At 46.4% G+C, this 71633-nt stretch overlaps 2 protein-coding genes across 5 annotated transcripts in view; one reads left to right on the top strand and one right to left on the bottom strand.

The window, feature by feature from the left end:
• MIER3 (MIER family member 3) overlaps positions 1-26216 on the top strand; it is a 28613-nt gene extending 2397 nt beyond the window's left edge. Inside the window, exons 1-14 of one of the 2 annotated variants that reach the window (XM_066602380.1) lie at positions 2520-2615; positions 2759-2783; positions 8840-8893; positions 9738-9883; positions 11385-11519; positions 11794-11914; positions 12089-12174; positions 12522-12594; positions 13747-13892; positions 14448-14526; positions 15279-15373; positions 16147-16274; positions 25223-25368; positions 25453-26216. In XM_066602380.1, the coding sequence (XP_066458477.1) occupies positions 9785-9883; positions 11385-11519; positions 11794-11914; positions 12089-12174; positions 12522-12594; positions 13747-13892; positions 14448-14526; positions 15279-15373; positions 16147-16274; positions 25223-25368; positions 25453-25901 (1557 nt within the window). In that variant the 5' untranslated portion in view covers positions 2520-2615; positions 2759-2783; positions 8840-8893; positions 9738-9784 and the 3' untranslated portion in view covers positions 25902-26216. Of the gene's footprint in view, positions 1-2519; positions 2616-2758; positions 2784-8839; positions 8894-9737; positions 9884-11384; positions 11520-11793; positions 11915-12088; positions 12175-12521; positions 12595-13746; positions 13893-14447; positions 14527-15278; positions 15374-16146; positions 16275-25222; positions 25369-25452 lie in introns of those variants that run through there. The other variant, XM_066602379.1, reaches the window with a different exon arrangement.
• A 22403-nt stretch (positions 26217-48619) lies between these two features.
• On the bottom strand, positions 48620-58529 carry SETD9 (SET domain containing 9). 3 transcript variants are annotated; one of them, XM_066602376.1, is made up of 6 exons: positions 58296-58529; positions 55111-55454; positions 53871-53994; positions 50413-50528; positions 49277-49382; positions 48620-48942 (listed from the first exon to the last, which is right to left on the bottom strand). In XM_066602376.1, exons 1-6 carry the CDS (start codon positions 58397-58399, stop codon positions 48855-48857), a joined length of 882 nt encoding a protein of 293 aa, XP_066458473.1. In that variant the 5' UTR covers positions 58400-58529; the 3' UTR covers positions 48620-48854. The 3 variants fall into 3 exon arrangements, with proteins under 3 accessions (XP_066458473.1, XP_066458474.1, XP_066458475.1); XM_066602377.1 differs by having other exon boundaries at positions 50446-50528; XM_066602378.1 differs by having other exon boundaries at positions 58300-58529.
• Between the last annotated feature and the right edge of the window lie 13104 nt (positions 58530-71633).

Here is a 71633-nt window from a genome sequence, read left to right as displayed (position 1 = left end):
TCTAACTTGGATACAAGATGTGATACGGGCGGGCATGGAGGCTCTAGTACCCTGTTGTACTACCTCTAGCTTGGGTACAAGATGTGATACGGGTGGGCATGGAGGCTCTAGTACCCTGTTGTACCGCCTCTAGCTTGGATACAAGATGTGATATGCGTGGGAATGGAGGTTCTAGTACCCAGTTGTACCGCCTCTAGCTTGGATACAAGATGTGATACAGGTGGGCATGGAGGCTCTAGTACCCTGTTGTACCGCCTCTAGCTTGGATACAAGATGTGATATGCGTGGGAATGGAGGTTCTAGTACCCAGTTGTACCGCCTCTAGCTTGGATACAAGATGTGATACAGGTGGGCATGGAGGCTCTAGTACCCTGTTGTACCGCCTCTAGCTTGGGTACAAGATGTGATACGGGTGGGCATGGAGGCTCTAGTACCCTGTTGTACCGCCTCTAGCTTGGATACAAGATGTGATACAGGGGGCATGGAGGCTCTAGTACCTTGTTGTACCGCCTCTAGCTTGGATACATGATGTGATACGCGTGGGAATGGAGACTCTAGTACCCTGTTGTACCGCCTCTAGCTTGGATACAAGATGTGATACACGGGTATGGAGGCTCTAGTACCTTGTTGTACCGCCTCTAGCTTGGATACAAGATGTGACATGGGCAGGCATGGAGGCTCTAGGAGCTAGTTGTACCACCTCTAGCTTGGATACAAGATGTGATATGCGTGGGAATGGAGGCTCTAGTACCCAGTTGTACCGCCTCTAGCTTGGATACAAGATGTGATACAGATGGGCATGGAGGCTCTAGTACCCTGTTGTACCGCCTCTAGCTTGGATACAAGATGTTATACAGGCAGGCATGGAGGCTCTAGTACTCTGTTGTACCACCTCTAGCTTGGGTACAAGATGTGATACGGGTGGGCATGGAGGCTCTAGTACCCTGTTGTACCGCCTCTAGCTTGGATACAAGATGTGATACGGGTGGCATGGAAGCTCTAGTACCCTGTTGTACTGCCTCTAACTTGGATACAAGATGTGATACGGGCGGGCATGGAGGCTCTAGTACCCTGTTGTACTGCCTCTAGCTTGGATACAAGAGGTGATGCGGGCATGGATGCTCTAGTACCCTGTTGTACCGCCTCTAGCTTGGATACAAGGTGTGATGCGGGCATGGATGCTCTAGTACCCTGTTGTACCGCCTCTAGCTTGGATACAAGGTGTGATGCGGGCATGGATGCTCTAGTACCCTTTTGTACCACCTCTAGCTTGGATACAAGATGTGATACGGGCGGGCATGGAGGCTCTAGTACCCTGTTGTACCGCCTCTAGCTTGGATACAAGGTGTGATACGGGCGGGCATGGAGGCTCTAGTACCCTGTTGGACCGCCTCTAGCTTGGATACAAGATGTGATACAGGCAGGCATGGAGGCTCTAGTACCCTGTTGTACCACCTCTAGCTTGGATACAAGATGTGATACGGGCGGGCATGGAGGCTCTAGTACCCTGTTGGACCGCCTCTAGCTTGGATACAAGATGTGATACGGGCGGGCATGGAGGCTCTAGTACCCTGTTGGACCGCCTCTAGCTTGGATACAAGGTGTGATACGGGCGGGCATGGAGGCTCTAGTACCCTGTTGGACCGCCTCTAGCTTGGATACAAGATGTGATACAGGCAGGCATGGAGGCTCTAGTACCCTGTTGTACCACCTCTAGCTTGGATACAAGATGTGATACGGGCGGGCATGGAGGCTCTAGTACCCTGTTGGACCGCCTCTAGCTTGGATACAAGATGTGATACGGGCGGGCATGGAGGCTCTAGTACCCGTTATACCGCCCCCACAGGTTGTAGTCACACAGGCAGTTTGCTTTTCTGCTGAAGGACAGAACTTGCACAGGGAAAAAACGTTGTTTTGAAGGGGTTAATTCAGTAGTATGCGTCTGCCATCTTAAACCCCCCCCCCCCCCCCCCCAAAAAAAAAACAAAAAACAAAACCCTGAGTTTCAAATGATAAAAAATGTCCTATTTCTGTGGTTCTTGTTGCTGAGCGGCCATCATCCCCCGTGGGGTGCCGGCTATCCATTTGTAAAGCATTTTACCGTTGGACCAGCAGGCAGTTTTTTTAATGTGTGTGAAAACCGATATAAATGGCACATTCTTACCCCAAAATGTGTCGCACACGCGTGGCATCCGAGGTGAAATGGTCCGTTTTCACTGATCTACATCACACTTTCTTGTCTAAAGCCAGCCTGATGCCGTACGCACACTTACCGAGCGAGCTGGGAGCGCGAGGTTCAGGCCCAACCCGTGTCAGACACCTGTCCCATACAGACGGCGCTCATTGACACGCATCTGTACGTCCCGGTACTCGTGCGTGAGACGGAATGGCAGCGTGCGTAGCCCCATAGGTTATATCAACACGGACCGCACACGGCCCCAAACACGCTGCTGTACCAGCGGCCTCACTGCCATCTAGATGGCTGCACAGATCTGCCCTTCCAGACTTGTTCACACTGTGGAATCCGCGTCTACAACCACATGTGTGAGCGTGGATTGTGCCGTTGTCTGGAAGCAGAACCTGCATGTCAAATTGTGTGTGGCCACTTCTACATGGTGAGCGCAGCGCCACAACATCGCGTACAAACGTATTGTGCCCGCTCTATAGGGTCTGAGGGGCACGGCGACTGCCATGGGGTATTACTGGGTGAATGTGCTGTGGGGATCTGCTGACCGTACTCTTCTCTTCTGTCTTTCAGGCTTCCGTTGGCAGTTCGAGCCCAGGTTGGTCCCTTTTTATTTCTTCATCACAAGTTAGTTGCAGCCGGGGAAGATGGCGTGTTAGAGCGCCTACCGGTGGCGTGGTAGAGCGTCTACCGACCCCCCACATTAGTGTTCATGTAATCGAAAACTTATCAGCAAAGCTGCCCCTTCCTCATTAGTGTCGTGTCACGGGAGCGCAGGGTTCGCTGCCAGGGATGCGGTCTATGTAGATTATTGCCCTCCAGCGCCACAGCTATTATAAACGGGTAACATGGAGGGTGTAGAGCAGTAATCGCTCTTCAGTAATGCTTAACATGACAATTGCTTTTTATACGTGTGAGCAGTTTTGGTCAGTGGGGGTCCAGCAGCTGAGACCCTCACAAAGTGGCAGAAACGCTCAGCAAGGAGAGACCGCACTTATACTAAATTTCCAGGATGTGGGGGTCTTGTAACACAGACCCCCATTAGATAAAACTTGTGACATGTTGAGGAAAAAACCAAAACTTGCCGGTCCTGGTCCCACTTCACATATCGTGCACAAGCAGCAATACACAGAGCACACTGCCCTTGGGAAGGGGCGCTCCGTCTCCTTGCCTCTTGCACGCACTTCTAGGGTCTGTTCATGTGTGGCTCAAACTGCAGGTTTTACATTTCAGGCAGTATAGATGAGATTTAGAGGCAACCTGTCAGCTTGTCCGCTTGGCCTAGAGCAGGAGGAACTGAGCAGATTGATGTATAGCTTGGTGGGAAATGCTCAGTATAACTAGTACTGTATTCCCCCTCAGCACATTCTGATGTGGGCGGTCCTACCAGTGATTGACAGCTGTCAGTGATGGGACCGCCCACTGGACTCCTAAGCTCAGTATGTGCCGAGAGATGAATAAAGTACGAGTTGTACTGAATGTTTCCCCAGCGGACTATATATCAATCTGCTCGGCTCCTCCTGATCATATGCTGCCTTCTCAATGTCACCGTTTCCTTAAAGCAGCCCTCCAGATTTGGGGTGAAAAGAGTAGGGGTTGTTGGTCTTTGCCGCCTCTCCATTCTACCAGTTTCAGACCCCTGTTTTTCTGGCTGCCATCTCATTGCCTAGTTGTGATCATGTGATCAGCTCTGGGCCAATTGGAGAGCAGATATAGTGTATTGGCAGTCTAATGCAACCAATGGGGATTAGGTAATTTGAAAATTGTGTCAACCAAAAACTGGACCGTGAACAGAGGGACGGTAGAGAACAACTGCGGGTAATATATCCTCCCTTTCTGCGCATTGACAGAAATTAGTCCCAAAATTGGCGGGTTGCTTTAAAGAGATCTCATCTGCACGCTGCAGGGAAGCCACACCGCAGGCTGCTGCTCTATTACTGTAGACGTCACCCCCACAAATGATGAAGTCGCCAAAAGTCAGGGAGACGGCTAGGATGAACCGGAAACCCCAAGGATGCCTTCATATGGGCTGTATCTGCTGTGAAATGTCCCGGCCTGGGAAGGAGATTTCCGAAATCTTCACACGGAGTGGAAAACTTCCACGGAAAATCTGCATGGTTTTTGTACCTATTTATGCTGCCGATTTCAACCCTTAAGATACAAATCCCTGGCAGACCCGCCAGACCATCATGACTGTCAGCGGCAGGTTTGCAGCATATACACCTCGTACGATGGCCGCCAGCGGACCCGAGTGCCGTGTTCTGCAGCAGGTGCCCTGTGCTGCTGAAGCCAGTTTGCAGGCATGGAAGTGACTTTAATTCACCAAATTTCTGCAAATTTGCTTACTGCTAGTTCGCCCTAAGGCGGATTTCACACGGGTGAGTGCGTTATCGGGCTGTGAAACACAGTCCGATATCGTGTTTGCCAACATGCGATTTCGCCATGGATGAAGGTGGTCTTACAAAAAATGGCTCACATCACTTTGGGGAAGTAGCGATCCCCTGGTGTGGCTATGACCCGTGGTGAAGGATCGCAGAGTGTCCCCATTGTTTTCAAAGGGGAAAGCGCACTGTGTGCACGAACTACATGCGGCGGGCATGTCCTCGCATAGATGGAGCATGCCACGATTTTTCTCATGGGTATGACCCTATTCGAAAAAATGGGTTCATATTCATGCATCTCACATCACACAAATGGCACACGAGAATCTCAGCACTGTGAAAGCAGCCGATGATCTGAGCATATAGTCCTCTGTATCCAGGCCTGACTGGGGATTTTGACCTGAACTCCGAGCGTCAGGTCATAGTTTGGGTCAGGAGACCTGCCATCAGGCCGGGACACCCCTCTGTATTACGGAGGCATATATGGGTTTGGATGTCCTCGTCACCAGCCTAAGGCAGGGACAGAAAATGTCTGCAGCGGAAAGACTGCGTCAAAACCAGCGCTGTTTGATGTGGCTTTTCAGCCTGTATTCCGCTGTTGAAATCTCTCCCTGTAGAGAGGAGAAAGTCTGCAGCGGAAATGGCGCCAAAATTGATATGTCACGGATTTGAACTCCACACCCTATGTCAGTTTCTCCTGCAGCTTGTCCGCAGCAGACTGTCGGCAGCGTGTGAACAAGATTTCTGCAAATCTTTCACTTTGCGGCTTAGTCTCAGTTTTAAAAATGGCGGCAGAGGGTCCGCACGGATATTCTGCGTCAATTCTGCCCCGTGTGAACCCAGCCTGGTTGGAAACGTTCAGTTAATGACCTATGAGGAGCTGCTGATTAGGATTTCCTTATGTTACCTGTGAGAATAACGTACAACGAGGTCTCGCTGCGCTTCAGTCTGTAGCAAACATTCCTACTGATGAAGGTTCTCCATGTCTCGCTGTAACACTTGGATCAATATCATTTAGCTGTCATCAGGGGGATGCTGATTATGTGAGGAAATGCCAGCAAAGTGTTAATGTAAACCGTATAAACAGCCTTACATGTCCTAAAGTACGAGAGCTGCTAACACCAGTAACGCAGAAGTAACGGCTTCTGGCCATAGAAGTGATTTCTGGACTTCTCTTAGCTCTTTCCCAGCCCAAAAGAGCCAATGTCCCTTAAACGTGCGTCTCGTTACTAGTGTTACTACCTTAGTGGCCAGTCTTGTATATGGGTCTCATTAGGTTTTGCATCCTGCATCCCCGACCCCTCAGTAGTGACCCCCCCCCCCCCCGTACTCCTGGCCAAACGCTGTGAGACTGATACAAATCTTAGTTTTCACTAAATTTTCTGCTTTAGTGTCTTTTAGATCTTTTAGTGAGATGTTTCTATGGTTACTGAAGTACAATTTTTATAACCCTTTATGGGGTGTTTTATTTTTTTTTTAAGCTGTATTTTCAACTTTTATTAAAAAAAATTAAATACATAAATTGTGATACTCCAATCGCTGATTAGGAGGACTGGGTGTCATCAGTCAGGATTTGGCCCAGAAGCCGATATCCAGCAAGTCAGGGCAAACTGCAGAAGCCTTAAAAAATAAGTGCCAACACTAAATATGGAGTCTTTGCCTGAACTTGATGTATTTGTCAGAAGTGTAAAAACTTAAATGCTTATAATTGTGCTTCAGTAACCATAGAAACATCTGACTGAGGCCCCATGTCGTCGGGCATAATGTGGTCGGTGCAGATATTTGATGTGGAATATGCAACAAATAATCCGTGCGTGGGGAAAAAAGAGAGGGGAAAAAAAAACAAACCCGCAACCCCACCTCCCAGCCTTTTCCCCCCACCTTCCTAATTGAATTTAATTTAGGCCCCCTGTTCACGGCGGTGAATCACAGCGGCTGAAGCTTTCCATATCATTGCGATTCTCCGCTCGTGGCCGGCAATTCGCAGCATGCTGCAAATTGCCCCGAATCTCCGCGATCAGCCTATCGGTCAGATAGACTAACCTGTGGAGAACTGTCTGCTGGCTCTTGTTCGGAGGTCGGCGGCTACACCTGTGGACAAGGGGGCTTTAACCTTCAAATCTGCAGTGCATCCGCAAATCTATTTCCATAGAGATCAATGGGCCCCATTCGTGCATGATCCATGTTAAAATAGAGCATGCTGGGTTGTTTTTGTTTTTTTTCTGTGCACATGAAATCCACAAATTGAAATAAATCACATCCGCAGCTGTTTAACTAACCGCAGTTGGTCAATGAAATAATTCCCTTTGGGAAAATTGGTCTGCAGATTTCACGTGCGGGAGACGCGCGCCGATTAGCTAAATGAATTTTATGCTCGTGGACATGAGGCATAATGGGTCTAAAAACTCTGAAGCTGCTAGCTTTTGGGAAAACCAAAATTTGACAGTCTCAAAACTTTTGGCTATGACCGTATCTACAGGAAGACTCCGGATATATCTGAACTGTTTTGCCACGGGTGGAGCATGGTGCCGGGTATCCTTAGGTTTCGCATTGGGCATCACTGGTTACATTTCCCACTTGGTGTATCTGTGGAATCTGCGCCAAAATTACTAAGTACACTGATGGGGGATGTAACAAACCCTCTCGTATGGATCCTGGATATACCACGGGTTTCATTCATTGCAAGGAGTGGAATCTCTAGCTAAATTTAATATCAAAAGCAGGAATAAAGCTGCAGGTATGCCACGCTCACTTCATGCCACGCTTTCCTGCGGTTCCACAGTATGTGTGACGCCGGCCTTTCAGTGTTACTTGGAGTATTCCTTTTAACTCTTCCTGACTTCTGGTGATCGATTGCCTGTCAGCGGGGTTTGTAGGTGGGCCGTTACTCTGTAGTGACGGTAGATGTAAGGCTGATGAGCAGATCTCTTTACTGTCGGGACATGTGATAATTGTACATGCAGGGAAGGGGGTTCCAATGGTTGGTCGTTATTGGGTAGTCTCAGTAAATTCTCTTCGTAGTGGTTTCGTCAAGTGATCATCTCTATGCTGATCTTAAAGCAAACCTGTCACTAATTTTGCTTCTCTGAATCATTTTTTAGCAGATCGGTCATGAAGAAAGCCTCCAATCCATGGATCTGTTACCGCCTGTAGAAAGCAGTCTATACAGCTCCTGCGCCATTTACTAATACATCCAGTCTGGTGAGAGTACGTAGACCGTGTCAGCTGCCCGAAGACTTCTCTGTGACGTTTCCCTACGTCGTCCGCAGGCCACTGAAGGCTCCGCTGTCCTGGATGTAGACGCGGGACCAGCACATGTGCGAGGGAGCCTAACCTGTTACCATTAGACCCATCAGGCTCTTCTGCCCTTGCGCCAGTCCTGCTGACTTCTGGGACAGCAGCGTCTTTGGTGATGTCACCCACAGCAGAGAGGGTTGGGTGCTGGGTTTCACTGGCTGGAACGCTCTGGGTATGCCCACTGCCCCTCTTGGATGTAATTGGCATGCGCTGCAGGAGCTTTATGAACTGCTTTTCTACAGGTAAGAGGCAGAAATGGATACACAGAAGGGTTTCTTCATGGCTGATGCTGCGCTGCAAACTGTTTAGAAAGGTGAAACCTGGTAACGTACAATGGACACATTTACTATCAGGCGTTCGCCTCTTAATAAATTTGTTGCATCTCTGTCCATCACGGCAGTAAGTCAAATCTCCGCCAGATATGGGCTGGTGAAAGTATAGATTTGTCAGGCTGCTGTGTCTCGACCCCCTTCCACAACGCCACGGCACAGAGTGGCCACTTTTTCTGTCACATGGCCCTCCCCTTGTATTCAGCGGGCTCCATTCACAAGTATTGTTACTAGATATCCAGTAGAACATAGGAAACGGTTCCAGCCCGACTTGGCGAAGTAGCTGATAGCGCTATTCCGATTTTGGTGTAAAAGGAACTGCCCAGAAGTGGAGCCTACGGCGTGTGGAAGGGTAATGGTAGACCTCTGCATATTTGATGCTTTACAAAATGCTGCCCAAAATCTGCATAATGGAGGCCTGACTAACGTGTTAGTGGTGGGAGCAAGAGAAAGGCATCTAAACACATAACTAGGTAGAAATAATCCCAACTGGCGTGTCATGTAATAACCAGGCGAGGAGAGGTCTGGGCAGGTTGTCCCTGTCTGTAGAGGTGCATGATGGGAGTCGTAGTGGAGTCTCAGCAGAATTGGGAACGTCATGTGAGTCTGGAAAATACTGTCTTTATTTCAATTTTTCTCTGAAATAGATAACTACTGAAGCGTATGACAATGAAATACTCAGAGACACAGAGAAAGTAAAGGTAATCGTCAAACCCCTTCATTTATTTGTTTGTATCGTTTTCTAAATGCTTAAGAGGAGGCTGGTGCGATGAGAGCGGGGAGGCGTCTCGGTGTCCACGGACACACGGAGGGTTGTTCACATTGTGGTTTTGACTGGTTTTATTATATTTCTGGGTATTCTGCAAGGTAAAAACAAAAATAAGTTATGATTGTGGAGCAGCGGATGAAGGATCTGTCTCTAGCGCACAAAGCCCATATGTAGGGGGGATGATATCCAAAGCAGATTGGGGATTTGAGAAGTGTCATCCTTTTGGGAAAGAACTGCGGGGTTTGTTTTTAATCTTCTATGGATGATTATAACTCGGATCAGTATTTCAGTCTTTGCAGATAAGGGCCCGGAAGCGTCATAGAAAGTGTCCGCATCGTGACTCCACAGACGCTGCCAGGATTGTGAGCTCCGCTGGGTACTTGGCTTCATGTGGATGACTCTTAAAGCAACCGGACATTTTTCAGCTAAATGCATTCTATTCACTAGGAACACTTTGTTTTTTGGACACTTGCAGAATTGTGGTGTTACATCCAGTCTAGACATGTGACTATACAGATATACCTTGTCGTTGTGTATTGAGCTCCACATTTTAACCTTTCGAGATTTGTTCTGTGAACTTTTTATCCCCCCCCCCCCCCTTCCTTGAGTATATTTTGTCTCCCAGTCACGAAAAGTCCAGACATGAAATGATTTTCAGTCATTTGCAGGTCTGTTGTCTGACATACTTTATGCTCAGGAGATGTATATTGTTTATTACAGAAGTTGCTCGTTGCCTTTTCTCTTATTAAATGCAGCATTTTGTTCCTTTCTTTCAGTCAGCTCTCTGTCATCTGAGGATCATGACTTTGACCCTACAGCTGAAATGTTGGTACATGACTATGATGATGAGAGAACTCTTGAAGAGGAAGAAATGAAGGAGGACAGCAAAAATTATAGCTCCGAAATTGAAGATTTAGAAAAGGTGGGGACTTGTAGTTTGTGCTGTGGATGTATTTCATACAAAAGCAGTCGTTGTAGTCTTAGGCCATGTTCACACGGGGCAGAGTTTCTGTCAACCTGGGACCGATATGCCCCTGTGTGTGTGTGGTGGTCTGAAACTCTGTAACGTTCCGGATCAAACACCCTTTGTAGTTTGACTCACAACGGAGCTCCAAGCCAAAGAAGCGGCTGCGCTGGAGTCTTCCTGCCCACAGCTTGTTGGCTTACAGTTCTTTCCCAGTACAGACAGGGAAAGGGATCTGTCAGTCAACAAGCTAAAGGTGGAGAGGCGAGTGCGCACGTCTCTTTGACTTGGAGCTCCTTTCTGAGTCAAATTTTAGTGTATTCGATCTGAAACACTGCAGCATTTCGGCTGCCTATGGTTGATGCAGCATGAATCTGGTGATGGGTTTCTTTTAAAGCAGATTTTACTCACAAGTATTGTAGATCTTCTGCACAGAAAATCAGCAGAATGTAAATCTGTGTGGATATACCGTAAAGGTTCCTAATCCCCTTAAACCATTCTTGAACGATCAGTCGTTCCATAGCTGTTTCTTTCCTTCTCCGTACATGCAAATGCTTAGCTGAACTTTCACATGTTTAGGGGGGTAAGTCCTAGTCAGACAGCTCTGGTCCCGGATTTACTTCTGCAGAACAAAGGTATTGGGTGTTTGAATATCAATATCTCCGCTCCCCCCCCCCCCCCCCACATCTGTCAGGGAGGGGTTGAGTCGCGTGCACACACATTAGAGTTCTCCGGCCCCCACTGTTATCAGTGGGTTTGGGCGACTCAAATCTAATGTGTATTGGGCTTTAGAGGGGCGGTTAATAATTGCAAACTTATTGCAAAATTTCTGCAACTATCCCATTCCTTTTTTATTCACATTTACGTCCTGATGGTTTTGTATGGAGGGGGATTGCGGGTCGATCCCATACCATACAATGCGGGTATCTGCTATTTCTTACAGCCGCCCACAACCGCTCTAATGAGCTGCACTGCTGATCAGAGCTGTTAACCCTTTAAATGCAGCCGCCAATTTTGATTTGCTTTAAATGCCCTGCCCGGTGTTCTCGGGTCCCGCACTGCCTCCCATGATGATTTGCCCTGTCTCCAAGAAAAATGTAATAAGGATCAAAAAGCCGTATGTACTCCAAAAAGGTACCAATAGTTACAGGACGCCCTGCAAAAACCGAGCCCCCAGACAACTATGTTGACAGAAAAATGGTTATTGCAATCAGAAAATTAAATATATTTGTGAAAAAAGTAGTGCAGCTTATAGATCTAGATAATTTGGTATTGTAGTAACTGTACTGACCAACATTGTCCTTAAGGGGTTTTCTGAAGTCCATGCGCCTGCTGTCAAACAATGTTTAAAAAAACTGAAATCTTACAATGATGCATGACCTTTTGTAGACGGAGAACTCATGTTGGATCTGATACAATTTGCTTTTTTTACAATTGGCACTAAAATGTCTTTCCATAGGAAGGAAACATGCCTTTGGAGGACTTACTAGCAATTTATGTCTACGAGCCTGCAGATCCAGTAATGGCAGGATCCAGTGCCGGGAGCTCCCCAAGTGAGCTGGCTGATGAACTGCCAGACATGACGTTGGATAAGGTAACTGATTTACTGTTGGTGTTTTAACAGCATTTTCAACCTTTCGTGTTGAAGCCTTATGCTTGATGTAAAGCTCCCTTTGTACCTATGACATGGCCTACATCAGACTGGTATAGGTCCTCTTCCTTTTTGCTGCAGAACCCGCATTCTTCTGCTAGGTGAGGGTCACACCTATCAAACACTTAAGGCATGTAAAGAGCCTGCTTTACCAAACGGCACCTGGAATTGGATTTGTATTTAAATTTTTATTTTTTTTGTTTAATTTTACCCCCAGGAGGAAATTGCGAAGGACCTCTTGTCTGGTGATGATGAAGAAACCCAATCTTCTGCTGATGACTTGACACCATCTGTGACGTCACATGAAGCAACAGACTTTTTTCCACGCCCTTTAAGATGTAAGTAAGCACTTAACTTTGAACACCTCTTCACGGCCGTGGCCATGTGTTGTCTGAGAAATCGGATGGCACACGGGCACCAGCCGTCTGTGTGAGAAATAACCTGTGAATAGCCTTATTGGCTATTAGGGGCCATGTTATATCACAGAATGTCATTTTTATTATGATCAACAGCAAATACCGCGGGTGACGGAGATAAGGAGTCGGAAAGCGAGGATTTGGAAACTGACCTTGGGAACTCTTCAGAGGAATTAAGGAAGGTAAATGTCATGTAACTTTGTGGATACAAGTGTGGTCGTCTGATGCCCCATTTACTTTTAAACGATGCCCGACAGCACATCCCAGTGATGTTCACTTCTGTGCTGTGGATTGGGGAGTGTTCTTCCTCTCTCCTCCCCCCCCCCCTCCCATTCACCGCCTGCCTCCATTCACTTTAGACAGTCATTCAGAAGTGAACGACTGCTGTTTACACTGACCGTCTTGTCATTCAGTCGCTGTGTGCATTATTTACACTGCACTATTATTCAAATTTGAGCAATCCTGAACGATAATTGGCCCATGTAAATGAGTCTTAATGCTAAAATTTGTGCCTTCAATTACCTTGTAGGAAATAATGATTGGTCCACATTATCAAGCGGATATCCCACCTTTTCTGGGACACTACATGGCGGATTTATCACGTAAGTGCTCTGAAGTCTAGTTACAATTACTGCCAGTGCTGTGCTTTGATGTGATGTGATGTGAGGTGTTTGACATATATAATATCTTGCTCTAACTGAACTGCTAAAACACTCTGTGCTGCTGACCTATACTCATCTCTGCTAAATCTGCACCGCTGATACCTCATTGCATATTTGAACTGTTATGTCTATGGTAGGTGTCTTGCCTAGATTAGAATTTTTTTTCTTATTACACACTTGTTTTTTGGTTCACACTCCCTCCATATAACATCATCCCCCACCTCTATGTCCAGTTTTATTGTCTAGGTGTTCATTCAAGGAGGGCCGTAAACCTCTGGTACAGTCACTGGCTAGTTGCTTAATTAATCTAATGAATCTAGCCACTCCCAGCTGTAGGCTGTTGCTTGTTTTTTAGAAGTAGTATTCCCTTGACTGGGCATGCATGTGTCCCGAATGAAGTCCCCTGGATCAAGTGTTTTATGCAGTTAAACAGGCAGGCCACATAAATTGCCTAAACACTTTGCACTTCACAACCATCAGTACTACTCCATAGCACTGCGCCGCCCTACATTGCCTCCCTCATCTCAATCCACCACCCAGCCTGCGTCCTCCGCTCCACTAACGAAATCAGACTAAGTTCCCATCTAACTCGAACCTCTCATTCCTGCCTCCAAGCCTTCCCCAGAGCAGCACTAGTCGACTGGAACGTGCAACCCAAAGCTATCCCGGCAATCACTGACACGCACAGCTTCAGGCGTGCTCTAAAAAATGCACCACTTCAGGGAGACGTACTATATCCCCCTAATCCAAACCCTCTGTACTCCACCTGATAACATCCCCACCAGCCACAATCAACCACCCCCCTGCAGTCATACTGATTCAGCCACCACATGGCTTAGTGTCTGACCATTGTTTGTGTATAACATCCCTCACTCTCCACCTCGCCATACCGTGCACATCTCCAGCCCCTTTACCTTCTGTCTCACCCCATTACTTGTAGTATGTAAGCTTGTTGGAGCAGGACCCTCACCCCTACTGTCTCCATCAACTAATTACTATGTAACTGTGGTTTCGTTTCTGTTCTCTCTGTCTTGTAAGCGCTGTGGAATATGTTGGCATTATATAAATAAAGATTATTATCATGAATTGCAGCATATGAATATGAAGATCAGTTGATTTGGACTCCAGACGTCCTTCCAGAAAGCAAAGTGGAAGATTATCTTTTGGAAACCAGAATTGACAACAAGAGGATCATGGGCCGGCTCTCGGATGGGATGGTCATTAAAGATGATGAATCGGTAAAAGCGTCATCTGTTTCTTATACCAATGGCAACTTTGTGATGCAAATATAAATCCCAACGAATAGTCATATTCTATTTGGACTTGCCAGAAAAAAACAGTTTAAAAAAAAAAAAGGCCTGTCTTTTTAGTTGCAATTCTTGTATGCACACACATAAAGGGGGTTTTCCAGAAGTAAAGTATTGAGGACCTATCCTCAGGCTAGGTTCTCATTAGCTGATTGAAGTGATAGCATCCCTCACATACTGTTATCACTTCAGTTCATCCCAGGCACAGCTCCATATATTGTATAGTGGCTGTGTCTGGTATTGCAGCTCAACCCCATTCAGGTGAATGGGACTGAGCTGCTCTCAGGCCATGTGACCAATAACCATGACATCACGGGTCTAAAGAGGCTGCAGTGCCTACCCGTATTTACATTAGTAATCTCTCAGGCTTGCTGAATTTCTTTAAACTTTTTTTTTTTTTTTTATATATATAGATATGTATTATAATATATATATTTTTTTTTTCCTTTTTCTATTTGTTTATAACCTCATTCATTCTTTTTTCAGGCCTTGCACGAACTCTTCAAGTGTCAATACAATTTCCGAGAGGCGGTGGATAGATTCTGCAGTAGAAGAATGTTACACGGTAATGTCTTAAGCAATGTTGAGCACAGTTTGCATGCCATCTACAGTTTCCTATCAGCGTTTTGAGCAGCTGTCACCAAATACGGTGTTCTATTGTTCCAAACAGCACAGCAGCATTTCAGGACTAGTGAGCGGACATGTCTGTGTGTCTTTTCCCCTCCTCACATTATGACACAAGTGGAAGAAGCAGAGCATCAGCGCAGAGCTTCTACTGTCAGGTTTCTATGACATTTGATGAGGCTAAATCTCTCCTATAGACAACTTGTTCCCCCGCAGGGATGAGACCCGTCGGATGGCTTCTTTTGCGTATTGTGAACATGGGAGACACATTTGTGAGCCGTGTAAGCTGACTTTTGCAAAGTGTATGTAATAGAAAGCTGAATGTGTTTTTGCTTTCATGCAGGAAGACCCTTTTAATCCTTATTTATCTTCAGGGCTTAGTGATATCTGCCATCCAGAAGACACAGAACATATTCAGTACAAGTTCTATTGACTGGTTGACATTGGAACGCCTTTTCTTGGTGTTCCGCTCATCAGTAATGATTTAGCAGTACTACCACAATGCTCTGCCGCCTATATAGACACACATAAAACAAGCCTAGAAGGTAAAAGCAATGTCTCAAAGATGAAGTTGCTAAAATAGATTAGCAGCAAAGCAAAAAAAAAATTATAAACTTGTTTGTTATAAGCTAAGTGTGATTTATCGGAAGTCATCCCAGCTGACACTGACTTCCTGTTTTTGTGACTTTGCAGATGATATCAGGCCTTGGACTGAGGATGAATGTAGGAATTTTGAACACGCACTTTTAATACATGGCAAGGATTTTCATCTAATACAGAAAAACAAGGTAACGAAAAACAATTGGGTATTGCTGTTTAGGCATTTCAGTAACCCCTTTCTATAAAGGGGCTCTACAGATCAAGCTCCCCTTTTCCCCCTACAGGACTAGAGATCTACAACTTTTTATTTTAGTTTTTTCATCCCTGCGGTTAACTGCCGTGATCAGAGCCACCTCTGCTCGCAGCAGGTACTGGCGGCTATTAGAAACTGCTGATAGCTGCCGAGTATGGAATGGAGCCTGCTCCATACACACTTCAGGGCCGCAGGACGTTTATAGTCATTCGGCAGTCCTGAAGGGGTTAAAGGGGTATTTTCACAATTGATTTACGACCCATCCACAGAATAGGTGATAAAAGTATGATTGGTGGGGATCCTGAGAATGGGGGTGAGATGGTCCACTTCACCCCTGCAGTGAGGAGGAGCTTGTTGAATAGCGCAGTGGCCAAGCATGTGCACTGCTGCTCCATTCAATTTTATATCTGACTGCTGGAAATGGCGTACAAGCGCTCGGCTATCTCAGGTAGTCCTGTGGCAATATGCATGTTGGGCCACTACTCCACACTGCTTCTCGCTGTGGGGGTGTATTGAGAAGGTGAGGGGGACAGAAGTCTGATAAATGGGGATCCTAACCGATGCCAAAAAAGTTTTTCTACCCTTCATAGAATAATAATTGTTGTCCTGACTTTCAGTCATCTTGTGGTCTCGCCTATGGGCGTCATACAAATTACCTACTTGACTTGGCTGATGACTGTAGTGTAAAGCTGGATCTCTGCCCTCCAGGTAAGAAGCCGGACAGTAGCAGAATGTGTCGCCTTCTATTACATCTGGAAGAAATCTGAGCGATATGATAACTTTGCCCAGCAAACGAGGTTTGGAAAGAAGAGATATCACCACCACCCTGGAGTAACGTGAGTTTACCAGAATGCTACTTTGTATGTAACCCAAAGTGATGCCAATAAATTCAACTTGTCTCTCCAAAAAAAAAAAAAAAAAAAAAGTATCAAAATTGTAACAACCCACAGAATAATGCCTCATGTCCACGGGCCCGCAGCCGAGGACCGTGCTTACCTGTCTAGGTCTTCACTGTGGATGTGTGTGGAAGCGCTGTCCGGCGCCGCCGCACATGCACAGTAGAGAGATATATATATATATATATATATATTATTTTTTTTTTTAATCTGCTTTCCTACGGAATCCGCGGCCCGTCCGGATGGCTTCCACTGACTTCAATGGAAGCCATCCGTGTGGGATCCACAGTGAAATGAGCGTGCTCCAATCTTTTTTGGGTCAAAAGGTCTGCAAATCAAATCCGATGCTTTCTCACTTGTGGATGCCCATGTATCCCAATGGATGGCTTGATTTGTGGGTCACCTGCAAATGTGATCTACCTGTGGGCATTGGGCCTAAGGGTGAGTTCACACTAGCATATTGCCTCCGTTAAGCCTTTCTGTGTGTCTATTCTGTTTTTGGAGAATCCGGGAAAAACTGAAGTTAGACTGAAAGAACCTGATCTGTTTTCTCTCGGGGCCTTCCAACTTATTATTTTTAGCTACAAATGAGAACAGGGCGGTACAACCCAGGCAATTTAGTCTTTCTCGGATCTTGGAATGTCCTAACCACTGAGGTCCTTCTTAGTCTTTACATTTCTGCAAAACTAATTAACCTCCTAATGATGCGGCCCATTTATTTATTTATTTCCCCCCCCCCCCCCCCCCCCCCCCGCAATTTATTTTTTTTCTCTAACTACACCCCCCCCCCCCCCCCCCTCTTTAAAAAAATCGCAACACCTTTATTTATCAATCGGCGGCGCTGTATGAAGGCTTGTTTGTGGGACGAGTATTTTTCGATGGAGTGCTGCCGGACACTTGGAATTTTGATTTCTCTGGAATGTCAGTCATAAAAGGGAGGGTTGAAACATCACCAAGACCCATGCATTCCAAAGAAACCTGGTCTCCTAGCAAACTAACTCTTCCTTTCAGTCCCGTCCAACTTTCCTATTGATTCACTCACTCAATCTCATCTCAGGCAATCATGCACTTATAGAACCATAGAATGGTAGAGTTAGAAGGGACCTCCAGGGTCATCGGGTCCAACCCCCTGCTCAATGCAGGATTTACTAAATCATCCCAAACAGATATTTGTCCAGCCTTTGTTTGAGCACTTCCATTGAAGAAAAACTCGCCACCTCCCGTGGCAACCTGTTCCACTCATTGATCACCCTCACTGTCAGAAAGTTTTTTTCTAATATCTAATTTGTGTCTCCTCCCTTTTCAGTTTCATCCCATTGCTTCCAGTCTTTCCTAGAGCAGATGAGAATAGGGCTGATCCCTCTGCACTGTGACAGCCCTTCAGATATTTGTAGACAGCTATTAAGTCTCCTCTCAGCCTTCTCTTTTGCAAGCTAAACATTCCCAGATCCTTTAACCGTTCCTCATAGGACATGATTTGCAGACCGCTCACCATCTTGGTTACTCTTCTCTGAACTTGCTCCAGTTTGTCGGTCTATTTTTTTTTTTTTTTAAAGTGGGGTGCCCAGAACTGGACACAGTATTCTAGATGAGGTGTGACTAAGGAAGAGTAGAGGGGGATAATGACCTCACATGATCTAGACTCTATGCTTCTCGTAATACATCCCAGAATTGTTTGCCTTTTTGGCTGCTGCATCACATTGTTGACTCATGTTCAGTCTATGGTCTATTGGTATACCCAAGTCTGTTTCACATGTGCTGCTTAGCCCAATTCCTCCCATTCTGTATGTGCTCTCTTCATTTTTCTTGCCCAGATGTAGGACTTTGCATTTCTCCTTGTTAAATACCATTCTGTTAGTCGCTGCCCACTTCACAGCACTCTCCTCACAAAAGTCCAGACAGCATTCACGTACAGATTCCAAAATTGCCCTAAAGCGTACTGATCTGCCGGGTTCTTGGACACGGATCAAATCATGACAGGTGCTCCTCCTTCCCCAGCGATGGGGAATAATCTCAGTCTCAAGGGAAAACAGATTTGTAAGGAATAAAACTTCCTTAAACTTTTATATAGCGCACTCACCTGTTTTCCCGGAAAGGAGGAAATCGCTGGGGTCTGGAGTAGATTTGGTCGTGCCGCAGTTGCCTGTATGCAGGTTTTGAGAATCTAATCCTATGATTCCATTGGGCCGACGTGTGGGTTTTCTTTTATTTATTTTTTTTCTTTTAAACTCATTTTATTGAGAATGTATGAACGAATCAAATTATATTACTCGGTGACAAACCTGAGAGTAACACAGTTCAAACATACAAGACTGTTACAATTACTAACACCATATACACTGTGTAACATAACTAATTTGAAAAGATACCTAATAAAATTCAGGCTACAATCTCCATACCTATGAAGTGCTAGATGGCACGTGGGCTATTCAAAGACCTCATTTGTTCCACCAACTGCTGAAATGCATTTTGCGTGTGGGTTGTCGCTGATTCACACCAAATCCCCCCCCCCTGATTTTGTAGAATTTATCTTGACACTTTTTCTATTTTTTTATTTAAATATATGGAGAATGGAATTGACTAGATTACGCCATTGGGGAAGCGTCGGGTCTCCTATCCATCCAGTGCAATGTTACAGCCTTACGGGCCACAAACGGCACCTCACCAAGAAAAATGTGGCTATGGAATTGCCACTGCTCTTCATCCAGTATACCTAGCAGATATTCAGCAGGGCTTGGTGGAAGTGGCACCCCCAATAGTTGCCCCAGGAGGTCTGTAACCTCCATGCAGAAGGAGTATGTCATCAGACAGCTCCTCATCAGATGGTTAAAGTTAGCGTTGGGTGTCTGACAGCGATGACCTTGTGTGTTGGGGGTTCTATCTATGAGTCTGCTTGGTGTCAAGTAACATTGATGTATAATGTTTAGCTGGATCATCTTGTTAGCTGCTGGCAAGACTTGAAGTATAGGAGGACATTGCGGTACTCCACTCCTCTTCAGAGAGCGAGGGAATTATTTCTCGCCATTTGTCCAAGACCCTCCGCTCCACGTGCGAAATTGTAGCTTGGATGAGGTGCATATGTATCTGAAAGATAAACCCCCTAGGTCCCTGCATGCGCAAAACTCCTATCAAGGGGTAGTTGGAAAGGGACTGAAGTGGCTCTGGGAATTGGGAGTTGAGCACGTCTTAGTTGAAGGTATCTGTAGGAGCTGGTTCTAGGGATCTGGTAAAGCTGCTAAAGCTGCTCGAAGGAGGCCAAAACACTTAATGTAAAAGTGTTCCAAGGAGGGGATTCCAAGATCTATCCAGAATTATGTATCTGGCAAATTCAACAAGTGTGGGAGTGCTCGATTACCCCATCGGGGGGTTTCCAGGGGAGTGCCTTCATACCTAGTGATCTGCTTACACATCTGCCAGACTCTAACGGCCAATCTGTGTATAGGGAGAAGCAGTTTAGGATGTAGGTCTGTTTTTTTCCAGTACAATCCAGAGGGAGGTCTCAGATAAAAAGTGCATCAAATGATGTCCCGAGTTTGGGAGGTCTGAATCAGAAAGCTCGTGGCGAATGTATCTGAATTGGCCCACCAGATAATATAGTTTAAAGTCGGGCAGCGCCGTACCTGCCATATCTTTTAGGTTTCCAAATGGAGTTTCGCTCTGGCCTTACCCCAGATGAAGGAGGTTAATAGAGTTTAGTTTTATTAAAAAACTTTTGTGGTTCTATTGTATCTGCATGCTCCAAGCAGTACATAAATTGGGGGATAATTCTCATTTTAATAAGATTGATGCGGCCCGCTACCGATGGGGTCAGTGAGCTCCAAATCTTCAATTTTCCCTTTTCTTCAGAATAAATTTAAGCTGTAAGCAAAGTCTCCAGCTATATGGATTCCAAGGTATTTAAAATTGGGGTGACTTGGCGGTTCCATATCTTATCGGCGTGTTTGAGCATTTTAGATGTTAAATTCTTTATCTTGCATATTCATATTTTGTTTTTTAGTTTATGAACCAATAGTAATAAATTCTAATAAATTTGGGTTATTGTAATTGAGGCATGTACCTCTATAAAAACTGCTGCCTGCCAATAAAAGATGGGTAACGTTTGATCACATCCACTTGTGTTTTGTGGTTAATCAGTTATTTCTGCTCTCGGCCTATATGAACTAACTAATTTGAAACCCAAAGACCAACTTTGGAAAGCAATCTTTAAGCTTTCACTAGCAGGATGTTTTATTCAATGCACTTCTTGTTCTTTACTGCCCCTCGACATTCTGGTTCCTTCTTTCAGCTGTCCAAGGTGGCCGACACCATCTTCAGACTAATTCCCACATTGTGGGATCAGTACTGGCCGATCAGGGCAATGTACAGGGTGCATTAAGTAGTTAGAAATTTGTGGCCGTCTTGGACTGCCAGAAACGGGGCCCATAACTAGTGGTCACACAGCCGCAAGTCATCCTTTTGTCCAGAAAAGGAGGCTTGCTTTAACCCCTTAACGACTGCCCCATCGGGAAACTACGTCCTCAAAGTGGGCCTTAATCCTAGAGGACGTAGTTTTATGCATCCTCTTTGGATTGATGCCCACTGGCCTGAGGACGTGACAGCTCCATGCTGTCGGTGCCCGCAGGTAGCCGACAGCATGGAGCTGTCATCCCAGGATGCGGGCAGTCCCCCCCGGCATTGCGATCGGCGCTATAAAATGAATAGCGCCGATCGCAAAAAAGTAAATAAAACAGTGTAAAAAAGTAGTAATTCAGCTGCTATGATGGATCGGATCCATCACGGCAGCTGAAAATACTCACACGGCTTGTCGGCGGTGTCCCCCGGAGATCTGGTCCTCCCGGACCCGCCGGCGGTCTTCTGCGCATGCGCGCCAGGCGATGACGGCACGCGCACGCGCAGAAGCCCGGGTGTCCCCGGCAAATTTAAAATCTCCTGGCTCCCGGCTCCTGAAGGTAGCCGGGAACCAGGAGGTGTTACCGGGGACCACTGTGAGCGGTCCCCGGGCCCGCGATCACCGCTATCCATTGCGATAGCGGTGATCGCGAAAAAGTTGAAAAAGTAAAACAAAAGTAAAGTTTCACCTCCCCTCATGGATCGGATCCATGAGGGGAGGTGAAGATACTCACCCCCGGTCCTCTGCGATGTCCCGATGTCCCGGGACCCGAAATCCCCGTCTGCGCATGCGCGCCCGATGATTGACATCGGGCGCGTGCACAGAGGGGCTCGAGCCCCGGGAAATTCAAAATTGCTCTGCTCCTGGCTGCCATGTGTAGCCAAGAGCAGAGGGATGTCACCAGGGACATGATCACTGTCATACAATGGATGACAGTGATCATGTAAAGTAAAAAAAAAGTGCAAAAAGTTAAAAAATAAAAAAAGGGGTAAAAGGTAAAAAAAAAAAGTGCAAAAAGTAAAAAAAAAAGCTTGCGTTTCATCTCCCCCCACGGATCATATCCGTGAGGGAGGATGAAATGACATACCTAAGGCCTGCGGATTTATCCGCGGACCTCAACCCAGCTTCTGCGCACGCGCCGTCGCCAATGTGGCAGGCGCATGCGCAGAAGCCGTGGTTTTTTAAAATCTCCCTGCTCCTGGCTACAAAACTTAGCCGAGAGCCTGGAGATTTCACGGGGGGCCGCGGTGAGCAGTTCCTGATCCCGTGTTCGCCGTTATCCAAAGAATAATGGCGATCACGTAAAAGTTAAAAAAAGGGGAAGGTTCATCTCCCCTCACTGATGCAATCGGTGAGAGGAGATAAAACTTTTTACCGGAGGTCTCCATATTTCCACCCCGACGCAATCTTCTTCCGTGAACTTTCCCGTATTCTGCGCATGCGACCGCTGGCAAAACACCGCACACATGTGCAGGAGTCGGGGAGCCCAGGAAACTTAATATCTCCTTGCTCTCGGCGACCAACGGTCACAGAGAGCCTGGAGCAGTGACCGGTAGCCTCGTTGAGTGGTCCCCGGTCACGTGATAAAAAGGTAGCGATCTACCTTTGGCCGGTCTCACATGACCGGATAGGAATTACGGATTCCGCATGCGTTTGATTAGCGGTAATACGCAGATCAATTGCATTGGATTACACAATTCCGCTCACATTAGTGGGTTGGAATTGTGTAATCCACTCGCAGAAAAGAGAACGCAGCAGGTTCTATTTTACCGCGGATATCAGCAACATAGAGCCCATTGTGCTCCATGGTCATGGATATACCCGCAGCCCATACGCAACTACGTTGTATACGGGCTGCGGGTACCCGCGTCATCGCTAAGCGACGGTGCGGGAAATAGAAACAACAACAAAAAAAAAAAAAAAGTACTGCGCATGACCGCCCGTGTAAGTAGGCAGTTATGCGCAGTACATTACGCGGCCGTACGCAGGGTCACAGCCGGCCTCACAGCCGGGATCCACCTACGGCTGTGTGAGCCCGGCGTTATTCAGACCGCTACCTGTAATACGCAATTTACAAGAAGCCCCGGGAACGCTCGCCTTCATGCAGTTCCAGGAGCAGCTTGTTGAGCGCCTTCTGTGTGAGACCGCCGCACCTCATCAAGCTTACGGAGACTCACGGAACGCCACTTTTTACACCCCCATCCCCGCCACGGAGGTCAAAAAATGACTCCCAAAAAGCATGAGAGGAAGGGGGATACCCGATTTTATTGCCCTATGTGCCCATCCCAACCAGCCTCCATAATTACCTGTCTTTGGAAATACCACACAGTTCACATTATTACTTTTATCTAAGATTTGGGGAACGCCGAAAAGGGCGCGGAGTGTGTGGGGGAGGGGGGGGGATTTTAGGGAGTCAATTTTTATTCCGTACAAATGAGCAATGGGGCCTGGAATTTATTCAGTTATGCCCTGCAATCCAACGGGTGTTCCCTCCATTACAGGCCTTGCCATGTTTCCTGTAAGTAGATTAGGGCCACAATGGGTATGTTTTTGAACACGGGACAAACGGGGGGATCCATTTTGGGGTGAAGGTCTTCATTCCTATGTACACTGTACAAAACAAACTGTTTTTAAATTGACAAAATTGCCATGAAAATCGTAATTTTTTTCCTTCTGCTTTGCTGAAATTTATTCAAATACTGCGGGGTCAAAATACGCAGTACACTCCTAGATGAATTCGTTAAGAGGTCTAGTTTTTAAAATGGGGTCATTTGTGGGGGTTCTCTATAGTTTTGGACGCTCAATGGCTCTATAAGTGGGCAATGGGGACTGGAATTTATACCGCTGTACCCTGAAATCCAACGGGTGCTCCTTCCATTATAGGCCTAGCCATGCGTCCTTTAAGTAGATTAGGGCCACAAGGGGTATGGTTCTGAACACGGGACAAACAGGGGTATCCATTTTGGGGTGAAAGTCTTCATTCCTATGTACCCTGTACAAAAAAAAAACAGTTTTTAAATTGATATAACTGCCAAAAAAATGAAAATTGTAATTTTTTTTCCTACTGCTTTGCTTAGATTTATTCAAAAATTGTAGGGTAAAAATACACAGTACACCCCTAGATAAATTCGTTAGGGGGTCTAGTTTTCAAAATGGGGTCATTTGTTGGGGTTCTCTGTCATTTTGGCCGCTCAAGGGCTCTACAAGTGTGCTATGGGGTCTAAATCACCTTCATGCTAAATTTCTGTTCCGAAAGCCACCGACTACTCCTTTCATTTTGGGCCCCGTTGTGCATCCAGACAAAAGATTAGGGCCACAATGGGTATGTCTCTGAACACGGGAGAAACAGGGGTATCCACTTTGGGGTGCAAGTCTTCATTCATGTGTGTGCTGTACCAAAAAAGCAGTTTTTAAAACGACAGAATTGCCAAAAAAACGAAAATCACAATTTTTTTCCTTTTTGCTTTGCTTCAATTCATTCAAAACTGTGGGAACAAAATGGGCAGTACACCCCTAGATAAATTCGTTAAGGGGTCTAGTTTTCAAAATGGGGTCACTTGTGGGGGTTCTCTTTGATTTTGGCCGCTGAAGAGCTCTACAAATGTGCTATGGGGCCTAAAACGCCTTCAAGGAAAATCTATGTTCTGAAAGCCACCGATTACTTCTTTCGTTTTGGGCCCCATTGTGCATCCAGACATGAGATTAGGGCCACAATGGGTATGTCTCTGAACACGGGAGAAACAGGGGTAGCCATTTTGGGGTGTAAATCCTCATTTTCATGGGCTCTATAGGAAAAAAAATATGTCTTTAAAATGACATATTTGCAAAAATATGAAATTTTATTTTTTCTCCCCTAAATTGAACTAATTCCTGAAAAAAACTGGTGGGGTCAAAATACTCATGACCCCCCTCAGTGAATATACTAAGGGGTGTAGTTTTTAAAATGGGGTCATTTGTGGGTGTATCTATTATTCTGACACTTATGAGCCTTTGCAAACTTGCCTTGGTGCAGGAAAACAAAGTGCTCCTCAAAATGCTGAAAAGTAATGTTAAATTTGTACGTCCTCTAAATGGTTAAAAAAAAACACAAGTTTTTCAAGTGTGCATTCAGAATAAAGTAAACAGATGGAAATACATATCTTATCAAAAATTTTGTACAGTATGTTTGGACATTTGAGATATTACGGTTGAAAATGTGAAAAAATGACAATTTTTTTTTAAAATTTTTCCAATATTGGTACTTTTAATAAATGTACACAAATTATATCGGTCTCTTTTTACAATCTAAATGAAGTACAACATGTGGCGAAAAAACAATGTCAGAATCACTGGGATATGTAAAGCCTTTACGGAGTTATGCCACGTTGAACGACGCATGTCAGATTTCCAAAATTTGGCTCCGTCACTAAGGCGCAAACAGGCTTCGTCACTAAGGGGTTAATAGAAAGTTTTGGTTCTAGTTTAGAATTAACAAATTATGTGCCTTTCTCTCGTTTAGGGATTACATGGACCGACTGGTAGACGAAGCGGAGGACCTGGGAGGGCCAGAAAATCCATCAGCCTTAACCTGCCAAAACAGATCTGATTCCATCCCTGACTCCCAGCTCAGTTTGCTGAACTCCATCACCGCAAACGATCTGTCAGGTGAGGACATCCTAGGACTTCAGCACACGGTCCCGTATCCACATCCGGAGGCGCCCTCTAACACTCTCCTACCTCTCCTTTCAGCACTAACTCACGGTGTATCGTGCAATAATCCAGACGTGAACTGTTTGAACGACGGCTTCCCAGCATTGGACACGTTATCTCGGGGCCCGGTAAACCATGTGCCTGTTGGAACGGAAGACTTACTATCGTTGCCAGCCAATGGGGAAAGTGATTGTTTTAACTTATTCGAGACTGGATTTTATCCTCCCGAGCTGAACACAGTGAGTTTATGCAACGAGGAAGCTGAGAGACCGGCGAAGAGGATAAAAATGGGGATCTCCATCCCGGAATCCTTCATCAATGATGTTTCTGTAAATAACCTGGGTGTAGACTTCGAGAACCATACACACCATATCACCAGTGCCAAAATGGCCGTATCTGTGGCGGACTTCAGCAGCTTATCTGCAAACGAGACAAACAGTTTTCTAAGTTCACACACACTACACCACACAGCCCTGCAGTCCGAGTAACTCCCACTTTTTCTCGGCAAACGGAGGAGGTTTGCCAAAATCTGATCATATACATATATATATATATATAGATATAAACTTCGGGTTTGCTTAGTCTTTCACTGGAAGTTTGAACTTTATTTTATTTTTCTTTTTGCTATGACATCAGTGATGTCTTTTGTATGTAAAGAACTATATCTTGATTTTGTCAAGAAATGTAACTTCATTTTCGGTCCATTCATGTGGAAACAGACAATGCTCAGCAGAGTCGGGAGCTCACTTATGTTCTGGGGACGCAGCTTTAGGCTTAACTTTTTTTTAATTTATTTATTCTCCCCCCCCCCCCCCCCCCCCCCCCCCCAATTAAGTTTCTGTTAATTCTGTAATCCAGGTCTCTTATCTCAAAAACCAGCACAGGTTCCGAGTCACGCAGAGCAGAGAATGCAGCGGGAAGCCAATGTTTACAGGTACCAGTCCAATCCTGCTCTATGTAGCATTTTATTTTTCCAGCAGGATTGGCGTCGTCCACTCTGCACAAAGCCCCCCCCCCCCCCCCCCCCCCCCCGGCCATCATATATTTGCTTTGTTTCAAAGGAGTCATGCTATAGAATATGTAACAGGATGTCGTTCTACTGCCGGAGTGGATCTGTGTATTTTTGTGATGAGGTTTTTGTTTTTTGTTTTTCTTTCCCCCCTTTTGCGGTACTTTTTTTTCTTTTTTTTTTTTTCTTTTTTTAAACTTGTAATTGGGATGATTCTTGTCTACAACTTTTTTTGAAGATTGTAAAATAAATTACACATTAATCTGTGTATCCTGGCGTCTCCAGAAGAGAGTCTCGTCCGAGTTTGGCTTCTAATTCTAGAACACTCCTCAGCTTTCTCCCTCAGCTCGGCCTGTGCTGTCGGAGCAGCTGGGTGTGCAGCACCACTCCCCCCTCCCCTGATATGTGTGTGTATACCACTCCATGAGCCAGAGCTTTCCAATACATCCACCTAAACGCTCCGATCCACGCGCTCGTGTTAACAAAGTACAATGCACATTTTTTCCATGTGCTTCCTCTGCCAAAGAGTCGTCCTTCATGTCACTGTCTCGTCCACCGCCGAGGGCTTCGGTTTTCTTTTTTTTTTTTCTGCTGCTGCTCCCACTAAAGCAATTTATTCTAGTTTTGTCAGTCAAAAGCGCTGTTTCCGAGGGTTGTTTAGGAAGGGTAGATTTAAGGGTTGGGTATTTATTATTCACTTACTGTGAACTGCATTTCAGATCGTCCCGAGCCACCGCTTCTCGCACTCGTATTTGAAGGATCATATGTTTACACTGCAGACGTTCCATAGTCGTAGTCATCGTGTTTTTATTTTCTGTATAGCGGCCCTCTGTATGAATCGCTGATGGTAACCGCCTCCGCTCCTCATGACATACAGATGGCCGCTTGCTTCAACCTCTTGCACTTTTCTTTAAGTCACACGATCGCGTTCCATAGCAAATGCAGTAATCCTCAGTTTATCTATGCATTGCTGGACTCCCGCTAGAAATGAAGACTCTCGCGTTTCTTGCCAGTCTTTTTTGTTTGTACAGGCGCTTTACTCACAGAATAGTTTTTCGTGGTTTTTGTTTTATTTCTGACCAAACTTTTTTTATATATATATATATTTTTTTTTTTGACCTGTTGGCGTGAAGCGAGCAGGATGCGCTTGGGGAAACGACGTTTTAATGTAGCCTATGATTCCTGTTCACGGTGAAGCTTTTACAACCTCTGACAGTAAATGGGTTCCCTATCGTTGCTGGGGCGACTAGCGAGTTTTTGTATGTTTAAAAATATATATAAATCTATATATCTCTATTTTTCTTTTCTCTCTTTTTGATTGCGTGGGTCGATGCGTGTTGGAAGCTGTGAGCGAGCATTGAAATCTTTTACCTCTAAATTCTTGTTACGAGGCAATAATTGCAAGACTTTTTGTAAATACTTGTACATTTTCTTATCTCGGATATCTATTTCTGTAAAGAAGAGGAAGTAAAAAAGAAAAAATATTTTTTTTTTTTTGTTTTCAGGTTTTTGTTTTTCTCCTGCGGTGTATAGTAACATTTTTGTGCATGCAGAATGTGTACCACTATTAACTTTACCATGTAAAATAGCTATTTATTATTATTTTTTTTTCTTTAACTCTTTAAAGCTGGGCTTTTCTGATTTTAAGATGTCATACTAGTTATTAACTCCTCGGCTGCTGCAAGTTGGAACAAGTAGTCTTGCAACCTCCGACTCTCCAAGTGTTGGGAGCAGCCAGAGGTTGCAGACCCCTGCAGACGTTTATAGCAGGGGGGTTTCCGCAGCAAGCTTTGGGGTTCCTAGAATCGCTCTGGTTTAAATTCCATCTGTGGTATACACGTGCCATCTGTATCCTCTCCACCAAGTCGCTGGTCTGTGGGGCAGGATATCGGCAATGGTCGTCCTCCGGAGTGAGGCCACACTTGAAATTTTAACATCGGCGCAAAGAGGCCTGCAAACGTGAAGAATCTTTATCTTGCCTTTTTTGAATCGTTAAAGCACAATTTCTCTAGGAAACCGATGATGAATTCTTTGTTTTTGCAGCAATTTTAGTTTTCATGCAGATGAACCAAAAAAAAAAAACCACAATGTCCATATATATATTTTTTAACAGAGCGATTCGATCTGTTACGTTGGGGTAGTAACCAATTCTGTTTCTAGCAATACTGCAAACTAGTAGTGCATTATTAATATATGGCAGTCAGAAGCGGGAAATGGGATTTGCATTTTATTTTTTACCCTTTCTTTATATATAGAATAATAGACCTAAAAGTCACATAAGACAACACGGCTGATGGGAGAGGTGCAGTCCCCAGACCAATAGAGGCCCATCACGTATTGTTGAAACTTTCTTTTTGTCCATTTTGTGGTGTGGGGTGCTAGACTGGGCACCCGGACTTCTGAAACTAGCCTCAAATAGCTGTTGTCTTATTTAGAAATTTACTTTCAAAGGGTTGTCCCACAACTCAAATAGCCTTACAACTACTCTGTCCTTCCTGGTTGCTGCTGACCAGGCCATGTGACTGCTGCAGCCAGTCGCTGATCTTGGCTGTGACCTTCTTCCATGGCCTGGCCAGCAGCAACCAGGGAGGACAGAGGGGTTGTGAAGCTATTTTAAAGTTTTCCAGTTGTAAACTATTGCTGACTATCAGCAGGATGGGCCATCAATAGTAGATCAGGGGGTATCTGCTACCCGGGAGCCCTGCCAGTCAATCGCTGTCTGGGCCAGTGTGCTGAACTGATAACTGCAGGAAGCCGTCGGCTCTCTTCCCATTGTGGTAAGCAGCATTGGTATTACACCCATTCACTTCAGTAGGAACTTTTGCCTGTAATATCAGTCCTACTCACTGCAGTGGTAACGAAGTTCCCATTGAAGTGAATGGGTGTAATCTCAAACCTGGCCACTGCAGTTGAAACGGAGCTGTCTGCTTCCTGTAGATATCGGCTCAGTGCACAAGCACACTGGCCCAGGGAACAGCTGAACAGTGGGGCTTCCAGGCAGCAGACCCCTACCGATCTATAGTTTACAACTGGACAACCCCTTTAAGTGATGGGAAACACCTTTTTAAGGTGCAGCAGTTTAGCTTTTTCCCCCCCAGATATCTGGTTTATGCTAATTCTCCAGAAAGCCTCAAGTTTCTATTGGTGGGGAAAAAACACAATCTATAAGCTTATAACTTCAGTATTCTGTTTGCGTCTCTGACCTTTATATGCCAACGTGTTTAATGGGCCCATCAGCCATAGAGCCTGGCACAATGCGGGTACTGCTGATGGGATACCCAGTAAGGCTGCATTCAGAGGAACATACTAACTGTTGCATTTTTGTGCCCATATTACAGAAGTGTGTCCTGGCTTGACCGTGGGTGAACTGACCCAGACTAACCATCCTATACCCCTACATTCGGGTGGGCAGACACCCCTCTGTAATAGGGTGGAGGAGAGCCCCATAATGCGCTCTTGTGAATGCAACCTAAATCTAAAAGCAATGCAGACATGAATTAGATGTGGAGGGGCGCGCGCTTCGATGCCTTAAGGACTGCACCTTACGTTTACTCACCTTCATCCATAGCTGCTTTCTGCGTCGCGTTCTGCATATTTATGTTTTGTTTTCGTTGCTGACTTTACTTGAAGGGTTGTACGAATGTCGTACAGAGATCCTGTAGTGGGTACTATTAGGGCACAGTTATGCAGTGTTGGTTTGTTTTTCCTCATTCCACAGCTGGACGCCATGAATGCGATGTGAGTTTAGTTTTGTTGTTCCATTCCTACAAGGTATATGAGAGTTGAGGGCGGCCCGCCGACCGCCAATGTTTTGCCTCCAACAAACAATTAGAATATTCTATTTTTTGTAAGAAAAAAAAAAATAAAAATCTGAAAATCGTACACGTTGAGATGGATTATTTACCAAATGGTAACTTTTTTAACAAAAGGAAATGATCGCCATGTATATTTGTTACTCTGTATGGATGCTCATGTTGTACCACCAGTGTTTTTCTTTTCTTTTTTTTTTCTTCCTTTCTTGTTTGTTTTTTCTTTCTAGTTTAAAACAGAAAATTACCAGTAAAAGCCGAGAGGAACCATTGGGTGACAATCAGAACTACCTTTAGTATCGAGGCTCCAGGAGGTCACTGTTCATTGGTTTTAATATTTGTACATAAAACACTGACTTTTTTTTTTTTTTTTTTAAACATTATTTTGTATTTTTGTTGTATTTTAATATCTGGTGTACAGTTCCAGAAATAAAGCTCTGGAAATCTTACCTCTGTCAGCGTGACTTGCATTTCTCGCATGATTATTGCAACTTTGTTGCGGTGTAATCAACATACGAAGCGGCAACATTGTAAACCAGGTGACCACTCGCACGCTACCCGGTAAAGGGGGTTGTTATAACTTGCACTACAGGAAAATGGTGGAGTCTGTATTGGCAACTGTCGTTTTTTTTTTTTTTCTTTTTTAAAGGGTCACTACTAGGGATGAGCGAGCGTACTCGGAAAAGCACTACTCGCTCGAGTAATGTGCTTTATCCGAGTATCGCTGTGCTCGCCCCTGAAGATTCGGGTGCCGCTGCGGCTGACAGGTGAGTCGCAGGGGAGAGCTGGCGGGAGAGAGGGAGAGAAAGATCTCCCCTCCGTTCCTCCCCGCTCTCCCCTGCAGCTCCCAGCTCCGTGCCGGCACCCGAATCTTCAGGGACGAGCACAGCGATACTCGGATAAAGCAAATTACTCGAGCGAGTAGTGCTTTTCCGAGTATGCTCGCTCATCCCTAGTCACTACACTTTGAAGCCACACAAACCCAATAACACAGGTTGTCTCAATCTAAGGAACTTTTTTTAAATGCTTGGCATGAGTTTAAGATTGTTTTGGGGGGGTGAACCTCTCCTTGCTCCATCCCAGTCTATTCTGCCGCAGATCAAGTGAACGCAATGGCCAATCAGAGGCTGCTGCAAGCTCCTGCCATCATGACTTCCAGGATGTGAGTGCTGATGTCAGGGGTCCAGAAGGTGATGCTGCAGCAATTCCCCTAACTTCTAGCGGCGTAAGACTGGGACGGAGCAGTGGGAGCTGGCTAGCTGTGCCCCAAATGGTCGGAAACGGGTCAGTATTAGATATTATACCTATCTATTAGCATTTTACATTTTTGTATTGAAGCTACACAAGCCCAATGCGAAGAGCAAAAGTGCAAATTAGTTTACCAAAAATGACGTTTTTGTGCTAAAAAAATCCCTCCCAAAGAGTTTGCCATTAGTGGGTCTCCCTTCTAAATTACTAACTGCAGTGTGTCTGTAGTAACATAATATAAGATGGAGTGCCAGAAGTGAAGGAGGGTGATCACTCATGTTGACCATCGAAGTGCATGGAGAGGGAGAGGTTCTTGTGCAGATGCCACAGCAGCTAACAATTTATTTACATTCCCAGTTACCTAAATTGCATCTACACTGCTCAGTGCTACTGTCTAATGTTTTCCAGGATGAAAGTCTTGTGTGCACACTATGGACAGAGAGCAGAATCTTGACCATTTCTCATTGCAGTGCAGGGAGGTGACAGCAGCAGTCTACACCCACCTGCTCAGAAAGAACTGAAAATGAGATGTACAGACTCCAGAGGGAAACTGGTGTTAGAGAGAATTCAAGTCCTATAATGGCTAAACCTTGTGTTCCTCTTGCGCACACAGCAGCTTGTTCTGAAAAGCCACCTGAAAGTGCAAGTATGCTTGAACTAATGACAAACAGAAAATGTGTCACAGCTCTGGGTCTCCTCTGTAATATTTACAGGCTACAGCTACTTGTGTTTGTTTACAGGCTGCAAAAGCCAGAAAATGTCCCAAAGACTGGATATAGAGGCAGGACCTGGGGGAAGCTGGAAGGAGGAGGGTAGAAGCTTGTTTGTTGTATTCTATGATGGGGAACCTTGTTTCTAATTGGTAAAAAGTGTTTAAATAGAGGAGATTAAAAGTGTGGGTTTCACGGGTGCTTTGCCCTTTTATAAAAACGCACAAGGCCTGGTTACTGGCAATCTGAGTACATGGCAAGTGTGAGCTGTGTCTCGATGTAAACTGCTTTCATAAGGTGTGTTAGAGATCTATGAAGTTGGAAAAAAAAAAAGCGAAGGCTGTGGCTTGATGTACATTCAGGTCTTCAGTTACCCTGAATGTTCTCCATCTATGGATATGTTTATACATAGTGGAAATGCTGCAGAATTTCCACAGCATATTCGGATCCAAAACTGTCAAAATCCATACAATCGGTGTGGATTTTGATTCAAAATCAGCTGTGTATCTGCAGCTGACTTCAGAGGATAACACGCTCCTGCCATCTTAAAGTCTTCAGACTCTTGGTGTTTTCTTCATTGGGCACCCGCCGGCTTCTAGTGAGCGCAGCACTGATGGTCACTTCCACATCAACTGGCCAGCGGCGCTGCTCTCACTAGAGGCCACAGAACCCTCCATGTGTCCACTGTTAGAGACATTGGAAACTGGTGTTCATGGAAGGTCAATACGCAGAAAGCTACTGTGGCTTATAAGAGGCATTGTGGCCCTTGTCAGTGCAAAGCCTGCACCTCCTCGTTTAGGACTTCTGACGGTATTTCCTCTTCACAGAATTTGGAAACAGCAGAGCAGTGAGCTAGGTTGGAGTGGATACGGGAAGGAGGGATGTGCCCGGCACGGTCTCCTCTGCCCTCCCTGTGAGGAGTATGGAGCTGACTGCAGTTGTTAGGCACAGCCTACCTCTGTGTCTGGGAGCGTTCATTGTGGGCGCTGCCCACCAACATGTGGGGTAATGGATAAGTATGTATAGCATTCGCTGGTAATAGATGGCGCCATATTCCTGCATGAGGTCTGTGAGTTTGAGTGGAGTAGTAGTACAGGACTGCTTCCTACCCTTCGACTCCTCACTAACAGAGCAGAAATACAGTACTAGTATAAACAGTGTATGATTACTATTTTAGTTTTCCGTTAATTCCCTTTCTTGAAGGTATCATGACGGCATATGATGGAGGTTGCTCCTCTGCTGACCGGTAGGGACAGGAAGAGGCAGAGAATAAAAGGACCTTCCCCCTCCACCCAACACCAGTGTTCCAAAACCATATTGACTAATTTCTTAACCAGAAGGTGTGTTTTATTGTCCTCGCACACCTCCACAAAAACAAATTTATATATACACACACATTACGTCATGTGACAAGAAATAAACATGGTGGTAGGGGGTGAAAAAAGCCTGTATGCGGTCATGATGCCTTTAAGAAAGGAAATTAGACATCATACAATGGAGGAATACCAAATAATGGCAAGGGCTTTTAGGGAGGGATTACTGCCTGCAACACCTTCCTATCGAAGGTCGCATCACGACTAGCCTGTAAGTCCAATCTATAACGTTTGAAAGTGTGGCTAGAGGCCCAGGTGGCTGCACCACATATTTGGTCAATGGAGGCATGTGCACTTTCCGCCCAAGAACAAGCCACCGCTTGGGTAGAGTGGGCCTTCAGCCCTTCGGGAGGTGGGATGTCTCGGGCCTTGTACGCCTCCTGGATGGCTCGCCTCAGTCAGCGAGCGATTGAGTCCCTACAAGCAGCCCTTCCTTTGGCTGGCCCCTGAAATTGAATAAAAAGCTTGTCAGTTTTTCCCGGCGTCATCCTGACGGCAGACATGGAGGTTGCACCTTGACCTCGTAGGGACAGGAAGCAAGAGACTTTAAAAGGCTCCTCCCGTCTCCCATTCACCAGTGCTTCCTGTCCCTACAGGGACATGCAAGAGGAGCTCCCTCCAGGGAGCTGCAGGATGACAGCTGGGGGAACGGTCCACAGGGCTGTTTTCCCCCCTCACCCTTTTCCAAGCAGGCTGACTGTAGGGATTGACGGTCCACAGGGCTGCTTCCCTTCTCATCTCCCTTCGGGGTGTCAGCGCAGTTCGGGAGAACGGCGGGCCACAGGTCTGACCGCCCAGGGTTCACCACCGCAACGGTCGGAGCGGCGGACCAGAGGTCTTTGAGTCCCCTCCTTCCTCTTCCAGCTCGGAGCTGTTTTTCAGCCGGGGAGAGTGGCGGGCCACAGGCTCAGATGCCTCTCTCCTCCAGGCATGCCGGCGCGGCGTCAGGGGGCGGAGCCAATGACGCAGCGTGACGCGGTGACGGCAGACGCCGTCAGCTGACCCGGAACAGCGGGAGTTTTGAAAATGGAGACCCCCCGACAAGCTTCCACTGACAGCACACCTTCAGAGAAGGATTTATCTGTCTAATCTGGTTCTGTCTGCGTTCTGCATCATGACTACAAAGGAACCAGAGATGGAAGCCCTGCAAACTGTAAGTGTTACTTGTTGCAGGAATGTTATGCTCGGGGATTTAGCATTGTGTGTGTGTGTGTGTGGGGGGGGAGGGGTTCCCTTATGTGCATGCATGTATATTCTGCAGGACAGGGAATCCACCCGGTCTAAACAGGACCTAAAGGAAAAACACAGGAAAGGCGCTCTGTCTTTAAAAAAAAACAAAAAAAAAAACTGGACGAGGCTTATAAAAAAGCCGCTATGTCCCGATTGTACCTCCCAGATCCTTACGGATGAACAGGCGCATTCAGGGAAGATATTAGATCCCTGGTTAGAGAGGAGGTCCGGGCATCGATTTCCAGTCTCCCCCCAGCTCAGCGGAAGGAAGGGCCGCTAAAAGGGCGAGCCACATACCGCTAACGAGCTCAGAGTCTGAGCAATCCCTGGGCGACTTGTCAGATGGCGAACTCTTTGACCGTGCCCCTGACGCCAGGGATGAGAATAAAAAGTACTATTTCTCATCTGGGGACCTGGTTGACCTGATCACAGCAGTCGGGGATACAAGGAAGGTCGAGGATGTGGTCGAGCCAAGGTCTGTACAGGACGTCGTGTCCGGCGGGCTCAGACCAAGGAACCGCACAGGGTTCCGGTTAATGATACCCTGAAGAAAGTAATCACGTATGAGTGGGCTGCGCGGACAAACACCTCTATTTGTCCCGCGAATATAAAGAAAGTCTCCGCTTTGCGGAGAAAGACGTGCGCATCTACGCACGGTCCGGGAGCACGGCGGGCCACAGGTCTGACCGCCTGGGGTTCACCAGGTCGAAGCGGCGGACCAGAGGTCCTTGGGTCCCCTCCTTCCCCTGCCACAGCTCAGCGCAGTGGTTTCAGCTGGGGAGAGCGGCGGGCCATAGGCTCAGATGCCTCTCTCCTCCAAGCATGCCGGTGCGGCCGCGCGCGGCGTCGGGCACAGGTGGCCATAATGGCCAAAAAGACAGCCCTGCCATTCAAGGAGCCTGGCAAACAACGGCCTATACGCTGAAGTCCAATATCGCAGCGACTTCTGTGGCGAGGTCGATGTTCCTCTGATTGGGGGAACTCGACGACCAGAGTAAACAGAAGGCCCCTAGAGATGCGTTACTGGAATGCATGCCTCTACTTAGATCAGCAACAGGCGGTCTGGCTGAAAACATGTAAAGCAGATATGGCTTCCAAAGGAAGGCCGTGTAACATCTCGGTTTCATGGCCAGCACATCTTTGGCGCGGACTTGGAGGAGATCCTAAAAAGAGCTACCGACAGGACCCACAGTTTCCCGGACCAAGCAAGAACGGGATTTCCCCACAAACCTCAGCCATCCTTCAAGCCATACCGAGGCAAAGGAAAGACGGGGTGCTGGTCTTACCCCAAAGGAGGCAGGGGTAAGACAAAAACAACCCCTGCCCCTGTAGGCAAGTACCAGGTGGGGGGCAGACTATTGAGCTTTCCCGGCCGCCACGCAATCCCCCGCCTTGCAGGGTATCTTTAGAAATGAAATTTCTAAGGTGCTACAGATGGGGGCGGTAGTCCAGGTCCCCGCAGTCGAACAGGGCTTGGGGTTCTACCCACCCCTATTTCTGATATAAAAAAAAACCGAACAACAGTTTCAGATGATCCTTAATCTGAAGGGCCTGAACAGGTTGATTACCTACAAAAGGTTTAAGATGGAAACCATCAGGTCTGCAGTAACTCTGATCAAAAGAGGGGACTTTATGAGTACCGTCGATCTAAAGGACGCGTACTACCACGTCCCAGTCCTGTTGGAACATCACAAGTACCTGCGGTTTGCCATCAGCATGGGCAGCCGTGCACACCATTTTCAATTCCAGTGCCTACCCCTCGGAATTTCAACGGCACCCAGGATATTCTCTAAAATAGTGGCAGAGATGGTGGCGCATCTCCAGGTGGCAGGCATAAACCTTGTCCCATACCTGGACGATTTCCTGGTAATAGCATCCGCGCCGAAGATCCTCAAAGAGGATACCAGCCGAATCATCTCCCTATGTCAGAGACTGGGGTGGATAGTTAACTTCCCTAAATCTAGTCTTCTCCCCGAGACGCGAAAGACCTCCTGGGGGTACAGATAGACTCAGCGTCTCAGATCTTGTCTTTGCCTCCACCCAGGCAGGAAAACCTCAGGCTGGCAGCACAGCAATGCGGCCAGAAGAAACAAATAACGATTAGGGACGCAACGAGGCTCCTGGGCCTCATGACCTCCTGTGTCGGCATTATTCCTTGGGCCCAGGCTCACCCAAGGACGCTACAGAGAGCCACCCTGGGCAACTGGGACGGGGCAACGACCTCTCTGGACCGCAGAATGCCCGTGTCATCAGCGGTCACAAGGTCCCTCCGCTGGTGGCGGTCAACTGGCAACCTAGAGGCGGAGTCCCCATGGGTGACAGAGCCCTTCATCTCCGTAGTCACCAACGCAAGCCAGCCTGGCTGGGGAGCGCAAGTGGGGCAGCGTTTGCTCCAGGGCAAATGGGGTCCGACATTGCGTGCCTAGACCTCACATTTCAGAGAGCTTAGGGCCATCTGGGAGCATGTTAAGATCTTCTCTGATAACGGGACCGCCGTTTCACTTATTCACCACCAGGGAGGCACCAGAAACTTTCACCTGCTGAAATTAACAGCCCGGATTTTCCGATGGGCCGAGTCCATGGTACAGTCCCTGACAGCGGTCCATCTCAAAGGATCCCAGATCCTGACAGCCGACTTTCTAAGTCAAATAGGCCTAGACCCCGGGGAATGGTCTCTGAATCAAGAGGAATTTCGTCTCATTACAGAAACCTGGGGCAGTCCACAGGTGGACCTGTTTGCGAGCAGCAAAAATTCAGAATGTCCCGCCTATTCTTCCCTAGATCCGAGGGACAAGTCCGAGGGGTTAGACGCCTTTTCCCATAGTTGGGATTTCAGTCTGGCGTACGCCTTCCCCCTTCCCCATACCCCTGATCCCGAGAGTTCTTCAGAAGGTCCAGCAGAGCAACATCACGCTGATCCTGATCACCCAACACGGGGAAAAAAGGGCATGGTTTCCGGTGCTCCTAAAGCTCGCCATCTCGGAGCCAATCCGCCTTCCATCCAGGAAGGACCTTCTAGCGCAGGGCCCAGTTCTGTGCCCCAACCTAGAGAGACTGAACCTCGCAGTGTGGATATTGAGGAACAGACGCTAAGGCAAGGTCTGTCCTCCAGAGTTATCGCGACTCTACGCCAGTCCCGAAAACCTGTAACCTCCGCTACATATAATAGGATCGGGGAAAAAATTCTCCTCCTGGAGGGGGCTTGAGGTCTCCAATCCTGACACTTTGGTGGCGGAGATTTTGGACTTCCTCCAGATAAGAACCTGAGACCAGGAACCCTGGAAGTACAGGTAGCAGCGCTCTCATCCATTCTAGACCAACCTTGGGCAGATCATAGACTGATCCGCAGGTTCATGAAAGCGGCAGAAAGAATGCGGTCAGTTAGCCGTAGTACAGTCCCCCCCCCCCCCCCCCCCCCCCTGGGACCTGAACCTAGCTCTCCAAAGCCTCTGCAAAGACCCCCTCAACCTATCGATCAGATTCCAATTAGGTTCCTCATGTTTAAAACTGTGTTCCTGGTAGCTATCACAGCAGCAAGGCACGGAAGCGAGCTCCAGGCCCTATCTTGTAAGATGTCTTACCTACTAAGCCAGGACGATAGGGTCATACAAAAAACAGACCCCCGTTTTTCTTCCAAAGGTAGCCTCAAAATTCCACAGACAGCAAGAAATTATCCTCCCATCCTTCTGTCAAAATCCCCAAAACGATAGGGAAAGAGACTACCATAGCCTGGATGCAAGGAAGGCCATTCTATGCTACCCAGAGCAGACATCCTTTTAGGAAGGCTGACTGTCTTTTGTTCAATTTCAGGGGCCAGGCAGAGGAAGAGCGGCTTTTAGGAGACCCATTAGCCACCGGATAAAATCCACCATCCAGCAGGCCTACTCCGTCCTGCAACAGCGCTATCCCGGAAGGACTCAAGGCCCATTCTACCAGGGCAGTATCCTGCTCCTGGGCAGAGAGGGCTATGGCGACGCCGGACCAAATCTGTAAGGCAGCCACATGGTCCAACCTGCACACATTCGCAAAACATTACAGGCCGAATGCGGACCTCTCCTCCGATCTCTCTCTTTCGGGAGAGAGGTCCTGCAGGCAGTGGTCCCTCCCTAAAGAGTTAATCTGGTATACTCCATGTCTGCCGTCAGGATGACGCCGGGAAAAGGGAGTGAATTTCTTACCGAAAATTCCTTTTTCCCGAGTCATCCTGACGGCACGTATTTCCCTCCCAAAAATTCACACGTTTATATAAACGTTTATGCGGGCACGAATCTGTAGCCCAGAGGCTCCTATGTTGGACATTTCCTTTTATGCGGAAAATTTGTGCATATTATCTTGTGTTATGTCCGGGTAAGCTACCCTCTTCTTGTTTATGTTCAAATGAAACTAACCATGTTATTTTTTTCGGAGCAAATAAATATCTTCCTTGGTTAACCACGCCATGTCCATGTAAGTAATTTAGAAGACACTGGTGAATGGGAGACGGGAGGAGCTTTTTAAAGTCTCTTGCTTCCTGTCCCTACAAGGTCAAGGTGCAACCTCCATGTCTGCCGTCAGGATGACTCGGGGAAAAAGGAATTTTCGGTAAGAAATTCACTCCCTTTCCTGAAGGGCTTTGTTGCCTCTAGGTACGCTAGTACTACTCTCCTCAAATCTCAGTGCTGGAGTTTTTGTTTCTTTTCGTTCTTAAAGTCCTGACAGAAGGATGGAATAGTAATAGTCTGATTCCTATGGAAACCAGACAGGACCTTGGGCTGAAAGACTGGGTACAAAGTAAGTGAAATCTTATTAGGATGAACGGTCATATACAGGATACTGCCTGGATCTCGCCTACCCGTATGGCCGACGTAATAGCCACAAGGAGGGCCACTTTATAAGTCAAGACAGCGATGGGTAAATTCATAAGAGGCTGAAATGGCAGGTCACAAAAAGCTTGGATGACTATAGACAGGTCCCATAGAGGGGCGGTAGTTCTAACAAATGGGGGAAGTCTACTCCCACCCCTAAAAAATTTTCTAACCCATCTGTGCGCCGCAAGTGCACAGTCCAAGAACGCCCCCAAGGCAGCAACCTGGATCTTCAGGGTGTTTGCGCTTAACCCCTTATCCAAGCGCTCCTGAAGGAACTCCAGGATTTTGGGGATGTCTGGATGTTCTAAATCCTATATGTTCTGGCCCATCCCCTCTGAGAATTTCTTCCAAACCCTTGAGTATATCTTTTTAGTTGAGGGCTTAAGGCTCTGGCAAATAGGAGACACTGCTTTGTTGGACAGACCCTTCCCTAAGAATTTTACCCACTCAACATCCAGGCTGCCAGCCTGAATTTCTGAACCTCTGGGTAACAGAGCTGGCCCTGACGAAGGAGATCCGGCCTTGGTGGGAGGTGGACTGGATCTCCGACTGAGAGGGATCTCAGGAGAGGAAACCAAGGCCTCTTGGGCCAGTAAGGATCCACCAGAATTACTGACATTTTTGATCCCTGTAGATTCCTTAGGAAGAACAGAATCAGAGGAAAAGGGGGGGAACATGTAGGCGAGAGGGCGTCCATGCCTCGGGTAAAAAAAAAAGCAGGCATTTGGCGTTCTTGTTGGGGGCGAAGAGATCTAGCTGAGGAGCCCCCCCACTTTGTGACGAGTGATTCAAACGCCTTGGGATGCAGCTCCCAGTCTTCCGGATCCACCTCTCTCCTGCTCAGAAAATCCGTGGTTGTGTTCCCTGCTCCTTTTTATATGAAAAGCCGACAACAATCGGGTTGTATGTTCTGCCCAACGAAGGATCTTTTCTGCCAGTTGCTGAAGCAGAGGATTCCTTGTGGTACCCATGCAGTCATGTTGTCTGGGAAAACCCTAAGGCTGAACCTTCTTCATGATTGTGCTGTTTCCTTAGGGAGGGTAAGGACGAACCATGACGATGGGAATCCAGGATTACCCCTAAAATTTTTTTCCTTCTTTTAAAATTGCAGGAGAATCCGCCGCTAGGAGAATATCATCCAAATATGGGATGATAATTATTCCCATTCTACAAAGGGGGGCAATCTCGATAATCACCTTGGAGAAGAACCGCGCAGTAGAGAAAATCTCAAAGGGAAGGCAAATAAATTGAAAGTGACAGATTGATCCTTCAATTTCTAGCACAAATCTTAAGAACTTTTGCGAGTTGGGGTAAATGGGAATATGATGATACACGTCCTTAAGATCAATAGTGGCCATAACACTATCTGCTCTAATTAAAGGGGTTAAGGTTTTAATGGTTTCCATTTTAAACTTCCTATATACTATAAAGTTGTTTAGGCTTTTAAGTTGTTTAGCTTTTTGACGCTCTAGTATGGGGACGGGAATGATGGCCCCCCAGGTCTAATAGCCCCTGTACTCCTTTAAGAGCTTGCCATAATACGGGAGATTGTACGGACGTGACCCCAACTCAATTTTATACCCCTTGGCCACTAGATGTAGTATCCACTCATTGGATGTGACATCCTGCCATTGGGTATGGAAGCTAGCTAATCTCCCACCCACTTGTTGTGAAGATGTAGGATCAGTGATAATGGTCGGAGCCTTACCCCTTCCTCCCTTGGCATAAGACAATCTCCCAGTCTTCCCTTTCCCCACATAGGCCGAGGACGAGGTGTAAATAGTCCTTTGGGCTGTCCGAGGTGTAAATAGTCCTTTGGGCTGTCGGTCAATTGGAAGCCCCTGGCTTTTGTCCGCCGCTTTTTCTAGAAGGCAATCCAGGTCCGGCCCGAAAATATGGTGACACTGAAAGGGTAAGGCACACAGCTTGTTTTTAGAGGTTGTCACCCGACCAGGCCTTCACCCAGGCCGCCCTTCTGGCTGTGTTGGATAAGGCTGCAGTGTGAGCCCCAAATCGAACTGACTCCATGGACGCATCTGCCAAGAAGCTCGTGGCCATTTGAAGCAAGGGAATGCCGCTAGCGATTTCCTGAATTGTGGCTTTTTGGTCTTTTTTTTTTTTTTTTTTTTTTTTAATTTATTTATTTTTTAACGTAGATAATTGGTCGAGCCAGACCACCATAGAACGTGCTACCACAGTAGCCACAATATTGCATTTTCTGATCAGGCCTGGCACAGTCCATGCTCTTTGCATGACTATATCCACCTTACTGTCCATAGCGTCTTTCAGGTGAGATGTCATCAAAAGGCACACCGGATGGCCTTGTCACCATGAAAGTGGCTGCATCAATTTTGGAAATTTCCTCAATGGTGGCGACATCTTCTTATGAGAACAAGAGTCTACATGAAAAACCGACTTGTGTGGTGGTAGAAGACCCGCAAACATCTCGTCCTGCGCTGTACAGGGTTGTTGTGCCTCATTCTCAACCTGCTTGGTCTTACGGACTACTTTGAGCAACTGATCCATGTTATAGGAGGAGAATAACTATTTCCTTTCCTCCTGCACCACCTCACTCAATTCCCCAAGGAAAAAAAATCTTCCGTCATGTCCGAGTCAGAATCTGCCACCGCCAGAGTTGTCCTAGCGGCCCCGGAGGGCCCGGGCTGGAGCTCTAAAAGAGAAGACTGCACCTCTTCACGGACCACTGCCCTGATATCGAACATAAAAGATAACTTTTCTTCTTGCAATATTTTAGCTGAACAAGCAGCGCAAAATGTTTTAGTGTAAGGCTGGGTTCACGCAGGGCTGACTTGCAGCCGAAATTCCGTCCGGAATTTTGCCGTGGCAAATCCGCCTGCGGCTGCTAAGCCCAGGGTTAGCCAACCATGTGGACAAGATTTAGCTGCGGCCAAACCACGAGATTTCCGCCGGGAATCCGGCATGTGAGAACCAAGCCTAAGCCTCCTCCAACTTTGTCAAACACATTGGACATTTCTTACTCCTTCTCCTAGCCTGCCTGGGCTTTTAAGTATCCCTGTCCTGCAATGACAAGGAATACTCATTAAGTGAAGTGAGTATGGTGTAGGTGCATTTCTGGTCGGCTTACAGGACCACTTACAGTCTGGAGACTCTCTGGCCGACATTCTTGCAGTGTGTCCCGGAATCCTTCCTTAGAACCGGAGACCAGCCTGTATATGCCACCTGCAGCGTTCCTCCAGTGCAGGGGCTTTATAATTTTGAATTTGGCAGACTTTCCGCTAAGCCACACCTCCCCCACCGACTCCCCGCCCCTTTATGGAGTGTCTGACGTCAGCTGCTGACATCCCGTGTCATCAGCCGTGCTGGGGATCCTGAGGCAGTGGCCGCCTGGATGACGGCCGCGGTGATGCCAGCAGCCCCCGGTTGGGACCCAGATGAGGTACTTCTCACTGGGGTAACTGGGGCTGCCACCATCCGATGATGCCGCCATGCGACCCCCCCCCCCCCCCCCCCGACCGGGGTAAGTCTTCCTGGCAGCATGCGGTGGAGTCTCTGCTGCTGTTGTCCTGTAGGGACAGGAAACACTGGTGTTTGGTGGAGGGGGGGGGGGGGTCCTTTTATTCTCTGCCTCTTCCTGTCCCTACAGGCCAAACCTCCATCATATGCTGTCATGATGTCGTAGGAAAAAAAAATTAAGCCATAGTTGTTTTTTTTTTAAGGTTTTCTTTTAGGGGGTTCACCATATGGTGTAAGTGGAATGTTTAATTTTATTCTGCAGAGCTTTGTAGGAAAAAATTTGTTTAACCCCTTCCCGCTCCTGGACGTACCTGGTACGTCATGGCAGCCTGGTACTTCCCGCAACATGACGTACCTGGTACGTCCTGGAGATAGCACGGGATCACATGTGATCCCGCGCTATCCCGCAGCGGGAGCCGGCTGTCAGTCACAGCCGGCGTCCCGCTCCAACAGCGGGGGGGCATCGGAGATGCGCCCGCCGCTGTTAACCCCTTCCCTGCCGCGATCTAAGTAGATCGCGGCAGGGAAAGAGTTCACAGAGGGATCGCGATCCCTGTGTGTCTCCGGCCGGAACTCGCGATGTTATCGCGAGAGCCCGGCCTGTCACCATGGCAACAGGACGCCAGACACTGGCGTCCTGTATTGCCTGTGCCTATTATCGCTGTACAAGCGATAAGGCATGGCAGAGCAGTAGCTCTGCCATGCCTTATGACAGCGATCATAGGCACAGTGATGTAAGTCCCTCAGAGGGACTCAAATAGTATTAAAAAAAAGAAAAGAAAAGTGTAAAAAAAATAAAAATGTAAAAAAAAAATGTAAAAAACCCCTTTTTTATGCTTTTTCTAATATTAGCATAAAAAAAGGGAAAAAAAACTAAAACCCCACATATTGGGTATTGACGCGTCCGTAACGACGTGTACAAAAAGTTGAACACGCTTTTTATTTTGTACGACAAAAAGCGTAAAAAAAAACGCTAAAAAACAGAGGCAAAATGCTAATATTTAGCATTTTGCCTCACAAAAAATGCAATAAAAGTGATCAAAAAAGCCGTACATTTCCCAAAATGGTACCAATAAAAACTACAGCTCGTCTCGCAAAAAATAAGCCCTCATAGAGCTCCGTACATAGAAAAATAAAAAAGTTACAGGACTTTGAATGCAGCTATAGAGAAAAAAAAAAGATTTCCAAAAAAAGGGGGTTTTATTGCAAAAAAGTGTAAAAACCTAAAAAAAATATAACAATTTTGGTATCGTTGTTACCGTACCGACCCGCAGAAAAATTTTAGTGTGTCATTTATGCTGCATGATTAACGCTGTAAAAAAAAAAAAAAAATCTATGGCAGAATTGATGCGTTTTCTCTCCCTGTTATCATTAAAAAAAAAAAAAAAAAAATTTACGATATTGTCTATATACCCAAAAGTGGCACCGATAAAAACTACAGATCGCCACGCAAAAAACAAGCCCTTACACGGCCGCGTCCACGGAAAAATAAAAAAGTTATGGCTTTTGAAAAATGGAGATGGAAAAATACCAAAAAATCGCTTGGTCCTCAACGCCAAAATAGGCCATGTCATTAAGGGGTTAATATATATATATTTTTTTTTTTTTGTCCCTCCAAGGGGCCTGGAAGATACAAAGTTTCAATCGCTGCTACTTATGTAGTTTAGTATAATATACCTTTTGAATGACCAGCAATCAGATCCCGACAGAGGCAGGAGTGGATAGGCTCGCTTGCCTGGCAGATCTGGAGCCCTTACTGAGACCTCCAGCTGCCTTGGGAATCCATCGGCACCCGTGATCACATTGAGGTGTCAATTGGCTGCTAGGAGAAGCTATTGATCGTGGTAGGTAAGGTGTTATTGCAGAGTCCTGGCTGTCATCTGACATCCGAGACCCAGCTTTTCTGTGCGCAAGATCCCCATGCCGACCTTAGAATAGGCCAGTGTAAAAATGTGTATGGCTGGTCAGTAAGGGGGTAAGGATTTTCTGTTGCAGCTGAGGTAGGTATTATGATTAGAGATGAGCGAGTATACTCGGTAAAGGCAATTGCTAGAGCGAGCATTGCCTTTATCGAGTACCTGCCCGCTCGAGATGAAAGGTTCGGGTGCTGGCGTGGGGGAGCGGTGAGTAGCGGCTGCCAGCAGGAGGGAGCGGGGGGGGGGGGGGAGGAGGAGGAAGAGAGAGATCTCCCCTCCGTTCCGCTCTCCCTCGCGGCTCCCTGCCTGCCGCCGGCACCCGAACCTTTCATCTCGAGCGGGCAGGTACTCGCTAAAGGCAATGCTCGCTCGAGCGAGTGAGTATACTCGCTCATCTCTAATTATGATCTGTATCAGAAGTACGTATAATGGGGTCCCAGAGCAGCTAAGGTGAGTTATATGGTTCTGCAGCAGTGGAGGTTATTTGATTTTCTGTAGTCTCTCCGATGCATATTATGAGGTTCTATCAGGCGACGAAATACTTTGGATGGGCAGCAGGTGGGCAGATGTAAACAAGGGAAACTTTTATGAAATCCATGCCAACAATGCCGTCCACATAAAGGTCAACTACAAAGAAATCTGGTTAATATGTTCTTATTCCTTGGGTTCTTCATTGATGGATGAGCTAAAGTATTGATTAGCACTGGGGCATAGGGCCATAGTAAGCATGGACCTGATATGGAAGTGCAAGGATGTCTTGGTCATCATTAAACGAAGGTTAATTGCAGCCGTTGTCTTCCTGATTGCAACATATAACTGTGAACCCGGACATTGAGGATAGCAAGCAGAAGAAACATTGATGTTTTCGAGCTGTGGTGTTGGAGAAACATCTACGAATCTCTAGCTAGGGTCACGAACAAAGCTGTCCTGGATGGCATCAACACAGAGGTGTCCCTGGAAGGCAAGATCACAAGACCAAGACCAAGACTGACTTCACATGACTAGGGCCAATTCAGTGGAGAAAGAGATGCTACTAGGAAGTCAGTGGTAAAAGGAAATGGGAAAGACAAAGGACACATTAGTTGAATACCATCAAGAAGGTCGCAGCAATGGACATGGGGCAACTAAAAGCGGCCATAGAGAAGCATGGAGAGGACTGGCCTACAGAGTATCCAAGGGTCACACGACTGTACGGATAGAATTGGAATAACTCCCCAAGCAGTAATATAACGGCTCGGTCCTCCGCTCCTTGTCTGTTTAGTGGCTACCGTCTTGCCCGGTCTATGGGGCGTCACAGGTGCTGCAGTGATCATTCACTGAGCTCTGCTATTGGTTGTAGCGCCTGTGATGTTCCAGAAACAGGCTGGGGCAACCTGTTAACATGATGGCAGAGGGAAGACCCATAGCGGGACACACCAGGAGTGGGAAGAGGGGAGTATAAGCCTATTTATTATGTTACTGCTTGGGGAACTGGGTTTACACAGAACCATCGAACTCTGACAACCCATTTAAAGGAGATGTCCCGCGCCGAAACGGGTTTTTTTTTTTTTAAACCCCCCCCCCGTTCGGCGCGAGACAACCCCGATGCAGGGGTTAAAAAACCCACCCGCACAGCGCTTACCTGAATCCCGGCGGTCCGGCGTCTTCATACTCACCTGCTGAAGATGGCCGCCGGGATCCTCTGCCTTCGTGGACCGCAGCTCTTCTGTGCGGTCCACTGCCGATTCCAGCCTCCTGATTGGCTGGAATCGGCACGTGACGGGGCGGAGCTACACGGAGCCGCTCTCTGGCACGAGCGGCTCCATAGAAGACTACAGAAGACCCGGACTGCGCAAGCGCGGCTAATTTGGCCATCGGAGGCCGAAAATTAGTCGGCACCATGGAGACGAGGACGCTAGCAACGGAGCAGGTAAGTATAAAACTTTTTATAACTTCTGTATGGCTCATAATTAATGCACAATGTATATTACAAAGTGCATTATTATGGCCATACAGAAGTGTATAGACCCACTTGCTGCCGCGGGACAACCCCTTTAAGTTACGTGATGTTATCTTTGACCTGGAATATCTGAAAGAGTGCGTTTTCATTTTTTTGAACTGCGCCATCTGAATTCACCCGCTGCTAGGTTTTCAGATTGCCCAGCTTTGATGGAACATTGCCCACCTTCCTCCCAGCTCCATTCTGCAGGTGCCAAGGCTTAATAAGAACATTGATGGTGGCCTGTCGCAAGGTTGCCTGAGACCACCTGATTGATCCACAATGAGTCTGGGATATGTTCTATAAATGGATTTGACAAAATTCACAAATACACAATGCTATGTGTGGAGGTGTAAAGTCCAGCATCATCGTTTGGTGTTATGGTGGAGGGAGGTATCATAGTTTGGGGTGGCCTTGCTCCTCAGCGCCTGGATCCCTTGTGACCATTGAGGCAGCAATGAATTCTAAGGTGGCTCTGAATATCTTACAGAAGAATGTAAGGATCTCACGCTGGAAAGGAGTTGGGTGATGCAACAAGACAATGACTCCAATCACACAGGTACTCGCCTAAAGAGTGGGTGAAAAAGATTTGGAATGGTCAAGTAATAATCTTGACCCTATGCAAATGCTGTGCCATGACCTGAAGAGGTCTGTATACACAAGGCACCCCAGAAATATTGATGAACTGAGACAACTTTTGAGAAGGAGGAATAGTTAAAAATTCTTCCTATTTGCAATTATAGGCAGAGTTCTGGAGGAGGTGGTTACTGCTGAAGGAAATCTACAGTTTATTAACTTTAAGGGTGTACTTTCTTTTTCCTTGCACTGCGGATGTTACAAAATGTGTTCAATAAAAGACATGAATGCTACAACGGTCTGTCCGGTATTATTTGCATTGCGTTTGTCTATAATTGTGTCATTGGATAATAATCTGACCACATTTTATTAGCAATCTGAGCAGAATTCCAAAGGGTTCACTTACTTTTTCTTGCAAGTGTATGAAAGGACGGTATAATACACAGACTGATCAACTTTCCTGCCAGTCCAAAGTACACAAAACCTAGTCTGTGCATAGTTAGAGGCAGAGGGAGCAACCCACTCGTATCAACTGTGTCCGATGGCTGAATCAGTCACCGATGACCAAGTCGGAGTCTACTGTGTTCTCCGATAGCTTCTATATAACCGGATGTCACAATACTTTTGCAACAGTTACCCATGGCAACCAATCAAGACCAGTCTAATTGTTTTTTTTTCTTTTTACGTGCCTCTGAAAAACGAGAAGTAAGTGCTGGCCGATCACCACGAACATTTGCTCTGCTTTTCCTCTGGAACGGTTTTGATATATCCCCCCCATTTATAAGGGAACACTAGAAGATTTCCGCTCTGAAGGCTGCAAAATGAATACAGCTCTACATGACAATGAGCTATAATGCAGTCTGACAACCTGAACTTCATTGCATAGTTTTACATGTGAGCAAAACACCAAGATGTACAATTTGTGATTAAACCTGAAGAAGCCAAAGCTTCAAGTGCCGAGGCTCCTGCCTTGTGCTGAATGGAGCGCTGCCGGAGGCGCTGGAGGTATTCCACCTTTTTAACAACACTTTTTATTGCATTTATTTTTAATCCTTTTATAAAAAAATAGTGTATCGGAGGAATTCTCAGCTTATACAAAGGAAAGCCGAGCCGCTGCCTGGCATTGAGCCGACTCTGATCTTCATTGTTCGGCTCCAGGCCCACAGAATCATAATATGCACAGGTTTGCAAACCAGTTGCCATAGAATTGAAGTTTTCCCTGTGGCGTCTGAGCAGGGATCTGGTCTGTCTTACTGCACAAGAGTAAAGTAGTTTGAGAAAAGCTCTTCACCGCAGTGAATGTCTCTGAGAGCGACGAGAACCACACATCGTAATGGCCTGAAAAAAAAGGGAAGGCAAATGTATAGCAACTAAGCACCAATTCAAAACTATTCACAAAAAGACCTTCACATCCGGCTCGGTTCTGACACTGGGTCATGTTGTATACATTCACCCCCCTTCCCGGGATGATCTTTCTGCATGTCAACCCCCCTCCCAACCCCCAATCCAAGTGAATTCCAGACACAAAATTAGCATTACAGGGGAGGAACAGCAGAGCTTGTTTCTACTCCTGGACAACCTCTTAGATGCTGGGGCTACCGCATCCTGATCACTGCCTGCAGCTACCTGCCCTCACAGTAGACTTGTAACAATTGAGAACGACCATACTGACCCTTCCACATCGTGTGCGTAGCGGACATTGGGGATGTACTGCCTCAGCTCAACTGGGAAAGAGTCGGGGACATCAAATTCCTGATAGCAGACGTTAGCAGCACGCTCTACAGGAAGAAGAGGGACATTAGTATCAGTAATGACTGATGGGGGGTACATAATATGTGATATAATCAGAGCCCCTCAGATTATATTCTCCCCTAGGGTTGAGGTCTGGTGAGTGCGCTGTGGATCTATTATCACCACCACAATGTAACAGCAACAACATCCTAGAATCCTAGAATGGTAGAGTTGGAAGGACCTCCAGGGTCATCTGGTCCAACCACCTGCTTAGTGCAATAGATGACCCTGGGGGTCCCTTCCAACTCTACCATTGTATGATTCTAGGATGATTCATGCAGCTCCACAAGATGCTGCCTCACTTAGCTCCACCTGACTGGATGACCTTTTTCCTAACGGGGAATGATCACACCTCGAATACATCTGCCTTTGTTCTGGTGCTGTATCTACATACGGAGCTTGGTTCTGGTGCTGTATCTACATACTGAGCTCGGTTCTGGTGCTGTATCTACATACTGAGCTCGGTTCTGGTGCTGTATCTACATACTGAGCTCGGTTCTGGTGCTGTATCTACATACTGAGCTCGGTTCTGGTGCTGTATCTACATACTGAGCTCGGTTCTGGTGCTGTATCTACATACTGAGCTCGGTTCTGGTGCTGTATCTACATACTGAGCTCGGTTCTGGTGCTGTATCTACGTACTGAGCTCGGTTCTGGTGCTGTATCTACGTACTGAGCTCGGTTCTGGTGCTGTATCTACGTACTGAGCTCGGTTCTGGTGCTGTATCTACGTACAGAGCTTGGTTCTGGTGCTGTATCTACGTACAGAGCTTGGTTCTGGTGCTGTATCTACGTACTGAGCTTGGTTCTGGTGCTATATCTACGTACAGAGCTTGATTCTGTACAGAATTTCTTCACTGAGCTGTTCTGGTGTTGGCATGCTACTCTCTTGCTTCCTTTTGCAGAAGTAGAATGGAGGCAGACTGCCCATCAGTGCATATATATATATATATGTATTCAACACAGGGTGCCATGTTATCTAAGACCGGCAGCAAAGTTTTGTACAGTGTAGATTACCATTAGAGCAGTTATTAACGTACTGTCCCACACCGAGGGGGTTGTGGGGGATGCTGGTCAGCCAGGTGCAGTCACACATCTTCAGGGGTCCGAGCTGATCCCTTCTGCTGCACGACCTGAAACACAACCCAATGTAAGTTTCTCATCACACTGAACAGCCCCTCTTAGACTAGGGTTTTTACATAGTAACATAGTATGTAAGGCCGAATGAAGACAATGTCCATCTAGTTCAGCCTGTTTAACATCCTTGTTGATCCAGAGGAAGGCAAAAAACCCCAAGAGGCAGAAGCCAATTAGCCCTTCGAGGGAAAAATTCCTTCCCGAGTCCCTAATGGCAATCAGACTAATCCCTGGATCAACCTCTAATAGTTCCTACCTGCCTGTAAACCCGGATCAACAACCCGTTGGTCACCTAAAATTTATATCCTGTAATATCCTTCCGCTCTAGAAAGACATCCAGTCCCCTCTTAAACTCCTCTATGGATTTTGCCATCACCACATCCTCAGGCAGAGAGTTCCACAGTCTCACTGCTCTTACAGTAAAGAACCCCATTCTATGTTGGTGATGAAACCTGCTTTCCTCTAGACGTAGCGGATGCCCTCTCGTTACTGTCGCGGTCCTGGGTGTAAACAGATCATGGAAGAGATCCCTGTATTGTCCCCTCATGTATTTATACATAGTTATTTGATCACCCCTTAGCCGTCTTTTTTCCAGTGTAAATAATCCCAATTTTGATGCCTCTCTGGGTATTCCAGTCCCGTCATTCCATGTATTAGTTTAGTTGCCCTTCTTTGAACCCCCTCCAGCACTGTAACATCTTTCCTGAGCACCGGTGACCAGAACTGTACACAGTATTCCATGTGAGGCCTGACAAGTGGCTTATATAGTGGGAGGATAATGTTCTCATCCCTCGCCCCTATACCTCTTTTAATGCACCCCAAGACTTTATTTGCATTTGCAGCAGCTGACTGGCATTGGTTACTCCAGTTTAATCTACAATCCACTAGTACCCCCAGGTCTTTTTCCATATCCCTTTTCCCTAGCAGTACCCCATTTAGTGTATATTGGTGACATCCGTTTCTCCTGCCGATGTGCATAACCTTACATTTATCAACACTGAACTTCATTTGCCATTTTTCTGCCCAAGCCCCCATCTTATCCAGGTCCGTTTGTAGCCACACATTGTCCTCCGTTGTATTAATTATATTGTATAATTTTGCATCATCTGCAAATATTGATATTTTACTGTGCAGCCCCTCTATCAGGTCATTGATAAATATATTGAACATGGGGCCCAATACTGAACCTTGTGGCCCCCCCCACTAGCAATGGTGGCCCAATCAGAGTACGAACCATTTATTACCACCTTCTGCTTTCTATCTCTGAGCCAGTTCTTTACCCAGATACACATGTTTTTACCCAATCCGAGCTGTTTCATTTTATATATCAGCCTATTATGTGGCACGGTGTCAAATGCTTTAGAGAAGTCCAGATATACGAGATCAATAGACTCTTCCAGGTCCAGCCTAGAGCTTACTTCATTGTAGAAGCTGATCAGATTGGTCTGACATGATCGACCCTTCATGAATCCATGCTGGTGAGGAGTTATTTCCTTGTTCTCCTTGAGGTGCTCATCGATGGCATCCCTCAGAAACCGCTCAAATATTTTTTCAGTTACAGAAGTGAGACTTACCAGCCTGTAGTTACCAGGCTCACTTTTGGTCCCCTTTTTGTAAATTAGAACCATGTCAGCAATGCGCCAATCCAATGGTACAACCCCGGTCTTGATAGTATCCATAAATATTAGATATAGCGGCCTAGCTATCACATCATTTAGTTCCTTTAGTACCCTTGGGTGTATTCCATCTGGGCCAGGCGATTTATCGATTTTAATCTTCTTTAACCGATTCCGCACTTCCTCCAGCGTTAGGTATGAGATATGTTGTGGGGGGGTTCATTTTATTCCCCTGCATCTCATGTGGCATTTCCTTTTCGTTTGTGAATACACTTGAAAAGAAACTATTTAATAGATTTGCCTTCCCTCCATCATCTTCAATGATTTCTCGTGCATTATTTGTTAAAGGGCCAGTGCTCTCGGTGCAAATCCTTTTACTGTTAATATAATTGAAGAATAGTTTAGGGTTATTTTTGCTCTCTTTGGCGATCAGTCTTTCTGCTTCCTCCTTAGCAATTTTGATCTTTTCTTTACATGATTTGTTTTTTTCCCTGTATGATTTTAGTGCTTCTTCGCTGCCTTCTTTTTTTCGTTTATTGCCCCCCTTACTGTCTTGTCGAACCACATTGGTTTCCTTTTACTTGCAGTTCTTTTGTTTTTAAAGGGTATGAACTGCTCGCATGAGCTGATTAGGATCCTTTTAAACTTTTCCCATTTGTCGTCTGTACTGATATTTTTGAGGATGTTGTCCCAATTAATGTTACTGATAGTAGTTCTGAGCTGATCAAATTTTAATTTACTAAAGTTTAGTTTATTTGCGGCTCCCTGATAAGGCTTCTATGCTGTCAAAACCTCCACTATTTCCCGGTTCCGACACTGAGCCACGTGGTGTGGAATCTCTCTGCGCCCATCATGTCCTTGTGGAACAGCCAGCCCCCTCCCAACCTGAATAACCAAACAAGCCCCCTCCTCTGTCATGGCCAATGTGGAGAGAGGAAAGGGCCAGCTGGGTTATTAAGATATGTAGGACAGCCAGTCCCCTCTGAGGAGGATATGCACGCAGAAAGGCTATACTGCGTGACCTGCTGCTTATAGGTGGAGGCTTCGACACCGCAGGTATGGGTAAGGATTCTGTTGTATCTTCTCTCCATCACAAGAATGGGTGGAGACAAATAGTACACCCACAAGTTGATTGGCTGGCCAGGAGAATAGGTGGAGGCAGAGTGCACGCCCCCAACTGTTGATTGGCTGCCCTGTATCCCCCTGGCACTACGCTGACTGACATGTCAGCTCCCAGCTCCGGTATCCTTGCTACTATCAGCGGCCGCCGGCCCTTCGCTCGCTGGCTATGTAAGCTCCCAGCATCAGGCTCCACTACTGTCACCTGTCACACTCTCCCTGGTGCTTTGCCGTCTCCCCTCACTGCTCCACCGTCACTGACCGGTCCCCGCTGTCAGTCTCCCCGGCTACCTCCCATCAGCGCTAGCCGATCTGCTTCTGTGCTGCTGCACTGCTGCCCCCACTCTGTGTGTGTGCCCGTCGGAGCCGCTCACTAGTGGGTGTTATGTAAGTGTTTCCTCTCACTGCTGCCGGCACATTCTTGTCTCCACCCATACTCCCGGTGGAGACAAGATACAACAGTACTGATTCTGTCTTCCTGCCCAACCCCTATAATAAGCAATCCCCTCTCCCATGTGTGAAGGAGGCCAAAAAGAGTTATCTGAGTCTAGGAAGAGGATGGGCGCTGCTGCGAGGTTGGCTCCGTGCTGCCCAACAACTGACCTGTAGACGGACTTGGAGATTCCCTTGTCGTTCCCATCAATGAGAATTCCATCAAGGCACCGAAAAATGAATGGATTTCCGATCGATTGAAAGAAAATGGGCTCGTAATTCTGGTAAACGGCGCCTATGGGAGAAAGCGGACGGATCATACATTGCTTTATAGTCTATGTTTAACCCATCGAGGGCAAAGCTGGAGAGACGAATATGAGACCTTAGTAAGATTTATGACTGTTATTACCCGGTATTAGTCTAAAGTGATGAATTATATATCGAGGCCAGCGATAAAGTGCAGTACTTCTATGGAAGAGGGGATCCTCTGTTATAAAGGAAATCCCAGCTGATGATGTCACCCCATTTTCTAAATGTTGGGAGCTCAGAGGGTTCCTGTAAGTTCATACAACATATAGATAAATGTTCCTAGAAGAGCGCTTCCCTCTAATACCGCCGCCCCTCACTGCTGAAGAACATCCACAGCAGAACACAAGGGAGTCTGCAGAGTTCACCTCCCTCTATTATACTGCAGAGCTGCACTCACAATTCTGCTGCTTGTTACTGGAAACTGCAACATTGTCAACAGACACCCCCTTACGCTGCAGCCTTCCTGAACTCTTAGTGAGAGACGGAAATTAGGCTTTGTATACTTTGTAACTGCAAGTGTAGTGCAATGCCAACAATTCCCAGAATGCAAATCACCTGAACAAGCTTTGTGCAGACATTTAACAGGCAGAGAATGCTGGGGGGGTTACGCTCTGAAGTCTGCAGAATCCCATTGATTGCAGTGAATCCACCAGCAGAATAGTGAGTGCAGCTCTGGATTATAATACAGGATGTAACTCAGGAGCAGTACAGGATAAGTAATGTATGTACACAGTGACCCCACCAGCAGAATAGTGAGTACAGCTCTGGATTATAATACAGGATGTAACTCAGGAGCAGTACAGGATAAGTAATGTATGTACACAGTGACTCCACCAGCAGAATAGTGAGTACAGCTCTGGAGTATAATACAGGATGTAACTCAGGAGCAGTACAGGATAAGTAATGTATGTACACAGTGACTCCACCAGCAGAATAGCGAGTGCAGCTCTGGAGTATAATACAAGTTAAGTAATGTATGTACACAGTGAAACCACCAGCAAAATGAGTGCAGCTCTGGAGTAGAATACAGGATGGATGGATTTTTGTAGGGAGATGCTCTGGTCCACAGGACGGTGGTCGGGGCAGATAATTCGGACATTACCTGGATACATGGAGACTAAGGCTCCTTTAGGCACAAAGCCTCTGGAGACAAACACTCCAGTTCCTGCGGCGTCCAAAGAGCTCGGCTGCCGGTCAATGGAGAATCCAAGAGACTTGTACATGATGTCATTGGCACTGAGTGTGGCCTGTAGGCACTGCTGCTGGTGGCTGGCATCGGGCGCAGGATACATGGCGCGGGTGCTGGAGGGGAGCAGGGACAGCAGCTCCTTCTGTTTGGTTATATCAGATGTAAACAGATGCTGGAAGAAAGCGACGAGCGAGGAGCAGACTTCAGCATCCGCGATGACTTTATCGCGGCAGCCGGCAGGCACATGGCGCAGCGTCCTGCGGGAGCAAGAAAGCGACTTACTGACACGTAACAAGTCGGTGATCTAGCACCCCCCTCCCCCGATGTAAAATCCCGTCATTAACCCCCGGAAGGCAGTGAGTACATCAATATTCTTGCTGTGGTTCCATTCCGATATTACAGGGAAGAGCGCATTGTGGATTTGCGCCATTCAAAGAAGCTATATCTGCGGGCAAATCTGTAGAATTTCAAAACGCAAATCCACAGCAGTAGAAGTGCGAGGGTCCAGAACTTGCTGTCTGAACACGTGTATTTTCATAACAAAGCGCCCCCTACTGGGCTGTTTCTCATAGGAACCCAATATGCAGTACTTGGGCAACAGTCTTCAGTGCCAGCAGCTGTGACCCAGCCCTGACATTATTGTACGACCCAATGGCGGAGTGCAAGAGCCGAGCCCACTCCATAAGGGACAGGTTACATGAAGGACACTTGCCTACAGTGGCTGGATGAGCGATAACTCTGATCCCAGCTGTTTAACCCTTTAGATGCCGCGGTCAATACTCACTTGCTGATCGCAGCATCTAACTGGTGAGACGGAAGGACGAAGCAGTTGTAGGATGTGAAACAGTTGTTGTGGCAACCAGAAAACTAGTAAGGCCCTACAGGCCTTCCATTGCTATACGTTTATCATCTTGGAGCTCTTTTAGAAGTATTGCAGTGTGCTGTACAAATCATCAGGAAATTGTAAGTTCAAGTCCCCCCAGCGGCCATAATTTTTTTTTATTAATAAAGAATTCTAATTCATTTTTACATAAAAAGTACAAGCAATAAAATAAATCTCGCTGAAATATTACAATATACAGTGAACACTGGACTCAAATAAAAAAGGGGTTTTGGGTCACCTTGCCTAAAAATAAAAAATATATATATATAAAATTACATAAAATGATTTTTTTTTTTTGCTACACTTACATTTTATTACCTTTTTAAAATTAAATTATGGTTCCTATAGTAAATGGCGCCTTTAACCCCTTGTTGTTGTCCGCTCCACATGTACGGCGGATGTGAGCAGTAATTGTGTGCCACATGACGACCGACAGGTCATGACTTAAATCGTGGCTGTTAATCATTTAGATGCCGCGGTCGGACAGGTGACCGCAGTAGTAAATCAGAGGTTGCCATGTCACAGCTCGTCCTCCTGGTATTAGCAATCACATCCTGAGCGCCATCATGTCAAGAATTCAGGAACATGGCGCTACAAGTCACCTGATTCCCTGTGACATCATCTGCCACAACAAACCGCAGCGCTGGGGGGTAAGTAGCTCACCGTATTATTTATTAATATTTATACCCCAGGCAGCCCTGGTGTTACGCAGGGGGTCACCGCCGGGCGAATAACCCCCTAAGGACCCGAGTGTTTAAGTCTTAACCCCTTCCCTCCATATGATGTAAGGGTATGTCCTTGAGGCAAGGTACTTCTCTCAACTGGACATACCCTTGGGTCATAGGAATAGCGTAAGACCATAAGAGATCTCTTGCTATCTGCCAGTGGGAGCCGGCTGTCACTGATAGCCAGCCTCCCACTGCAACAGCGGTTGTGCATCGGAGATGCGCCCCCTGCTGTTAACCCCTTACCTGACGCGATCTAGATTGCAGAATGGGAAGGGTTCACAAAGGGAGGGTGCTACCTCTGTGAGATCATCGGGCTCTCGCGATGTAATCGCAGAGAGCCCGGCTGGTTGCCATGGTAACAGGACGCTGCCTACAGGCGTCCTGTATTACCATTGCCCGTGATCGCTGTAATAAGCGATAAGGCATTGCAGGAGAGAAGTCCTGCAATTCCTTATCATAGTGATCATCGGTGGTATGATGTAAGTTCCTCAGAGGGACACAAATGGTGTAAAAAAATAAAAGATAATAAAAATGTACAAAAAATAAAAATGTTTTTAAAAAAACAACCTTTTTTGGGCTTTTTCTCATATTAGCATGAAAAAAATCCCATATATTTGGTATTGTCGTGTCTGTATGACATGTAGAATAAATTGAACACGCTTTTTATCCTGCACGGCAAAAAGCGCTAAAAAATGCTTAAAAACTGAGGCAAAATGCTAATTTTTAGCATTTTGCCTCCCAAAAAACGCAATAAAAGTGATCGAAAAAGCTGTATGTACCAATAAAAACTACAGCTCGTCTCGCAATAAACAAGCCCTCACAGAGCTCCGTACATAGAGAAATAAAAAAGTTATAGGGCTTTGAATGTAGAAAATTAGAAAAAAATGATTTCCAAAAAAGGGTTTGTATTGCAGAAAAGTGGTAAAAAAATTATAAGAATTTTGGAATTGTTGTAACCGTTCCGGCTGCAGAAAAAATGTATTGTGCCATTTATGCTGCAGGATTAACGCAGTAAAAAAAAAAATTACGGCAGAATTGATGCGTTTTCTCTCCCTGTTATCATAAAAAAATAATAAAAGTTTTACAATATAGTCAATGTACTCAAAAGTGGCACCAAAAAAACCTACAGTTCGCCACGCAAAAAACAAGCCCTCATACGGCCACATCAACGGAAAAATAAAAAGTTCTGGCTTTTGAAAGATAGAGATTAAAATCCGCAAAAAATGGTTGCGCTCGTAAGCCCAAACTAGGCCATATCCTTAAGGGGTTAAAGGAGCGGGCACTGCTTAGGGACGTCCCCCATGGGACGGTTTATTATCTTTGTTTTGTACCACAATTATTTTTCCTGCTTTTCCCCAGGACATAAAGGGATATTTTTTTAAAGATTTTTTTACTGACTTTTTTTCAGTTTTTTATCTACACATGCATAAAACCGACCAATGGCGCAGCAGGGGGTGTGGCTAACAATATTTGACAACCAACCACACCTACGGTTACGAGCCAGGTTCAGCGCCACCCAGGGGACAAAGCGATACTTGTACGATCTCCAGCGGGTGAGGAACACCCGAAACACCGAGGCTGGAGAGGGCATAACTCCGTGACGTCACTGCTGCGGAGGGGAAACCAGAGACCGCATGTCAGGGGGGGTAACGTCATGCGTACGTCCCGTCACTACTGCCGTAACGTCACTGGTCTCCGGAGTATCCACTACTGCTCGGAGGACCTTCCATGACATCATGGGCACGTGATCGGTCACATGACCAAGGGAGGCGGGGCAGTGCTGCTTGTACATTGTCTGAGGCTGGGCAGCTAATAAAGTTCTTGTTGTGCGGCAGTCCAGCATCTGCGGGTGTATCCACACTGCTGACTGACTGATACAGATATGAAATAAATAGAACTGAAGTGCACTCCCTGACCATCACTACTACTGTAGTCTCTTTTCTTATCTTTACTGTTTTCTATCAAATCTGTGTCCAGCGCCCCCCTCTGGGGCATTCTATCCATAGCAGCTCCTCTCTCCTTTCTTCACCCATGCACAGCTCACATGCACGCTTTCCTAAAATATCTCAATCCCCCTGAAGCCACAGTGAAACATAACCATCGCCTTCATAAATCCCCTAACCACCTGCTCACCCTCACTATACCGCTGCTACTAGCAGCAGGGGACATCTCTCCCAATCCTGACCCACCCTCTATTACTCCCCACCTGCTCCACTGAGACACCCTACTAGCCCAACCACTAGTCCATGCATACCCTCCCCGATTTCCTTTCAATGTACGCTCTGGATCTGCCAGTCAGCATGTAATAAACTCCCCACCATCTATGACTAACTGCTAAATCCCTAAACCTGCTCGCTCTAACAGAAACGTGGATACAGCCGTCTGACACGGCCTCCCCTGCTGACGGTCTTACAAGGGCCTGCAGTTCTCCCATACCCAGAGATTGAAAGACAGGCGAGGGGGAGGAGTAGGTGCTCTTCTCTGCCCACAATGCACCTTCCGGGTCATACCCTCGGCGCCCTCACTCACCTTCCCATCATCCGAGGTACATGCCCTACGGCTTTTCCGTCTGCTGTCCATGCGAGTAGTAGTTATTTACTATTAACTACTCGCTCGAGTAGTTTGCCTTATTGAGTATGCTCGCTCATCTCTACTCTTTAACACTTTCCACTGCCTTCTCAGCCCAAAACCGCAGCCTCTTATGCGGGATCTCCGTGCTGAAGAGCTGGCTGCTTACTTCAAAAAGAAAATCGACTACATCTGGCAGGAAATAACCTTCCAATCCCAGACTAGCCCTGACCCTAGCCTCACCAGTATTGCATCTAGCTCTTACTCATTCTCTGTACTTAGACCAACGACAGAGGAAGAAGTCTTCAGACTGCTCTTCTCCACTCACCCCACCACCTGCGCTAGCGACCCTCTTCCATCACACCTCCTCTGGTCCCTCTCCCCAGTGGTCATCTCCCATCTCACCACTATATTCAATCTGTCTCTGACCTCTAGCATTTTCCCCTTCTGATTCAAACACGCCATCATATCCCTGCTGCTAAAGAAACTGACTCTTGACTCGATCGATGCTACCAAGCATCGACCCATCTCAAACCGACCCTTCACCTCCAAACTACTAGAACGCCGGGTTTACTCTCGCCTTATAAGGTATCTTTCAGAACACTCTCTTCTTGACTCTCTACAGTCTGGCTTCCGTCCCCTACACTCAACAGAAACCACCCTGACTAAAGTGTCAAATGACCTCCTGATGGCCAAATCGAGGGGCGACTACTCCCTACTGATCCTCCTCGACCTCTCTGCAGCATTCGGCACTGTCGACCACAAACTTCTCCTCAGTATGCTTCCCTCCATTGGACTAAAGGGCACTGCCCTCTCCTGGTTCTCCTCCTACCTATCCGATCGCTCCTCCAGTGTCTGCTTTGCTGGCTCTACCTCCCCTCCTCTTCCCCTTGCTGTTGGGGTGCCCCAGGGCTCGGTCCTTGGCCCCCTCCTCTTTTGTATCTACATAGCCCATATTGAACAGACCATCAGGAGATTTGTTTTCCAGTACCATCTCTGTGCTGACGACACCCAGCTATACACCTCTTCCCGTGACATCACAGCAACATTCCTCCTGAACACCGTCGACTGTCCGCTGTCTCTAACATGTCCTCTCTCTACTTAAAACTGAACTTCTCAAAAACTGACTTACTAGTATTTCCACCCTCCACTAACCAACCTCCTCCTGACATCTCCATCTCAGTGTGTGGCGCCACCATAACTCCTAGACAACATGCTCGCTGCCTTAGGGTCATATTCGACTCCCATCTCTCTTTTACCCCCTACATCTAATCTCTTGCCCAAACATGGCAGCTGCACCTCAAGAACATCGCAAGAATTCGCCCTTTTCCCACCGTGGACAGGCTAACCACGCTCACTGTTGCCCTCATCCATTCTCAACTCGATTATTGCAACTCGCTGCTGATCGGCCTCCCCTTCACCAGACTCTTCCCTCTCCAATCCATCCTGAATGCGGCAGCCAGGCTCATCTTCCTGTCTAGCCGCTACTCAGACACCTCTGCCCTGTGCCGGTCACTGCGCTGGCTGCCCGTTAAATACAGAATTCAATTCAAACTCGCTACCCTCATTCACAAAGCGCTCCACAGTACCACACCGCCCTACATTGCCTCCCTCATCTCAATTCTCAATTCACCACCCACCCTGCCCCTTTAATTTGAACCTCTAATTCCCACCTCCAAGACTTCTCCAGAGCAGCATCAGTCCTCTGGAATGCACTACCAAAAAATATCCGGGCAATCCCTGACTCACAAAGCTTCAGGCGTGCTCTAACAACGCACCTCTTCAGGGAGGCATACCATATCCCCTAAACCAAACCCCTTTGTACTCCGTCTGATAACATGCTCCCTGTCCCACAGACTGCAAACCCCTTGCTAGCTGTAATCAATTGGCACCTGCAGTCATCCCGTTTCCGCCACTATACGGCCTGACTATTGTCTGTGTGTATAGCATCCCTCACTCTCCACCTCGCCATACCATGCACATCTCCAGCCCCTTTACCTTCTGTATCACCCCATTACCTGTAGTATGTAAGCTTGTTGGAGCAGGACCCTCACCCCTATTGTCTCCATCAACTGATTACTATGTAACCGTGGTCTTGTTTCTATTTCCCCTGTCTTGTAGGCGCTGCGGAATATGTTGGCGCTATATAAATAAAGATTATTATTATTCTATGCGATAGATAGATAGGAAATAGGTAGATGGACATATTAGATCATTTTCACTGATCAGAATAGTCTATGTAATATTTAGAAGCCCTTCACAGTACAGACATAGTAACAATCCTAAACTTTATTAAAAAAATTAAAAGCAGAGCGCAGGATGAGGTCGCTTGTGTGGACAAGGAAAAGCTAGGGTAGGCAGCTTAGACAGACACACATATATTGGACTCAGACACAAACAGCATTGAGAACACCTACATACAGGTCTTCCACTAGGGGTCAGTGTTTCGACATTAGACTATCCTATCTGTTAGTATAGATGGTAGAGGAGGTCTGATCCCTCAAGGTTATCAATGGGAAATTTGTATAGTGTCCTACAGAGGGTAATTTAGCGCTACGATGAAGGCGCTGTCACTAGTTCCCCATTCTGGATACAAAGCTTGAATTGTTTTTGTTTTGTAATGTAATGATTTTTGGTCTATGGTTCATTTATAGTGACACAACAATAGTGTACTATTTTTTTTGGTCTGCGGTTCAAGAGATAGATAGATATGGATTTTCAGGGAGGCTTGAAATATAGGCCCTACCTAAAAATAAGCCCTGGCTACATTACATAAAAAAAAAACCAAAAAAACATTCTCTAGCAGACTCGTTCTGGGTCCTCCCGCTGCTCTCCGGAGCTCCAGCACGCTTGCTGCAGTCTCCGGCCGCCCACAGAAGATTGCTTCCTGGTTACAGGATTCATAAATCCTGCCTCCAGGAAACGATGGCTGTGACTGGTTTACCGAGCACTGCATTGATTGGCTGAGTTCAAGAACCAATCACAGTTTTCGCTTGCTGGAGGTGGGACTTATGAATCCTGTAACCAGGAGGCGATTTTCTGTGAGTGGCCGAGGGCTGCAGTAAGCATGCTGGAGCTCCGGAGAACAGCGAGAGGGACCCGGACTGAGCCTGCTAGGTAAGTTCTATAAGACCCTGCCCAAAAATAAGACCTAGTGCCCCTTTGGGGCAAACATTAATATGAGACAGGGTCTTATTTTGGGGGAAACATGGTAGGTAGATAGATTACAGTACTTACCACCTCCTCCGGTCTCTTCCACTCCCCACCACGTGATTGGTCCGGCCAGAGGTGCACTGACAAATCACAACTGCGGTCTCTCAGTGGAAGTGAGGAGCGCGCCAGAAAAGTCTGCAGCCTGTAATTGGCTGCCGGCTCCCTAAGTAACAGCCCTCCCCCAGCATCCCCCACAGCCGGCCCACGGCGGTGAGACTGTGTCTGGCAGGGGGCCCAAGGGCCACAATTGCGTGACAGGCGCCATGTAGCGTTAATTCATAAACTGTAGAAAGCCGCCCTCTAGTGGTAAGTTTGTTCAATAATGTGATGAAAACGTGTGCTTCATCTATTCCAGGATTTCCCAAAGGGGCTCCGTCACCCCTGTAGCGGTGTCCGGACGCATATTAGCTTTTTACTCCGTGCTTCGGCCCTAACAACCAATGAGGTTGAATCAGACAACCCAAACAACCAATCAGGTTGCTGGAATTGCTCCATAGTACTGAGCTGATGAGTAAGAGGCTAATATGCGGTCCGGACAGCCTGCACTGAGGAAATGAGCATGCAGGACCTGTGGTCGGCATAGCAATGTAGATCACATGAGCTGGCTCCATGTATGGCCACTATTGCTACTGGGGCCTCCAATATAGGGGACGCTATTACTACTGGGGCCACCAATGTGGGGGACACTACTACTACTGGGCCACAATAGGGGTCACTGTTACTGCCAAGGCCTCCAATATAGGGGGGACTATAACTACTGGTGCCACAATAGGGGGTCATTATTACTGTTGGGGACAAGATAGGGGTCACTATTACTACTGGGGCCAATATAGGGAATGCTATTACTACTGGGGCCACAATAGGGGCAACTATTAGTACTGGGGCCAATATAGAGAACACTATTACTACTGGGGCCGATATAGGGGACGCTATTACTACTGGGGCCACCAATATAGGGGACGCTATTACTACTGGGGCACAATAGAGGGCACTATTACTCCTGGAACCACCAATATAAGGGACGCTATTACTACCGGGGCCACCAATATAGGGAACACTATTAGTACTGGGGCTGATATAGGGGACGCTATTACTACTGGGGCCACTAATATAGGGGACCCCTATTACTACTAAGGCCAATATAGGAGATGCTATTATTACTGTAGCCACCAATATAGGGGACACTATTACTACTTCGGCCACCAATATAGGGGACACTATTACTACTGAGGCCAATATAGGGGCCGCTATTACTATTGGGGCCAATATAGGGGACACTATTACTACTGGAGCCAGCAATATAGGGGACGCTATTACTACTGGGGTCACCAATATAGGGGTAACTATCACTATTGCGGTCAATATAGGGGTCAGTATTTCTACTGAGGCCAATTTTGGGGACGCTATTACTACTGGGGTCACCAATATAGGGTTACTATTACTATGGGGGCTAATATAAGGGGCACTATTATTACTGAGGTCAATATAGGGGTTGCTGTTACTACTGGGACTGATATAGGGAACGCTTTTACTACTGGGCCACCAATATAGGGGTCGCTTTTACCACTAGGGCCACCAATTTAGTGGGTGACTATTACTACACGGGCGAATGGAATTTACTGTAACTGTAGCAGCAAAGTGGATGAGATGTTGCAAATAGAAAAAATCTGCACAAAACCCGTGTGGGCACTGACATGTGGGGCGGGATTTAATTCTGCAGCATGTTAATTTTAAATATAAGGTATATCAATAGTCCACCCAGCGCTCCAGCGTTCCTCTCTGTTCTTTTGTAAATGACCCTGTCCTTTTTATAACGTTGGAGGTCAAAATCATGTTGAGATAAGCCACGCCCCTAACCCCTCCCCTGACCACACCCTCTGTGGGGCTCCACTTTTGCTTCAAAAAGGGCTCCATGGCTGAAAATTTTTGGGAACCATTAATCTATTCCAGAGGATCTCTAAGTGGTCTATATGGACCTCCAGGGGGTCGATTTCGACTTGCTGGGGTCCATGTCAGCAAAAAAAAAAATTGGGGGTGCACGAGATGTAAATGGGGGTCCACGTGAGTGGGGTCCATTTAGGCAGGTCATCAACACTTAGGCATTCTGTAAATGACATAATCCACCTTCCACAGATTGTGTACAGAATACTTATCACAGAAATGACTTACCTCTGATATGTCATTGTTTATGGTCTTGGTCTCTGGCGAAGGACAATGCGACCTGCGCAGCCGCTAATTTACCTATAAAGTTTCTGCTGCGCATGGTTTTCACGTGATCGCCGGAGCCCAAGCAGTTTTGTGTGAACTATACCCATCTGCTTTGTGGGGTGCGTATCGCGTACCCGTGGCTTATCCTGCATTATGGACTGTCACAAGAAAGTGTTTGATAGCTTTCCCCTCTTCATGCCTCGCGGTAAGGGTTTTTTAGCGCGGCGCCAATCTCCTTACGAAAAAAAGAAGTGGATTGCAAATCACTGGAGATGAAACTAAACCTCACTAATGTGAAGCCAAATATTGAGCACTCACTATCGGAGCGTCCGGCTCCCCCCCCCCCCCCCCCCTCCCAATAACAGCATCATCTGTGGATTCATTCATGAAAAAATTTTACTAGGTTCTGATTCGTTTTGTCCCAAATCCAAATATTTTCTTGCATTTTGTGTCTTTTCAATAAAAATCTGAATAAAAATTGTCCTTTTTTTTTTGACGATTGTCCGCTCTACAGCAAGCAGGGAGCAGCGCCGTGTCAGCTGGGAAAAACCCATCGGACTTTATTAAGGAAAGGCAAATTCAATATCAGGCCGGCTGCACGCGGACGGATCTGCATTGTGGAATCCGGAGCGGGCAACCGCCTCTGAACTCCGCAGCAAATACCGCCCATAACATGCTATCGAAAAATGCTTTTTCCTGCACACCAGCAGAAACCAATTGCGATTTTCCGCTCGTGATGAAAAAAATCACAGCAAGCTCTATTTTTAAGCAGATTCCGCATGGACGGTTTTCATTGAAGTCAATAGAAGCCATACGACCCGCGGCCCTGGTGATGATGCGGGAAAAGCAGGGGTTTGAAAAAAAAATCTGTACTGCGCATGTGCATGTCCGACAGTGAGCCATGCGGACTATCTGCAGTACTGAGAAGAAGTGACAGGTACGCGCAGATGCAGCCAGACTTAGGCAGGCAGGGGCTCTACGGAAAACAAAAAAAATCGGCAAGTGGTCTACGGGGCAAAAACGATTTGGAACCTCTGATCTATTCTATATGCGTCGCCATCTAGTGGAAGCTTTATACAATTACATGTTACAAAAAAAAAAAAGTGGTCCTTTTAAATGATGCACCTGCACCATCTAGTGGTAGCTGCATCAAACTACATGTGACAATAATAATGCACAGGTACCACCCAGCATTAGTTCTTCCTACTTGCATGGGCCAATGTCTCTTGGAATACTCATTTGCCCAACATTCGATCCATGTAAAGTGGCCAACAATCATCTAATGAATGAGCAAACACTTGTCCATCAGCTGATTGGCTCATTTATATGAACATGAAAACATTCGCTGTTGGGTGTGTGAACAGGGAGATGTAGAGCCGGCATTTGGGGAGCAACGGTCGTATTAGCATCGCTGATCCCCATAAGCCGAGTCAAGACCTGTGCAAAAAACAAAAGCTTCGACTGATGTGTGTCGATCAGGCCAACCATGTAAAACAAGTAAAAGTGTAGACGGCTGCCATCTAGTGGTGGGTATGTCCAATAAACCTAATATGAATTCTCTATGTGTGGCCATCTAGTGGTAGCTTTATACAATTACATTGGAATGTGTGAGCAGCAAAACCATTCAAAAGCCCCCTAGTGGTCGCTTTATCCAGTGACAATGCTAACATCGTACCAAGGTGTCATCTAGTTATTTTGTGAATGCAAGAGTGATGGAATAACCCTCCACAGCAGCACTGACTGTAACGGAAACTACCATTTCAATAGGTGGCGCTGTGGAGGATTAGTCCATCACTTATTTGCATGGCCTGTATTAGACTCCCAGCATCCTTGCAGTACTCGGCCCGAGATTCATTAACCCTCTGGCTTCAGGAGTTGGCTTCCTTCACTTATTTGCTTGGCATTTTTCCCAGGGAGCATTGCATAAGAATCCCTACACCTTTGTGGAAAGACAGTAGCCCCTTCACTCCATGAATGATATAGGATGCCATCTAGTGGTAGGTCTGTTCAACTGCATGCTATAGAAAAAATACACAAGCTCTCTAGTAGGAAGTTTCTGAATGGGTGCCACCTAGGAGTAGTGATTTCCAATAGCACAATATAAACTGTACTGCCATCTAGTGGTAGCTTTATCTAATTACAGGTTACAGAAATGCTTCATAAAGCTGTAGACAATCATGTACTTTTCTTGGTATTTATTAGGGCGACTATTCCTTTTGCAGTAAATACATGTCAATAATGTTTAACCCCTTCAGGACCAGAGTGACACTTTCTAGGGATTTCACCCATGTGGTGATTTGCTGCCTTATTTTTGCTGCACTTTCTTCTGTGACATTTAATTTTTTGTTATTTTTTAGTTTCAACAAGGTTTTATTGAATATTTTCACAGAATTAAATGGCATTTTAAAAAGTCTTATTTCCCCACGCCGGGGGCTCATATTACAAGTTTGAAAACTATAAACTTCAATATAATTAAAAAAAAAAATTATTTGAGGGTAAAAAAAAGGTTAAAAAAAAACAACCTTTTTAAAAATGAAGTTTATTTTTAAAATTAATATAGTTACGCTAAAAAAAAGTATATGAACGGGTCCCTCATTTTGTTTTGGACATTGATATATAATTTTGTGTAGTCTCAGATTACAGGGCGCACATGGCGGCGGTTTCGGTTGGCAGTGGGCCATTTTCTTATTTATTTATATATTAGTTTTATTTTATTCTGACACTTATTTTTGTAACATCTATGTCCCCCATGACATCATATAAGACCTCGGAGGGTCATTCACATCGTCTTTTTTCTTTAATTTCACACTTTTCCATTGTAGTTGGTGCATCCATATGATCCCCAGTTACAGAGGAAAACATCTCCCTATAGTGACAATAGTCATTAACAGAGCTCATATGGGTCTGCTAGGACCCTGCAGCTCTGCTGTGTCAGGGGGGCACCCGGTGATCATGTGATCAGTGGGTCAAATAGTGGAACTAACACTTCAGCTGTCTCTCTGCACTATGTCGTGCTCATTGAGCGCTACGTAGCCCGTAAAGGGGAAGGTAGAAGTAGTTAAAAAATAAATAATGATAATCACTTCCGCTTTCTTCTCCAGGTCCTCGGCTGCATCTGACAGCTGAGGACCCGACCTGCTCCTGCTAGATTGCAGGAGCTTTAACCCCTTAGTGACCAGACCATAGTGTTTTTACGTCCATAGCCCAAGTGGGCTTTATTCCCTGAGGACGTAAAAACGTGTGTCCTGCAGGGAATAAAGCCACATGGGCTATTGACGTGAGAGCTCCATGCTGTCGGTGCCCGCAGGAAGCTGACAGCATGGAGCTGTCATCCTGGGCTGCAGGCAGTCCCCTCCCCTCCCCGCAATGTGATCGGCGCTATCCATTGAATAGCGCCGGTCACAACAAAGTGGAAAAAAAGTTAAAGATTCAGCTGCCCTGATGGATCGGATCCATCAGGGCAGCTGAAATTACTCACCCGCCTTCTCCGAAGTGTTCTGCGGTGAGGGGGGTCCTCCGGCACCCGTCGCCGCTCTTCTGCGCATGCGCACCAGACGATTGACGTCATGCGCATGCACAGAAGGCTGGGAGCTCCGGAAAATTCAAAATCTCCCAGCTCCTGAAGGTAGCCGGGAACCAGGAGATGTTACCGGGGACCGTGGTGAGTGGTCCCCAGGCCCATGATTGCCGCTAACCAATGGATAGCTGCGATCACGAAAAAGTTTTTAAAAAGTACATCGGATCCATGAGGGGAGGTGAAAATACTCACCTCGGGTCCTCAACGATGTCCCGGTGTTCCGAGACCTGAAATCCCCTTCTGCGCATGCGCATGCGCGCCCGACGTCAATCATCAGGCGCGTGCACAGAGGGGCTCAGGCCCCAAGAAATTCAAAATCCCTTTGTTCCTGGCTACCATGTGTAACCAAGAGCAGAGAGATTTCACCGGGGACATGATCACTGTTACCCAATGGATAACAGTGATCATGTAAAGTAAAAAAAAAAAGTGTAAAAAAGGTTTAAAAAGTTTTTTTTTTTAAAAGTTCAAAAAGCTTATGTTTCATTGTGAGGGAGGATGAAAGTACATACATAAGGCCCCCGGATTTATCTGCAGACCTTACCCCAGCTTCTGCGCACACGCCCATCGCCAAAATGGCAGGCGCATGTGCAAAAGCTGTGGATTTCCAGGATAATTTAAATTCTTCCTGCTCCTGGCTACAAAACTTAGCCAAGAGCCTGGAGATTTCATGGGGGGGCCGCGGTGAGCGGTTCCTGGTCACGTGTTCGCCGTTATACAATGGATAATGGCGGTCACGTAAGAGTAAAAAAAAAATTGAAGTTTTATCTCCCCTAAACGATGCGATCGGTGAGAGATGAAACTTTTTACCGGAGGCTTCCATATTTGAACCCTGACGTGATCCTCCGCCATGAACCTTCCCCGATTCTGCACATGCGACCACTGACAAAACACTGGACACATGCGCAGGAGGCGGGGAGCTGAGAGTACTTAAAATGTCCTTGCTCTCGGCGACCAACGTCGCCGAGAGCCTGGAGCAGTGACGTGTGGCCTCGTTGAGCGGTCCCCGGTCACGTGATAAAAAAGTAGCGCTCTACCTTAGGCCGGTCTCACATGACCGGATAGGAATTACGGATTCCGTTTTTAAATTGACAAAATTGCCAAAAAAAAAAGAAAATCGTGATTTTTACCTTCTGCTTTGCTTAGATTCAATCAAATACTGTGGGGTCAGTACACCCCTAGAGGAATTCGTTAAGGGGCCTAGTTTTCAAAATGGAATCATTTGAGGGGGTTCCTTATCGTTTTAGCTGCTCAATGGCTCTATAAGTGGGCGATGGGGCATGGAACTTATTCAGTTGTACCCTGAAATCCAACGGGTATTCCTTTCATTATAGGCCTAGCATTGTGTCCTGTAAGTAGATTAGGGCAACACTGGGTATGTTTCTGAATACGGCACAAACAGGGGGGGTTCCATATTGGGGTTAAAGTCTTCATCCCTATGTGTGCTGTAAAAAAAAAAACAACCTGTTTTTAAATTGACACAATTGCCCAAAAAATGAAAATCGTAATTTTTTCCTACTGCTTTGCTTATATTTATTTAAAAATTGTAGGGTAAAAATACACAGCACACCCCTAGATGAACACGTTAAGGGGTCTAGTTTTCAAAATGGGGTCATTTGTGGTGGTTCTCTATAGTTTTGGGCGCTCAAGAGCTCTACAAGTGGGCAATGGGGCATAAAAGATCTTCAAGCAAAATTTATGTTCTAAAAGCCACCGATTACTTCTTTAATTTTGGGCCCCGTTGTGATTCCAGACATAAGATTGGGGCCACAATGGGTATGTCTCTGAACACTGGACAAACAGGGGTATCCATTTTGGGGTGCAAGTCTTCATTCATATGTGTGCTGTACAAAAAAGCGTTTTTTAAAATGACAGAATTGCCAAAAAAACGAAAATCACAATTTTTTCCTTTTGCTTCGCTTGAATTCATTCAAAAACTGTGGGGTGAAAATACGCAGTACACCTAGATGAATTCGTTAAGGGGTCTAGTTTTCAAAATGGGGTCATTTGTGGGGGTTCTCTATGGCTTTGGGTGCTCAAGAACTCTACAAGTGGGCAATGGGGCCTTCAAGCAAAATTTTTGTTCTAAAAGCCACCGACTACTCCGTTCATTTTGGGCCCCGTTGTGCATCCAGATATAAGATTATGGCCACAATGGGTATTTTTTTGAACACAGGACAAACAGGGGGAACCATTTTCGGGTGTAAATCCTCATTTTCATGTTCACTATAGGAAAAAATATGTCCTTAAAATGACATATTTGCAAAAATATGAAATTTTACTTTTTCTCCTCTAAATTGAATTCCTGAAAAAAAACCTATGGGGTCAAAATACTCCTGACCCCCCTCATTTGTGGGGGGATCTATTATTCTGACACTAATGAGCCTTTGCAAACTTGGCTTGGTATAGGAAAACAAAGTGTTCCTCAAAATGAAATGCTGAAAAGTAATGTTACATTTGTACGTCTCCTTAATGGTTAAAAAAACATGAAAGTTTTTCAAACGTGCATCCAGAATAAAGTAAACAGATGGAAATATATATCTTAGCTCAAATTTATACAGTATGTTTGCACATATTTGATATATTACAATTGAAAATGTGAAAAAACGACAATTTTTTCAAAATTTTCCCAATTTTGGCACTTTTAATAAATATACACAAATTATATCGGACTACTTTCACCACCTTAATAAAGTACAACATGTGGCGAAAAAACAATGTCAGAATCACTTGGATGTGCAAAACCTTTACAGAGCTATTCTATGTTAAAGTGACACCTGTCAGATTTCCAAAATTTGGCCTGGTCATTAAGGCGCAAACAGGCTTGGTCACTAAGGGGTTAATCCTGCACCATTTTTTTTAAATTATTGGCTGGGATTAAAGCCCAGGACCAAGGGCTGTAAATTTACTGTGCTTGGTCCTTAAGGAGTTTTTCTGAAGTAAATTACGGATGACCTTTCCTCAGGTCATGAATAGTTGGTCGGTGGAGCTTCACTGCTCGAGATCAGCTGATTGACAAGCTAGTGACTTCACATTCATTCAAGTGAAAGGGACTAAACTGCAATACTGTGCCCGGCCCTATGCAGTGTACAGCGTAGTGCCTGAAATGGACTGATGTGACACTCAGCCAAGCTGATCAACTTGGATCCCGAGCAACGGAGCCCCCGCCGATCAACGACTGATGATCTATCCTGAGCAAAGGCCAGCAACACTATCCTATGGGGAAACCCCTTTAAACAACTGGAAAGAGGCTGAGAATGAG

This window comes from Eleutherodactylus coqui, chromosome 5 (assembly GCF_035609145.1).
Source record: "Eleutherodactylus coqui strain aEleCoq1 chromosome 5, aEleCoq1.hap1, whole genome shotgun sequence".
In the NCBI taxonomy this organism is placed as follows: Eukaryota; Metazoa; Chordata; class Amphibia; order Anura; family Eleutherodactylidae; genus Eleutherodactylus; species Eleutherodactylus coqui.
Note: the sequence above shows the minus strand (reverse complement) of the source record. Positions and strands in the feature narration are given on the sequence as shown.

Coding starts and splice junctions, on each gene's coding strand:
- SETD9 (XM_066602376.1), bottom strand. CDS start 58,399: ATGCCCTCTCCAGCCTCGGTGTTTCGGGTGTTCCTCACCCGCTGGAGA. Junction 55,455..58,295: donor AACCTGGCTCGTAACCGTAG/GTGTGGTTGGTT, acceptor TTGCTCCCGCAG/GACGCTGCGCCATGTGCCTG. Junction 48,943..49,276: donor TACGCACACGATGTGGAAGG/GTCAGTATGGTC, acceptor CTTTTTTTTCAG/GCCATTACGATGTGTGGTTC.